General features: G+C 38.7%; 1 protein-coding gene across 1 annotated transcript; it reads left to right on the top strand.

The window, feature by feature from the left end:
- Positions 1-25088: 25088 nt before the first annotated feature.
- OTP86 (Tetratricopeptide repeat (TPR)-like superfamily protein) lies at positions 25089-28267 on the top strand. Its single transcript, XM_078997150.1, has one exon. The coding sequence runs from the start codon at positions 25187-25189 to the stop codon at positions 27989-27991; it is 2805 nt and encodes a 934-aa protein (XP_078853276.1). The 5' UTR covers positions 25089-25186; the 3' UTR covers positions 27992-28267.
- The last annotated feature ends 43822 nt before the right edge of the window (positions 28268-72089 follow it).

Genomic DNA, 72089 nt, shown 5'->3' with positions numbered 1-72089 from the left:
ACGAAAACCTGAAACACTAACCCATAACCTTACCAAACCCTCACGGAACAACGGATACCAAAACGAAAACCACCCAACGGGACTAGCAGAAAAACAATACTCCACAATAATCATAAATAAACGAAACAATAAGAAAGAAACATACCCGCAGCTGCATCCGGCACTGCTCTAACCTCCTCCGTTGCAAGCTGAATAGCACGACCCTAAGCCCTTGGGGGCTCCGCTCCACTCTGACCTCCACCCGTGATCCTCAACGTGGCCGGTGCTGGAGCCTGCACCGGTCCTGCAGCAAGCTGTGGACAGTTGACCCTCAAGTGTCCAACTTGATGACAATGATAACATATCCTCAAATCCCGCACTGGCACTGACTGCTGACAATCCCTCGCATAGTGCCCCTCCTTTCCGCACTTGTGGCATGCACCACCGGACCGACAAACTCCGGCATGACCCCTCCCACACTTTCCACAGACATGGCTACCCTGATCTCCCATCCTGGAATCAACGGTCTTAGACCGTTTCGTCGTCGGCTGCGACTGAACCGGAGCTTGCCTCAGCTCACGCAACTGCAACTCCATCTCTAACTCACGCTGCCTGGCGGCCTCCTGCAACTCCAACAAGGTCTCGCACCTCTGCACGGACACAAACTGTCTGATGTCCCTCTTTAGCATACTCAGATATCGGGACAACTGAGCCTGTTCCGAAGCGAACTCAGGGCAAAACATCGCCCTCTCAGTAAACATCCTGGTGATTTCCGTCACCGACTCCGTATCCTGCTTCAGCTCAATGAACTCCTGAGCCAACCTCTCCCTCTCGATCTGCGAAACATAACGAGTGTTGAACATCTCTCTGAACTGATCCCATGAAATCGCAGACCTCTACGCATCCGAGTATGACCCCGTGGTCAATCTCCACTAATCCTTTTCCCCGAGCCTCAACAGGTTCAGAGCACACCTCACCCTCTGATCAGCAGGGCATGAACACGTGAAGAAACACCCCTCCACGTTTGATAACCATATCATAGCAACGATCGGATCCTGAAATCCATTAAAGGTAGGAGGCTTCGTATTATCGAAGTCCCGATACTGAAAACCTCTACTAGCTCCTCCCCCTGCCGTTGCTACAGCCGCTGTAGCCGCCGCGGCAGCCGTCTCTGTGAGAGCCGCATAGCGCTCATCAAAATACTCCACCATGGCGGTCTTGATCGACCCAAATAGTTCCGGCAGCTCGGCCCGAAACAATACAGCAAGCTCATCATGCAGGATCTCACGAATCCTCGCATCCAACTCGCGCGTACTCATCTGACCGATAACCTCGGGCGATACTGACCCATCCGCAACTCCTTCTCCTGCACCCGATCCTGACCCGGATCCACTCCCAACATGCCTCGAAATCTCCATACTGAAAATGAAACACAAAACCTCAGACACTTCCCACTATCCCGGGAACCAACTCTCAACCCAACCCTAGAGGTCATGGTTTCCCTGATACGCGTATGGGTCCTGTGCTTTTAGTAGTACGGGCCCATACTACCTTCCACACATACCCATATTTGTATGAAGTAATACCACAACACCCTAGCGACAAATATACATAGCAAGCGCTTGATCCTCACTCCTAGAGGAACACTGGAAATCTCAACAGAGGAAGACCCTAGGCTAGTAGGCATCAAAAAACAGACAACATTATCATGAAATCCTGAAGATCCCTAGCCTAACTCTAGCATGTTGTTCTATCAAAGCTCAATAAAACAAATATCATGTATGGTATTTTGGGTTACTTACTGGCTCCGGCTGATCGTACCTCCGCGTCCTCCTTTTACTTAATTTGAAAACCATTTTAATTTCTCTTTTTAAAACCCTCCTCGATTTGAGACTGGAGTCACACGAGTGTTCCTCCAATTCACTCAAACCAAGGCTCTGATACCAACTTGTAACGACCAAAAATCTCAACATAATTTAAACTTTTCAAAACAATCCATTTTAATAACATTATTACAAAAAGGTTTTCAATACATTATTTATCAGAGTATTCCCAAGTCCATTTCATAAAACATAAACGTGAGGAACGGTACGATCACGCCTTTGCCTTGCCAGAGTCTCCTGAAGAACCTGAAAAACATTAAACCACAACTGTAAGCCCGGAAGCTTAGTGAGATACCCCCAAAATACCAACCACATATACACCCTTCCAGGATACGACCTTCCGGTCCAAAACATATTGCCTTCCGGCCCATAGCATAAAAAGCATACATAACATAACAGAACATAGAACAGTCATGCATATCGGGTTTACTGTGTGACTGGTCCGCCGAATCGGGCCTTCAGTCCACCGGGTCCACCCTCCGAGTCTAGTCATGTCCTTCGAGTCTACAGTGTGGTTGGTCCGCCTGCACCGGGCCTTCAACCCACCTGGTCCACTCTCTGAGTCTACAGTACGACTGGTCCGCCCTCGTGGGGCCTACAGCCTATCCGGACCGCTTGCTGGGCCTTCGGAACAACCGGTCCACCCTGGGTATCTTGGCCTACAGCACAAAGTAGGACCCACCTCAACCCATCTCCAGTCCATGTGCACATAACATACAATCATATAACAGTCATAGTCAACAAACCGATCAATCAGATCACATAACATATCATTACCCTAACCAGGTTACCGACCTAACCGATCACTAGCATAGCATCACTCTACATATCGGGAAACCGACCTTAACCACGTCTCTAGCATATACCATCCTTTGTACCAGGATGCAGACATATCAAGCAATAACATAATAACCATATCCGAATCTTGATCCAATAAAGGGCCGGAATTGGTGCCTTAGACCCTATTGATATAGTGAGGATAACTCACATCGCGAATGCCGATACTCTGAACGGAAGAAGCAGACTCTCGAACCACCAACTCACCGCAAATCCCGAACTAACCAACATAACAAGCATAAGCATTAGGTCGAACATACTTCCACTCATCGGGACAAGACCAAAGTCCAAATCTCACACAAAGTCCAACATTGGCCCAATTTACCAAATTGGGCCCACCTCACCAAATGGGCCTAGATCCAATATTCATAATATTAATTGGGCCCAAAATACTCTATTCATAATTTCCAGACTTGGCCCAAACACCAACAACCACAAATAGCCCAACACAAAAGCCCAAAAGGAAGTCCACAGGAGGAGTACGTTGGGTGTACTCTCCTTGGTATGCTGGGCGTATTGCAATGATCGCCAAAATGAAACGGGGCACTGGCCCGCTACGCGGGGCGTACTCGAAGGTTACGTGGGGAGTAACTGCGAGATCCAATAAGTCCTTTTTAACAACTTAATGGCTTAAGCTCTTAAGCCCAAACTTTAGATCCATAGGCCAAATATGATTAGAAATCATAAAGTCTCAGACTTTATCACTTGGGACGTCCTTAAGCTCTTAATCCAAGGTCTTAATCCATTAAGACCTATATATCTCATACATGGAACAACTACAGCTCTTGGGACCTCATTTTTATCACTCAAGACCTCTCCAAAGGTCTGAAAGGACAGATACACTTGACCAAATCGAGCTATGCAACAAGATGAAGCCTTTTAGGACAAGAATGGAGACAAAGCTTCAAAATACATAGATCCATGCCATATGAAGGTCAGGCAAGAAACTTTATACCTTAAACCAGCTCCAAAGGGTGGTATTTCTTTAGATCTACAAGCTCCACACGTTCTTCCTCTTCTTTGACAACTTCCCTTTTCTCCTTCAAGTCTCTCTTTTGCCAAAAAGAGCTTTCCAAGATCAAACACACTCAAATATGGAGGGAATACAAGATTAGGGTTTCTCTGAGGTTGAAGATGAGCATAAGGAGGCTGAGGGGTGAACCAACATGTTCCTTATATAGTGGCTGACCCTAAAAATAGGGTTTGGGGTTTCTGAGAGTACGCTGGGCGTACTCACCCGGCCACCCGCAACCTTCCGTCCCATTACGCTGGGCGTACCCAACCACCTTTCAAAACCAAAAGCATGCATGCATGCATGCCATGCATGCATGGGACCATGTCTTCTTATTCCACAAAGGACTATAAACAATGATCAACTTCGAGGCACCGCAACTCCTCTAATCTAAACCCACTCTCCAATAACTTTACACTCATACGAGGGTGACGAGAAGCCCAATACTTCTAACACATACACCCACCCGAAACCTTCTCGGATGAAACTCATTTCTCGAAAGGGATCAGAATTACCTTTCTCTTAAATCTCATGGACTCATAATTAACACTTGAAGAACGGGGTGTTACAAGATCAATCTGGAAAAAGGAGCAAAGCCGGTTGTACAACACCAAAGAAGGTTGAACCCGAACATGCAAGAAGTAGTCAAGTAGGATGTGGTCAAACTCTTAGATGCAGGAATTATTTATTCCATTTCCGACAGTCCATGGGTGAGTCCGTTCCAAGTGGTGCCCAAGGAAGGAGGGATGACGGTCATAACCAACGAAAAGAACGAGCTAATTCCGACACGAACGGTAACCGGTTGGAGAGTGTGCATCGATTATCGAAAGCTAAACGATGCCACTCGTAAAGACCATTTTCCGTTACCTTTTATTGATCAAATGTTAGAAAGACTATCGGGCCATAGCTATTATTGCTTTCTAGATGTATTCTCGGGTTATTTTCAAATACCCATAGACCCAATGGACCAAGAAAAGACCGCATTCACTTGCCCAATTGGGACTTTTGCCTATACACGCATGCCTTTTGGGTTATGCAATGCACCCGCGACTTTTCAAAGGTGTGTGACAGCCATATTCCACGATATGGTGGAAAAATTCATGGAAGTTTTTATGGATGACTTTTCCATTTTTGGATCTTCTTTCCATGATTGTCTCACAAATCTTGACTTAATGCTTGCTAGGTGTGAAAAAACCGACTTGGTCCTCAATTGGGAGAAGTGTCACTTTATGGTCAAGGAGGGTATAGTTTTGGGCCACGAGGTTTCCAAAAAGGGAATTGAAGTGGATCGGGCAAAGATTGACACCATTGCCAAATTACCCCCACCAACTAATGTGAAGGGCATTAGGAGTTTTCTAGGACACGCGGGTTTTTACCGGCGTTTCATAAAATATTTTTCCAAAATAACTAGACCTCTAACACAATTACTACTAAAAGATGCACCATTTAATTTTACTAAAGAGTGTTTAGAGGCATTTGAATTTTTAAAGGAAAAACTAACTAATGCCCCGATCATTATTACACCAAATTGGAACTTACCCTTTGAGATTATGTGTGATGCTAGCGACTATGCATTAGGAGCTGTCCTTGGTCAAAGGGTTGATAAGCACTTTCAACCCATATATTATGCTAGCAAGACTCTAAACCCAGTCCAAGAAAACTACACCACCACTGAAAAAGAGTTATTAGCTGTGGTGTATGCCTTTGATAAATTCCGCCCTTACTTGGTTTTATCTGAAACTACTGTTTTTACTGATCACTCGGCTATCAAGTATTTGTTCTCCAAAGAGGATGCTAAGCCAAGACTAATACGATGGGTGCTACTTCTTCAAGAATTCGACATAGAGATACGAAACAAGAAGGGAATGGAGAATGTAGCAGCTGACCACTTGTCAAGCCTTGAGAACCCGCAATTGCAAGAAGATAAAGTTGGAGACGACTTCCCGGACGAATACATTATGGTGACAGTGGGAGAAGAGCCATGGTTCGCAGACATAGCTAATTATTTAGCTACAAAATACATCCCGAAAGATTTTACCAGTCAACAAAAGAAGAAATTCTTTGCTGAATTAAAATATTACTTTTGGGACGAGCCATACCTCTTCCGGAGCTTGGACTTGGTCCCGAAAGAGGACTTGGGCCTAATTTGGAAAATTGGGCCATAGATGGGCCATAATTGGGTCTTTATGATTATGAAATATTAGGCCATTTGTATACCAATAGTTTGGACTAGAATTAATGGATGGGCCTTAAGGAGAGACCATGTAGATGTATGGGCCCATTTTGGAAAATTTGGCTATATGTTGGGCTTTGGCCCATTACTTGACTATTGGGTTTTTGTAGTATGATTTGGACCTTGGGCTTGTCACCCAATTATTAATTGGGTGATGTTTTGATATTGACAGTTCGGTAATCTGTCATCTAACAGTTGGGATTGTGTCTACGGGACTTCAGCATTTTGAGGTGAGTTATCCTCACTATACTAAGGGGTCTAAGGCACCAAGGCCGACCCATTAGATTTATATCCTAGTAGTTGTTATGATAAGTTGAGTTAGTGTTGATATGCTAGTTGGTAGATCTATAGGACTACCTGTGATACTGATTGATTACATGTTTGTGCATTTATCTGTTACATTTCGACATGTTATGTGGGATGGGTTGAGGTAGTACTGCTCCGTGTGGTAGCTAACAAACCCTAGAGTATTCCAGATATGAGCTGAGGGCCTGGTAGGCATTCCAGACTCATACTGAGGACTCGGGAGCATTCCAGATGCAGGCTGAGGGTCTGGTAGGCATTCTAGACTCGTACTGAAGGCTCGGTGGCAATCCAGATGTGAGCTGAGGGCCTGGTAAGTATTCCAGACTCACACTGTAGGCCCTGGGGTATTCTAGTCTGTGAGGCTGTGGACCCGTTACGTGCTGTTATGTTTCATTTTGTTATGTTATGATATTGCTGATATTGTTATGTGGACTGTATGTGTATCGGTATTTTGGGGGTAACTCACTAAGCCTCGGGCTTACAGTTTCAGTTATTGTTTCAGGTACATCAGATGATCGTAGGAAGGCAAAGGCGTGATCGTACAACTCCTCACCTTTTATGACTATGTTTCTGGGATACTCTGATATAGAATTGTTTTGAAAACAAATTGGTATTAACTATTGGTTTCTAAATGTTTTAAAAAGTTTAAGTTTGGCCTGATTTTTATGGATGTTACAATAATACCCATTTATTTATTCATCGAATGTTAATTATAACTTATTTATTATACGTTTCTAAACTATCTAATCTAAACTAATATCATCATTCAGCCCAATGCTCCTAGCATGCTGCAAGTGCTTAACCCTACTCAGTCCCTTCCTAAGCGGATCTGCTGGGTTATCCTCTGACGATACCCTCTTCACTACGAAGAGTCCTTCCACCTGATGTTGAATAAAGTGATATTTTCAGTCGATATGTCAAGATCTTCCATGATCCCTCGGTTCCTTGGTCAAGGTAACCGCTCCTTCATTGTCACAAAAAATTTCCATAGGTTCCTGTATGGCTGGCACAACTCCAAGGTCTCCAATGAAGTTCTTCAACCATACTGCCTCCTTTGACGCTTCGCTCACTGCAATGTACTCTGATTTTCACGTTGAATCAACTAAGGTCTCTTGCTTGGAACTTTTCCAAGTCACAGCTCCTCCATTAAGGGTAAAGACCCAGCCCAACTGCGAATGATAGTTGTCCCTATCGGTCTGAAAACTGGTGTCAGTGTACCCTCGTACCTTTAATTCATCACTCCTACCAAGTACTAGAAACCATTCCTTGGCCCTCTGAAGGTACTTAAAATATTCTTGACTGCAGTCCAATGTGCTTTTCCAGGGTTCCCTTGATATATGCTGACCGTGCTCAAGGAGAAGGGCACATCAGGGCGAGTACAAATCATAGCATACATGATCGAGCCAACTGGAAGCGTAAGGTACTCGACTCATCTCTGCTATTTCGACTTCGGTACTCGGACTTTGAGTCTTACTCAACTTGGCATTACTTTGGATTGGTAACTCCCCTTTCTTGGAATTCTCCATACTAAAATGTTTTAGTACCTTGTCCAAGTAATTATTCTGACTAATTCTCCATACTATAGGAAGCCTCTCCGTGGTCCTTCATAGCGAAGCACTTCCCAAGCCAAGACATCAATTCCTGCAGCGTTGGGATGCCGTTTCCTATGAGTAGTATGTCATTAACATACAATACGAGGAAGCTAACTATACTCCCACTGGCTCTGACATATACACATGATTCATCCTCGCTTTGCAGAAAACCAAACTCTTTGACTTTCTCATCGAAACAAAGATTCCATCTGCGAGATGCTTATTTCAGTCCATAAAATTGACTTCTCAAGCTTACACACTCTATTGGGGTGCTTTGCATCGACAAAACCCTCTAGCTGACTCATGTAAACATCATAAACCAACTTTTCGTTAATGAAAGCGGTTTTGACATCCATCTGCCATATCTTATAGTCATGAAATGCAACAATGGCTAACATCACCCTAATAGACTTTATCTTCGCAACTGGTGAGAAGGTCTCATCATTGTCAACTCTTGGAGTTTGAGTAAATCCCTTCATAACCAATCGCGCCTTATAAGTGTGCACAAGTTGAAGATCCATTTGCAACCGACCGTCTTATGTCCTGGTACATTGTCAAACAAATTACAAAGTGTAATTTCATGGAATTGCATCAATTTCACTTTTGCCTAAAGTTACTAAGAATGGGAATTTTTGAAAAAACATTTAGTTACTTTTTAGTAACTAAGATTGGCAATTTATAAAAGTAACTAAATGTTTTTTCAAAAATTCCCATTCTTAGTTAATTTAGGCAAAAGTGAAATTGATGCAATTCCATGAAATTACACTTTGTAACCTTGCTAAAACGTTAGTGGAGCGTGTGTGGTTAACCGACACACTAATTGGGCTCTAAGCAAAGGTCGCAAAGGCTGACTCAATGTTTGTCATAGATCGATGGAACGTGTGTGGATAACCGACACATCGAAAAGGTGAGTGTAACAATGAGGGCACCATGTACATTTTCATGGTTATTCACACCTACTTTGTGATCCTTGACATCCCGACATATCGAGATTTAAACATGCCATTGAAAAGTTCAATGAATCCCAAAAGATCTAGGAGTTTTTCAATACATTTAAAACTTAATCATTTTTTCGTTTTTCATGGTGGAGAATTAATAAATCGTCATTCACTTACCTTTAAATTATTTGCATGTTAGATTACGACATCCCTCTTCTAATTTGTAAATAATGTTGTTGGATCCTAGCCCTAATTTCTCATTTGGGTGTTTAATTGGGGATTCATTTCTAATCAAGCTTTGTCTCTTTTCTATTTCAGATGTCGAACATCAACAACAACGCTTCCGGCTCGAATTCAGCCGGCTCATTCTCACTCATGAACTTGTGTGGGAGAGTGATCTTTTACGGGTCCAATTTCAATGATTGGATTTGCAACATTAGAAAGGTCACTCATTATGAAGATAAAGAGTATGTCCTTGATGAAAAGCTGAAGGAACTCAACCTCAACACTACCACTGTTGAAGCGATCGCTGTCGTTGAGGCCCATGAGCGTGATGACACGGAGGTCCATTGCATCATGCTAGCAACTATGACTATAGTACTCCAAAAGTTCTATGAGGACATGTATACCTATGAAATGAATCAAGACTTGTTGGACCGGTACCACCAAAGCACTAGGCAATAAAGGTACGAGATCATCACTTCGATTATCACTGCCAAATTGGGTAATGGAGAGTCCCTTACCGCTCATCTGCAAAAGATGAAAAGATATGTTGATCGCCTGCTGAAGTTAAATGTTAGCTTCGATGAAGAGCTGGCAATCGACATCATACTTCACTCCTTGCCTCCCTACTATAACCAGTTCCGCATGACCTACCTCATGAATAAGGAAGAGGTCACTTTGAGCAAGCTTCAAGGCTTGCTAAGAACTGCTGAGAGCAATCTCAAAGATAAGTCTGTTGCATCAACTCCTGCTCCCACTACTTCCCCTGTCTTGGCAATAGGGCTAGGGAAGGGTAAGAAGAGGAAGGCTCCCTCAAAGAGCAACCACAAGGGAAAGTCCCAAGATGGTGTTGGGTTTTGAGCAATCTAACACTTCCTAAGTGTGCATGCAACCCTAATAAACCTTGGATCTATGTTTGTCTAAATACATGCAAAATAATAATTTTCCAAGGTTTATAACCTATCTAACATGGCATGGGGAACATTTCAACATAAAAGAGTTAGAAGAGATTACATACCTTTTTGATGAGTTTGGTTCTTGAGGAGTTTGAGGGCCAAGCACCAATAGTGTGAATGCCTCAAATGGAATCACAAAACACCACAAACTCTTTTGAAAACTTTGAGAGAGTGTATACACTTGTATATTTCGGCCACACACAAGCTCACACACACTAGTTCACTAGTTACACTTAGGCTCCATTTCATGCTCCATAAGCATGCTTATATAGTGTGCATGGTTAGGGTGAAACCCTAATAACCCATGACCTTTCCTTTCCAAGGATCCATGGGTTAAAAGCTCCATGAATCATCCATGGACTTCCATATAAGCCTAGCCCATTAATAAAAGAGCATTAGCCTACACTATATAAAACCAATAGCCCATGATCTAATTAGTCTTCCTTTTAATCTCTAAATTAATTCATAATTAATTTAAGACTAAAACTAATTAAATAACATAACCTCATATTAATATATTATAACTTATAATATATTAATAAACATATGTGTATAACTCTCATAAAATTATCCATAAATAGTTTGGATGAGATGCAACCCAAATGGACCATGCCGGGTCGGGTCAAGTATATACCAAATAAGTTATGGACTTAGACACCTTATACAACAGACTCCCACTTGGATAAGTCTAATAACTATATTTGCGTATGTTACTTCAGGAACCAACCAACAATCGTAGCTCTCGAAAACTCCGTTGAACTATGAAGACTCTGTTGAACTATGAAGCGCTATTTTAGATAAGTGATCATATAATCCTCTGTTCTCATGATATCAGCCGGACAAATACATGGAACAACGTCGTACTTATTGTCCAGCAGTTTGTTTCCCGATTTTCGATTTGTTTGACAAAGAACTTAATCGAACACATCAATTTAGTTCTGACCGCCCGGTACATAGGTCACAACAAAATCATCGAGGGGCCCAGATATCACTTCTATTTCTAGAAGGAACAGATAAACTTCGACTCATATGCTTGTTCTACTACTTGTTGAATTGTACACAAAGGCACGTTTTATAACATCAAGTTACTGATGCGTTTACGTGCAATCAGTACACAACCAACTCATAGGTAACAACTCATATCTCTAGGTTTGAAGATTTATATGATATTACCGTCTCACGATCACTCGAGATAAATTCCATGAAGTGATACAAGTGAGCGTGGGTTTAATCCAATACTCATAACTTATTAGCACTCATGAATGTTGTAGCAACCATTGCTATGACTAAACCTATTTAGCCATCTACAAACCCGATTCATGACAGTCTTGATTCATACCTACTTCCAACATATGAACGACTATGGAGTGTTTAAATAACTTAGTCATTCGAAAAGAATAACCTAGCTATTTGGAAGTCAAAACATGCAAAGTGAAACACAATAATAATCGAATCCAATATGGTCTCAGAACCCTTTTGAATATAAATAAAACCACCTTTTATTTATCACCATATTGATTACACATTATTCAATGTTTCAAATAATCAACTTAAGACTTGAATAAAAACAACAGTCGTCCCATGCTCCTAGCATGTACACTTTGTTTTTTCTAAACAATAGTTATGCCATACTCCAAGTATGCACACTATGTTTGTCTATGATCCTTACATTGTGATGTAGATCAATTGAACATGATTCCAATGATACTCATTTCACAATCCCAAATCCTTATTGTAAATGTGAGAATCCCCGATTCCTATCATTTACCAAAAAAATCTGTTAGATTTTAACTTTTATGCAATGTTCCTCTTGTAATGATTATGCACAAAGTCACCAAAACCTTGTCACCAGTCATTACAGAGTATTCCAAAGAAGGTCAACCTCTATGGAACGGAAGTCTTATATTCAAAGTACATTACTTTGAACATCCTTCTTGCATTAAGGTTTTCTAATCTTACATAGATTGAATAACTTCCACCTATGGAGACATTTCCTTAGCCCCATTTTGACTATCACTTCCGAACAAGAGTTACTTCTTTTCAGAACATGTCAATACGGTCCTTTCCGACAACTTACATTATACTTCCAACTTTCCCTGAGCAAACAATCTTTGGAGAATCTCAGATTGTCCTAGATTTGTCCTCGACAATTGCTTAATCACTTTAGTCATATCTAGTTCTAGACTTTTCTCTTCTCAATGCCTTAAGCATTTGGAAATTTTAGAAAAGATGAATATTATAGCACATGAAATCGATCCTATATCCGAAGCATATGGGACACGATTCATGATGTCTCACATAAAGACATGATACTAGACCAGTCTTTTGCTACAATATTTTTTTTTTATTTGCCATGTTTTCAAGATTTAACTATGAAGAGGGATGTCGTAGTCATAATTGAATTTTGAGAACGCAATATATATATATATATATATATATATATATATATATATATATATATATATATATATATATATATATATATATATATATATATATATAGAATTTCCTTAAGTTGAACCATTCAGACATAAAATTCATATATATGTCCTTGACTAAAGATGATTAAAATCTCAATCCAAGCTTCTAGAATTGAAATGAAGTATAATTTTCTCTCCCTTAATTATAGCAAAACGACTTTTTCAACCCCTGCAACTTCACGAATTGAAACTTTTGTTTTTCTATAATTAACATTGCTAGCTTGCAATACTAAACATAATTATCATGCTCCCACTAACATGATGATTATTAGCATAACACTTATGCTCCCACTAGCTTTGACATGTATTCAGAAATCGGTTGGATTTCTAAAATTTAGATTCATACACCCTTTCTTAGATAGCTCACATGTGTGTCTAAACAATTTTTAGAACTATGAAAAGGGATGTCGTAATCATAGTCTCAATTGCTTAGGTATTTTCCATTTCTCACAAGTCCATGTTAGTGTGTCGGTTAACCACACACGCTTCACTAACGACTTTTGAAAATGCAAATAACCCAATTGATATCTACGTAAAATCTACTTAGTGAAAGCGTTTCCTCACCATCATTTTCATGAATCGGAGAGAAACCTTATGACACTTAGATTTTATAGTGTATGAGTTCCTATCTATGTGAATTTGTCAAAACCATGATCACAAGAGAAGGTTAGTGACAAATCCAGCCTTACATGGATTAAACTTGCTCAATCTTAGTTTCTTGTCACCTTGGTAGCACAAGGCCCACCAATGCTTCCAAGTTGAACTCTGATAACTCACATACAAATTCAACTTATTTGAAGTAGGTACAGAAACAAGAATTATGTCAACACGATAGGTTGCAAATCTTAAGTCGTGTGCTAGTGATAAATTACAGGTTTTACTCTTGATTAAATCTTGAAACTCTTTCAGGATCTTTAAGGCTCCCACTGTCCCCTTGACATATAAGTTTCCCCAGTCAAGAACCATTCCTTGACAAAACAAATATTCAAGGGATAGTGTGGATTCTTATCAAGACTAACACTTCACACAATTGGTCTTAGTTGGTCTTTGTCTCATCCAAGACATCACAACTTACCAATCTCAAATATACAAGAGTAGAAAACATTTTACTCTTACATTTGACTAGTGTTAATAAATCTTCCTTTATGTCACTCAAGGTTACAATCTTGGAGTATGACTCTAAGAATTGTTTTGGAACGAAGTATGACTCATCTTCTTGATTTTAACCAATCCAACAATTCATGACCTCTCTTCTTAGCCATAACAATGCACTAAGACGTCCTTAGAGTATGAATTTGTGATATGGATTCATAATCATTAAGATGATCATGAAATATGATACTAAAGTACTCGCCCATCCTTTCAGATTTGAGAAACTTTTATCTTTCTGCCTAATTTGATTCTTCTCATTTGTTTTGTCATACATTGTATCCTTTCCAATGTTACAGAATTATACTTAACCTTATAAGTATAATCATATTTACTAATCTTTAGTAAATCATGACAAATCATCTTTGTGGTGGACCTTGACCAACGCACACCCAGTGTACCTAATTCCTTAGTCCTTCAATTGACTCACATATACATGTGATCAAAGAATTAGTCTTAATTTTTCAAAGATGAAAATTCTCATTCATCATACAATACAACTTGTATGATTCCAAGTTTCTGTCCAATTGAAACTTGGGTGATGAAAAACTTTCTTCATTTGGTAAATTCAGACACTACCACAAATGAAAGAATCAAATCCACTTTCCAATATTGCTACTACTGGAAACATATAAGCAACAATTTTCCACAGATGCCATTGTAAGGATATTTTTAAAATAAATAAAATTAAAACCCCTTTTTTTTCTTTTATTTTAAAACTTTGCGGAAAAACTTATCCTTACAATCCACATGAAAACCTTGTTGTTATCTATTCATAAGCAATATATTATAACTCTTAAGCAACAACTCAAAATTCTGATTACCGAACCATGCGATCGAAACCCACCTTCGCAATCAGAATCAACATATACTTACTTTAAGCTTCCTATCATTTCTTTGATTCTTAAAAACATCCGCATGTGACCCATTCACATTATGTAATAAGAATCTCCAAATAGGAACTTAATAGAGTTAGACAGTGGACTTTACCCGAAGTAGAGTCAAACCTCTTGACTTGATCAACCTTATGACCTTTCAGGTGAATAGGGCAGCTTCGCAACCAATGCCCCTTCCTTTGGCAACAAAACACATGGACCCTTTGGTAATGGCACATGGAACTATCTCAGACTTAGCCTTTCTCTTTACTATTTGGTCAACCGAGTTGACTATAGCCGATCCCTTTCCATTGGGAAGAGAAATCTTTTTCTAGATATCCAATGCTACCATTTTCAATGTCCATTGAAGACTTGGGAAGTTGTTCTTTTAATCAAATTTGCTTTACTGGTGTTCCAAATCATTGCTGATTCCACAACACCAAGCAAATAGATAACATCATTAAGGGTCATGTCATAGTCTGTCTCATAGTAGTCCCAAAGAGACTCACTATGTTACTAAGAAAGTGATTGAACATCCAACTTTCACGAGACTTTGACACCCAACTCTCCCGGCTTGTCAATATGTGACTTTATCTCCAAGATGTGAGCACACATAGACTATGCTTGCCAATAGGGATTGAGTGACTTTAAACTTTTCAAGAACTTGTGGGTGAGGGAGAATAATTGGAGGAGGTGGAGGAAGTGAAGCATGGTGTTGAGTGACACCATCTTCAAGAGATTTGGGAAGATCAAAGTGTCTGAACCAGACATCTATAATGGGAGAAAATCAAGTTAGTTGATTCAAAATCTTTAATATAACACCCAATATGAAATATTAAGGCTAGGACCCAACACAATATTTTATAATTTGGAAGAGGGATGCCGTAATCCAAGCTATAAAATATTTGAAGGTAGGCGAATGATGATTCACCAATTTCCACAATGAAAAACGAAATAATTTATTAGGTTTTAATTGGATTTGAAATTCCTAGATCTTTTGAGATTCATTGAACTTTTCAATGGCATGTTTCAATCTCGAGTGTGCCCTCTCAAATTTTGTGACTGGGATGTCGAGGATCACAAAACAAGGTGTGAATAACCATACCAATTCACTTGGCACCCTTAATATTATCACCTAATCAATGTGCCGGTTACCCAAACACGCTCCATTGATCTATGACAAACATTAAGTCACCCTTCGTGATCCTTACTAGTCCAAGTTAGTGTGCCGGTTACCCACACACGCTCCACCAACGACTTGGTAAGGTACAAAGTGTGAATTCCATGGGCTAGCACCAAATTCACATTTTTCCTAAAGTAACTAAGATTGGGAATTAAATAAAAAATATTTAGTTACTTTATAATAATCATTATACTTTTAATGAGAATTTAAAGTCATTATCCTACCCGTTCGGCTAACGACCCTCCACCGATCAAGCAAGCGGTGGGTGAGAGTGGACACCCATTAAGTCGCCATTTTATAGGCAACAACCTTATACCCACCTTATAGACCGGCTTCGTGAATGAGGCCTACTAACTGTAAAACGACTTGTTCTTATACATGCATACATATATATATATATATATATATATATATATATATATATATATATATATATATATATATATATATAATTAACCATTAATGTTATAAATAGTATAAGTGTTGAATTTTAACTTTTAAAATTCTAAGTGTTGGAATTAAAGTTTATTAAAGTGTGTGAAACTTTTCCAAATTCCAAAACTTGAGGGCAAGTTTTGAACAATTCATAAACTTTTGGATATTCATAACTTATGAGTTTTAATTAAGTGTTTTAAAGCTTTTAATGAAGAGTCTCTTGGAAATCCATAACTTGAGGACAAGTTATGAAGTCCATAAAAGCATTTATGGGAAAAACTCTTCAAGAAAATGTAACCTACAACTTCTTAAAAAAACATTTAAAAGAAAACCTCTTGGAATTCCATAACTTGAGGACAAATTAAGAATTCCATTAAAACACATTAAGATCAAGAATTAACTAACAAACAATTTGCAAATAATTCCTATGATCTAACCAAACTCATATGAACATGAACATCCACATCAACAATTTCAAGAATCATATGAACACATATAAAATTGAAAATTTGATTATAACTTTGAAATTTGTCCACCATCATCATTACCACATCAAAAACAAGTTTTATGAGTCCAAAACAGTTTAAGGTAATGATTCTAGACCAATTCCAGCACCAAAACTCGAAGATATGCTGTCTGGGGGTCCAACTCGTCGAGTGCATGAACAAACTCGCCGAGTTGGATGAATTTTGTCTTGGACTCGTCGAGTCCCTTCATGGACTCGGCGAGTCTGCTGTGCAGACAGCACATAAACTTAGATTTTCAGCAATTTGCATCAAGTATTCAAACAAGCAAGCCTAGGCTCTGATACCACTGTTGGGTTTTGAGCAATCTAACACTTCCTAAGTGTGCATGCAACCCTAATAAACTTTGGATCTATGTTTGTCTAAATACATGAAAAATAATAATTTTCCAAGGTTTATAACCTATCTAACATGGCATGGGGAACATTTCAACATAAAAGAGTTAGAAGAGATTACATACCTTTTTGATGAGTTTGGTTCTTGAGGAGTTTGAGGGCCAAGCACCAATAGTGTGAATGCCTCAAATGGAATCACAAAACACCACAAACTCTTTGGAAAACTTTGAGAGAGCGTACACACTTGTATATTTTGGCCACACACAAGCTCACACACACTAGTTCACTAGTTACACTTAGGCTCCATTTCATGCTCCATAAGCATGCTTATATAGTGTGCATGGTTAGGGTGAAACCCTAATAACCCATGACCTTTCCTTTCCAAGGATCCATGGGTTAAAAGCTCCATGGATCATCCATGGACTTCCATATAAGCCTAGCCCATTAATAAAAGAGCATTAGCCCACACTATATAAAACCAATAGCCCATAATCTAATTAGTCTTCCTTTTAATCTCTAAATTAATTCATAATTAATTTAAGACTAAAACTAATTAAATAACATAACCTCATATTAATATATTATAACTTATAATATGTTAATAAACATATGTGTATAACTCTCATAAAATTATCCATAAATAGTTTGGATGAGATGCAACCCAAATGGACCATGCCGGGTCGGGTCAAGTATATACCAAATAAGTTATGGACTTAGACACCTTATCCAACAGATGGTACCTCTTCTAGTGGAACCAAGGCTGGTTCTGCTAAACCCAACTCTAACCTGAAGGAGGCAGAGTGCCATCACTGCCACAAGATAGGGCATTGGAAAAAAAGCTTCCCATAATATCTACAAGCTATCAAGGATGGGAAGATCAAGCCGTCCTTCACATGTATTTACACTATTAAATCTAATGATTCATCGCATGCTATTTCTTGGGTTCTTGATACAGGATGTGGTTTTCACATATGTTTTGATTTGCAGGGACTAAGAAGAAATAGGGATGTGGAGCGTGGGAAGATAAATATAATTATGGGAAACAGAAGATCGTCTCCTGTCACCAAGATTGGAGTTTATTCCTTAGTGCTTAGTAATGGATTAGGTTTAGATTTAAATAATTGTTGCTATTTACCAGACATGGCAAGAAATATCATTACTTTTTATGGTTTGTTTAGACAAGGATTTAGATATTCATTTGATAATGAAAAGGGTTCTATTTATTCTTATCTTAATGGTGTTTTATATTTTGAAGCATTAACTTGTAATGGAATATATGAAACTATGATGGTTGTAGATAACTTAGGAAATGATGTGTTGTGTATTGATTCTTCCAATAGTTTGGATAAAGCATGCTACTGGCATTGTCATATTGTATATGTCAACAAGAAACGCATAGCCCAACTCCAAAAGGATGGAGTGCTGGAGTCATTCGACCTTAGGTTCGGTGATATGTGAGAGTCTTGTTTACTTGGAAAGATGACCAAGTCACCCTTCACTGACACTTGTGAAAGGGTGAGGGTTTATTGGATCTCATACACACCAATGTGTATGGGCCCTTTAGATCCACCATAATGGATGCAAACCGCTTCTATGTGACTTTCACAGATGATTATAGCAGATATAGGTATATCTACTTAATCAAGCACAAGTCAGAAACCTTTGAAAAGTTCAAAGAATTTAAACAAGAAGTGGAGAATCAGTCGGGCAGGAAAATTAAGATGCTTCGATCTGATCGAGGAGGAGAGTACCCAAGTCTTGAATTCCACGACTACCTCAAGGAATGTTGAATCGTTTCGCAATTGACGCCACCTAGGACACCGCAGTTGAATGGTGAAGCTGAGAGGCGTAATCAAACCTTGTTAGACATGGTTTGTTCCACGATGAGTCGTGCTTCGCTACCTATCTCATTCTGGGGGTATGCCTTAGAGATTGTCACCCATATCCTTAACTTAGTCCCTACAAAGAAGGTTGCCAAAACACCTCACGAGATGTGGACAGGGAAAGCTCCCTCGTTAGCACGTATCATCGGAGGATAAACCAACATATCCGCTTACGAAGGGTCTGAGTAGGGTTAAGCACTTGCAGCACACTAGGAGCATTGAGCTGAAGGATAATATTAGTTTAGATTAGATAGTTTAGAAACATGTAATAGATAAATTGTAATTAACATTCGATGATTAAATAATAAGGGTATTATTTATTAGTAAAGTTACTATCTTATGTTAATTGTTTACCTGTTGTTTCATTTTTGCATGTTTTGACTTCCTGAATAATAAATTTATTCGAACGGTCCACAATCGTTCATATGTTGGAAGTAGATATGAATGAAGATTGTCATTAATTGGTGTGTAGATTGTATCTAGTGTATTAGACATAGAAAAGGTTTGCTACAACGTTCATGAGTGCTTATGAATTAGATTTGAGCATTGGAATAAACCCAGGCTTGCTGGAATCACTTCATGGAATTTAGCATGAGCGATCGCAAGACAGTAATATCATATGGTCTTAAAACCTAGATATGGTTTATTGTTTGCTAATTAGTTGTGCATTGATAATGCGTAAACGCATCAGTAACTTGATGTTATAAAACACATTGTTGTGTATGATTTGATTAGTGAATAGTAAATGCATAGAAGTCAAAGTTTATCTGTTCCTTCAATCCTAAGAGGGTAAAAGCGATATCAGGGCCCCTCGATGATTTGGTTTGACTTATGTGTCATCCCCGGTCAGGACTGAATTAATGTGTTTAATTAAGTTATATGTCAAACGAATCTGAGATCGAGAAACAAACTGCTGGACAATAAGTATGACTATGTTCCTTGTAATTGTCCATACGATATCTAGAACAGAGGATTTTACGATCCCTTATCTAAAGGACAGGTTACTGATATGATCAGAGTTCGACAGCGTCTTTGAGAGCTACAATTGCTAATCGGATTATATTTACATTTTTAGTTACTAGACTTATCAAAGTGGGAGACTATTGGATTAGTGTCTAAGCTTGTAACCATATTTGGTAAGTATTTGACCCGGTTGTGCATGGTCCTTTTGGGTTGTCTTCACCAAAGCAACATGATAGGATGATTTATGAATAAAGAGGTTATTATGATTTCTTACTATCTTATATGAATAATATATTAAAGGAGAAATCATATAGTTTAATTAATATTATATAATAATTAATTAAGAATTAATTCTGTGGCTAAAAGAGATTAATTAAATAAAGGGGACTGAAATTGTCAATTGTGTGATAGTTGATTTAGGCTGAGAATCCTTTGGAATTAAGGGGTGGACGAAAATTAGAGTGGGAGCCCATCTAATTTCGTCCAAGGCCTTTATTCTGGAAGGTTCTTTGGACTGCTTAAGGTCTAAGCTATCCAATTAGGGTTTTGACTAAAACCCTACCAGCACAAGTATAAATAGACCCCTCAGGCTTCAGAAATTGGTGAACCCTGCTTCTGAGAGTACCAGAGTCAAATTCTAGAGCCTCCAACCTCTCTCCAAGATCATCCTCTTGCTTGTGGTGTTTGTAAGCCATTAGAGGAGTGACATTTGTGACTCTAAGCTCCAAGGACAAGTAGATTCAAGCTTTCAAGAAGAGGTAATCATTTAGATCTGTTTTGTTATGTCAATTTTGAATTATATACACTAGATTTAGGGTTTGCAAGTATTGGATGAATTGCATGTACAATAGAGAAGCCTAGATCCAAGCATCAGGGTTTGCATGAGCATATAGGATGTTATTTTGTGTAAAACCCATCACGACCATCAGTAACGCACAAAGCAACAGGAGCAGAAACATGGGCTGATACCTGAGTGAGCTGAGGACACTCGGTATTCCTGTGGCCGGTCTGGTTGCAATGAAAGAAAATCGCAAATCCATTGGGGTAGTCCTTCGCTATATGTCACTCTTTGCCACATTTGTAGCAAATCCCTGCTCGACAAGATCCTTCATGACTCTTTCCGCACTTGCCACAAGTGCGGCCCTTCTGGCCTCTTGCTATCGTATCAGCGGGCTTAGCCCGCTTCATCGTCGGTTATGATTGCACTGCTCTCCTGTCTCTACCCAAAGACCCCCTCCTCTCTAACCTGAAACTCCAACTCAATCTCCCTCCTCCTGGCATTGGTATGTAGCTCAGCCAATGTCCGAGATGAAGAGTTCACCATGAACTCCCGAATATCTCGCCTCAATATGCTCAAGTATTGGCTCACACATGCCTGCTCTGTAGACACGTTCTCAGGGCAAAACAATGCCCTCTCATGAAACATCCTCGTAATCTCTGCCATGCTTTCTGTGTTCTTCTTGAGAGATAGAAACTCCTGGGCTAATCACTCCCTCTCCACCTGGGGAACATACTCATCTCAAAATAGTTGTGTGAACCTCGTCCAAGTCACTTCTGCATGGTCTGCAGGAGAATAATCAGTCGTCACAAACCTCTACCAGTCCTTCACTCCCAAGGAAAGTTGGTTCAACGCAAATCGAACCTTCAGGTCCTCAGGGCATGAACACGTATAGAAACATCACTTAATATCAGAATTCCATCTCATAGCAGCAACCGGGTCCTGGGTCCCATCGAACTCTAGTGGCTTCGTGTTGCTGAACTCCCAAAGCAACAACGAATCGCCCCTTGAGGCCTTGTAGCAGCTAGGGCTGCAGTGGTTGCGGCAGCAGCAGCCTCTGTGACAACAACATATCGCTTATCAAAAGTCTCAATCAGTGTGATATTAATAGACCCGAACATCTCTGGTATGGCCTCCCTAATAGATACGGCCACCTCCTCAACAATGATCCTACAGACCTCCTCGTCACTAGTACCACTGTCCCCAGGGTTGTTGCTGGTAATCACCATAGTGCCTCTGAAATACAAACAAGAAAATCATCAGAGACTAGCTCAAACACACATACTCAATTACCCACCCCTACATGCTCCTTATCATCCTAAGGTTCTTACTTGGGTCGCATACAAATTCGGTGCTTTCATTAGTACGGGCCCAATACTACCTTTCACACCAACCTGTAGTCGCCCCAAGTCCTCCTCCGAGGATCCTAATTCATAAGTACTCTATCCCTCACGGATATCAAACTACTGTCTTAATAGACTCCTCAAATGCTCATCTAGCTATCTCTCCTAGATTACTCCTCGACTAAAAAAACTCTCTCTAAAAGATTCTTGCTAGGTACTCCTACTCAGCACATACACAGAGCAAATAGCGGATGATATCAATCAATAGCATCTCCTAAGCTAAGGCATCATGAATTAGGCAACGCTAGCTCTAAATTCCTGAAATACCTAGTCTATCCTCTAGCATGCAACTCTGATATCTCATAAGTATCTCATAATATAAACAAGTAATGGTATTTTGGGAAATCACCGTTTAGGCTCTGGCTGATTGTACACACTACTTCATCTCGTTTTCTCTTAAAAGCTCTTACTCATTTTAGAAAAATCATTTCTTTTTAGAACATTTTCTCAAATCTTCAATTTGATTCCAGTCATACCCGAGGGTACATCTGAATCCCTTAAACCAAGGCTCTGATACCAACTTGTAACACTCTAAATTTTCAAATAAAATTTTCATTTTCAAAAACACATAAAACACAATCTCAAATTTCGCAAAAACACAATGTATAAGTTGTTTAAAACATAAGATAACAAAATGTTTAATAATATCCCAGAATCCTCAAAATCATAATTTGTAGCTCGTGTGTACAATCAAGTCGATGCCTTCCCGCGATCCTGAGAGATACCTGAAACACATTTCACACAACACTGTAAGCACGAAGCTTTGTGCGTTTCCCAAAATACCACACACATGTAATTAGCCTCTCATGGCCATATCTCGATAAGGACCCTCTGGTCAATGTGTCTCAGTGAAGACCCTCTTGTCTTACAACTCGGGTTGGACCCTTCGGTCCTAAATCAATAAGGCACAAAATAATGTACATCATAAATCACAAAGAATAAAATACATGATATCACATAACTAAGTATAAGCATATAAGACCTTCCGGTCACATAGTATTACCACTCAGGTAAGTATAGTGAGAAGACTCACCTCGTACGTAAGCAAGTAGGTCCCGTACTCAACAATCGGTCTAGACTCCGCCTACATATCATAATAATCTCTATTTAACACTTTATAACAACAACTCTAAGGATGTTAGGCTAACCTATTTTCTAACTCTCGAAAAAGGTGAAAGACCATCCCCCCCCTATTGTCTCCATAATCCATATGTTGACCAAACCCTAAAAGTTAACTGAAGTCAACACTCGAGTTAACAATCCATGTTGACCGAACTTGTCAAGTGCATCTATGCGACTCGCCGAGTTCCTTCGTTTCTCTGAAATATCAGGAAAATCCAACTCAACTCGTTGAGTTATCGCACCAACTCGCCGAGTTGTAACACATCCTGACTATTGGGGAAAACCCTAACCAACTTGTCAAGTTGGCTCACCAACTCATCAAGTCCCCTCAATCCATTCTCTCATTCAGACGTCTTTAAGCAAGACTAAGGCCCCATACTCTAGATCTAGCCTTCTAAGGCTGAAGTATCACGTAAAGCTACAAGCTTTACGTTCATTCATGGTATTTAAGGCTCAAAATGTCAAAACAACGCTCTATAGAGGGTTTAATGCATGAAAGTTCGCTAATAGATTGATAAAGCTTGAATCTTTAGGCCCAAGGGACCTCATACTGTCCAGATCTAAAGTCTCAACTTCATGACATGCTCAAACAACTTAAGGACTCAAAGAGAAGATGGAAATGGCCATAAACTCCTTAGTGAAGAGATTTAACAAACAAATGGTTAAGGTGATAACTTTTTACCTCCAAATAGTAGCTAACACTGAAAGAATACTGGATCCAAGGGCTCCGTCTCGTTCCAAGCCTTTTGCTCCTCTAACTCCTTCCAAGAATGCACTAAAACATACAATTTTAGCCTCTCTCTCTCTCTCTCTCTCTCTCACTCTCACAGATGGTAATAACTCGATTAGGGTTTCTCTCAGTGTGTTAAGGTGATTAGGGAGGCAGAATGAAAGGCTTAAGGTCCTTTAAATAGGGCACAAGCCCTGAAAATTAGGGTTTTCACACTCAAGTCCTACTCATCGAGTTCGGGTCCTACTCACTTAAGGTCAATCGGTCCTTGTTATTAATTGTGCTGGAGGTGTTGTTGATTAGAAGATCATGGGTATAGAGATTTATGAAGATGTCCCTAAGTTCTTAAGGTCAACGAGAGATAGATAAATAGATAGATAGATAGAAAAATAGAAAGAGAGAGAGAGAGAGAGAGAGAGAGAGAGAGCCCAATTCTGATTTTTAATTTTTAATTAATAAACTATTAAAGAAAATATAAAAATTACAAATAAATAAATAAATAAAAAGAGCAAAACAGTCTTTTCAAATTCTCCTAGGACCAAAACCACAATAAAATCTAGATTAAGGACCATCCATACAAGCTGAAAACTTTTTAGATCCTATCAAAAGTTTTTTAAATACCACACAAACCAATTTTATAGTTTTGTGGATTTTTTTTTGGTTGTTATAAATACAAGTCCTCCGATATAGGGATGTTCGTTTGGATAGATCGGTTTGATCAAATTCAATCAAGTGAATCCAAATTGATTTCGGTATTCAAAACATAGATCCGAATAGTACAAACTAAATTTAAATCTGATCCGATCCGATCCAATTACAATTTGGTTGGATCAGTTTTTATAATTCGGTTTTTAAAAAACTAAAATATTTTAAAACGACATATAATTATAATATTACCGAATTTTACACAAGAAGCAAAAACAAATTATTTAGTTACGATTTGAAATTTATAAACAACTATTAAAAATATATATTATATTTTAATATTCTATAGATAAAAAACTTTTGATAGAAAATATATATTAATATTTTTTATTAGGTGGAAGTTTTTGAACCTATTTCAAAAAATAAATTACAAAATTAATAAATAATTATTGATATGTATTAAAAATAAATAATAAAAACTTATTATTTGTTTTTTTTTAACTATTTGATTTTTATTTTATAAAAATCATAACCAATAAATAATAATTTGTTTTTTCGAAAAACAAATTGCCGAACGGTTTTATCTAAATAATAATGCTCATATAAACGTTCCATTGCGGAATCATACCCGCTGTCGGATATCCTAACCGACTGGACGACAATTGATCATATGTAACGCCTTTATAAACACCAACCAAATCTTCTTTTTGTCGGATACATACGATGCCAGTCAATTTTGGGCTTATGGCTACTCCATTAACGACTGTGAAAGCTCCCATTTTAGGGAAAATGAGTGATAATAATATCCAGTCTGTTTCTAAATTTTCCCGGAATTCCATCAACCTATATCCTCCAAGAACCCTAAAGGAAGCTTTCATTTCTCTTGCAAACAATCTCATTGACCAAGACACACGTTGCAATAACTGTTTAGATAATGCATATTCGTTGATCCTTGAGCGGTGTTCCACACAAGAATCTTTATCGCAAATCAAGCAAGTCCATGCCCATGTGTTGAAATCTCGGTATGTAGTAGACACAACTTTTTTAAGTACTAAGCTTGTGCTTGCTTATGGGAAATGTGGGGCTTCATTGGATGCTCATAAAGTGTTTGACAAAATGACTGAAAGAAGTATTTTCACTTGGAATGCCATGATTGGATCTCATATGACAAGTGGAGAACATATTGAGGCCATTGAGCTGTTTTTGAATATGAATGCGTTAGGAGTTCATGCTGATGCTAGTACTTTTACTTTGATTCTTAAGGCTTGTGGGGAGCTTGAAGATCGTTGTTATGGGGTTCAAGTTCATGGAATGGCTACAAAATTGGGGTTTCTTTGTAACCTGTATGTAAACAACTCATTGTTGGGAATGTACGCAAAATGCAATGATTCAAATTCAGCAATGCTGTTGTTTGAGAAAATGAGTGGGAAAGCAGATGTGGTTTCATGGAATTCGATAATTTCATCTTATTCTGCTTCTGGGAAGACTGTGGAGGCTTTGAGATTGTTCAGAGAAATGCAGATAGCAGGGGTTGTGCCAAACACATATACTTTTGTTGCTGTTCTTCAAGCTTGTGAAGAGTCTCCATATCTGGTGTTTGGCAAGGAACTTCATGCTTTCCTTTTGAAATCTAACCTTTATCTAGATATGTTTGTGGCCAATGCACTGGTTGTTTTATACACAAAAAGTGGTAAAATGAAAGAAGCTGAAAGGATTTTCAATGCTATGGATAAAAAGGATAGTATTACTTGGAACTTGATGTTATCAGGATATGTTCAAAATGGTCTTTATAATGAAGCTATGGCTACATTTCACAAAATGCAGGTTGAGAGTCGAAAACCTGATCGATATTCAATTATAAGCATGATATCAACTGTTGGTCATTTGGGGAATCTGTTAAATGGTCTTGAAGTTCACACATATGCCATGAAAAACAGGATGGATTCTGATTTGCATGTTTGTAACACACTTATTGATATGTATACAAAGTGTTCCAAAATGAAGTATGCAGAATCCCTTTTCAAGAGAATCCGTTCCAAAGATAACATTTCTTGGAAAACCATCATTTCAGGGTATGCCCAGAATGGATATCATTCAAAGGCATTAACTTTATTTCGTGAATCTCAAATGAAAGGAATTGAAAGTGATTCCATGTTGATTGCAAGCATTCTGCAAGCTTGTATTGAGTTGATGTGTGATTCTGTTGTGAAAGAAATCCATGGTCATATGATACGAAAAGGGTTATTTGATATTACCCTTGAGAATACACTCGTTAATATATATGGAAAATGTGGATGCATAGATTATGCTTCTCGTGTTTTTGAACTCATTAAGGTAAAGAATCTTGTTTCTTGGACAATCATGGTGAACAATCTTGCACAAAATGGACTTGCAGATGAAGCTGTTGATGTTTTTGTTTCCATGAAAGAAACCGGAATCGAACCTGATTCCATTGCACTACTTAGCTTACTCTCTGCTGTTTCCGATTTATCCACACTAAAAAAAGGAAAAGAGATTCATGGATATTTAATAAGAAAAGGTTTCATTCTTCAAGGACCAATTTCGAGTTCTCTTGTGGATATGTATTCCGCTTGTGGAGCTTTAGAGGATTCATTTAAAGTGTTTGATTCCATTCCAACCAAAGATTTAGTCCTGTGGACAAGCATGATTAATGCATATGGAATGCACGGAATGGGAATGGAATCGGTTCGATTATTTCACCAAATGGTGGCTGAAAAAGTTTATCCGGATCATGTAAGCTTCTTGGCAATTCTTTATGCTTGTAGTCATTCATCATTGGTTGATGAAGGAAAAGCTTTTTTCAAATCAATGGTAGATGAATACGCTTTAAATCCATGGCAAGAACACTATACTTGTATGGTTGATCTTTTTGGTCGTGCAAACAACTTAAAAGAAGCATTTAAGTTCATTGAAAACATGGAAATGAAACCTAATGTTGCCATTTGGCGTTCTCTCATTGGTGCATGCAAGGTACATAATAACATAGAATTAGGAAACTTTGCATCGAAAAAACTTCTTGAGTTGGATTCGGGTAGTGTAAAGAATTATGTTCTTGTATCAAATTTCTATGCTTTTTGTGGCCAATGGGATGATGTTGGTGACATAAGAATGAAAATGAGAGAAAAGGGTTTTAAGAAAGATCCTGGTTGTAGTTGGATTGAGATTTGGAACAAGATTCATGTTTTTACAGTGAGGGACAAATCTCATCCGGAATCGGATGAGATTTATGATAAATTAGCTCAAATTAATGATATGTTAAAGAGGGAAGAGGGGTATTTAGGGGAAATTTTTAATGGGCATAGTGAAAGATTGGCGATTGCTTATGGATTGCTTAAAACAACCAAAGGGATGCCAATTCGTGTCGCAAAGAACCTTCGTGTTTGTGATGATTGTCATGTTTTCAGTAAGCTTGTTTCAAAGTATTTTGAACGAGAGATTATTGTTAGAGATGCCAATAGATTCCATCATTTTGGGTCTGGAATATGCTCTTGTGGAGACTTTTGGTAATAAAAAAATCGCCATGTCATGCAATTTGGTGGTAAATCTTGTTGTATTATTGTGTATCCATCCCACAAAAATTTTTTAGTTGCCTCACATTGTCCTAAACATGATATGATATGTAAATCAAGTAAACATGTACATACATAGAACCTACTATGTGGCAGAGTTCAATCAATATTTGAAAAGAGAAATCTTAAGAAAAGCTCTGAATTTTTTTCTAACAAAAAAGGACATAACTTGTTGGAAAATTTTCAAAATTGGGATTTTGACTGAAATAACAGATCGACCGGTTGCAGTGCTTTTTTCTTTCAAACAGAAAGCAAGGACTTAATCAAAATAATGATCAAAATCAAAGAGTTTTTCTAAAAGTAATTATATTTATATATTTTTTGTATGTACTTTCAAATCCATTCACCTTTTTCTTTTTGTCATTTTGTTGTCTTTGATATATATATATATATATATATATATATATATATATATATATATATATATATATATATATATATATATATATATATATATATATATATATATATTTGCTTTTTTTTTTGTTGTCTTTTATTAATTATTATTATTATTATTATTATTATTATTATTTAAAAATAATTGATTTGTTTTGATGTCTCTTTAACTTTAGCTATATTTGTTTTTCGTTCAAAATATCATTATGTTATTTTTTTTCATCTGGATTATCCTTGTGTTAAAAAAATTACGAACAATTATATGTATGTTTGTGTGTGGTGTTTATTTAATGGCTATGAAAAACGCATCAAATTGATAACAATAGATAGTTGAAACGTAAAAAATAACACATTGATAGTTTGAATGAAAATATAATATATGAATAGTCCGAACGAAAAAACAACATAAAGATAGATGGATCAGAAAAATAACACAACGATAATCAACTAAAAAAGATAATGTGAAAATAATCCAAACGAAAAAAGTAATACATAAATAATCTAAACGGAAAAAAGTAACACAATGATAGTTAGTTTGAATAAAAAAATAAAACAAAAATAGTCCGAAAAAAATATTTATAATATTAATATTAATAATAATAATAATATGTATTTGTTAAAAATATTAAAAAAATAAAAAACAAATAACAAAAAACAAAAAACAAATAAAAAAATAAAAAAAATAAAAAACAACAAAAAGCCAAAAAGCTTTAGCGTGTGCCTTTTTTTAGCAAAATCGTCCAAGATATGGAAGTCAACTTCAATATGACTGTCAAACAGAAAGCAATCTTTGAGTGTCTGCGGACGCCTCATGCTCAAAATTTTCTACTAACTATTCCTATAGATGGTCTTGGCCAACATATATCTCCTGTGGAGTACCGAACTATCCTTCGTTACCGTCTCATGATTCTCACATTCCAAATTGACGAGATATGCCCAGTTTGTCGCAAGGCATGTTTGGATACCTTTGGGGAACACGCGGTTCATTGTAGAGAGCTCCCTGGTTTCAAGTATAGACATGATGTGGTTCGGGATGTTCTCTTTGATGCTTGTCGGCGCGCTGGTATATCTGTGAAGAAAGAAGCGCCGTGAACTTTTTGACGGACCCGCAGGATGACAGGTCCACACTTAGATCGGGTGACATTTTGGTCTTTGGATGGATAGGAGGGAAACATGCGTGCGTGGATGTTACTGGTGTCTCTCCTCTCGATGGTTTGGGGAGCGGAGGTTTCGTAGTTGGGCATGCCGCTTTGAAAGTCGATGTGTGTAAAGTGGTAAAGCACGAGAATGCATGTAGAGAAAATCAACATATGTTTGTTCCTTTTGCATTCGATACATTTGGTTTTCTCGCACCAGAGGCGGTGGAGCTCCTTAATAGAGTTCAACGGGTCATGCATTCTAATGTCATATTTCCTAGATCTACAAATGTTGTTTTCAAAAGAATTGGTTTTGCCATCCAGAAAGGGCTAACGGCGCAGCTTGTTGCCCGTTTGCCTTCAATCGATATGTATAATTAAATATAATTTGAAAAGCATGGTTTCATTAAAAAAAATAGAAAAAAAAATAAAAAATAAATAAATAAAAGACAAAAAGAAAGTAGAAATGGGAATTAGGGTGTAAAAAAACCTTATTTTATTTTATGTAATTCTTTTATTTTGTTTAATCTTATTATATTATTATATTTTAATCTTATTTGATTTTCGCAATCTAAGAACAAATTATTTTTGCATTTTTTTTAACTAGATGATTTGCAGAGAGTATTATTTTATTGGTTTTTATAGTATTTTTAGTGTAATGTCGTTGTATTTTTTTTTTTTCATTTTAATGTAGGTCCGCATAAAATAAAGAGTATTGTTTTTTACTATATTTTCAAAATTCAAATGATATTTTAAGTTCTTTCTTCATTTTGATATGATGGTGTTTTGTTTAAGAATTGTTTTTTGTTTGCAAAAAACAAAAAACAATTCTAAGAGAACTGTTTCAAAAAAAAATCTTGAGAGAACAAATTTTTAAAGGAATATCAAATGGAAAAAAAAAAGACATACACAATCTTCAAAAGTATTACATCAAAATAAAAAAAGATCCTACTATAATCTAAAATCATTCTTTAAAATTGATATATATTTCAAAGAATTACATTAAAAAAATGTTCTTTTAATAATGTGTTGTTATTTTGAAAAGAATACAAATTTTCTTCATCTTGAATCGATTACCCGATGAATTTCTAATTTTACTAGTCATTCGTCAATAATTTGTCATATTTCTAGGTAAGTTTATACAAAAATGATTCTAATGTCTATGAACACATGATCTTTCTTCTTTCTTTTATGATATATTCTCGTAAGAATCGAAGATGGTGTAGGTAATTGATGGTCAATTGGCGGTGGCGACGATCTCAACTGGTGTTCCTTTAATAATATTGTGGGGAAAGTGCTTATTATATTCACTATATTTTATAAATATATATATATATATATATATATATATATATATATATATATATATATATATATATATATATATATATATATATATATATTCATTTTCGGAAAAAAGTCATTTTATTTACAAAAGAAGCCACTGAAATGTCATTTCATTTTCGAAAAAAGTAAAAACCATTGGCGGATCCACATAGGGTCCAGGATATCCCTCAAATTTTGTCCGATAACATAATCTTTTTTATAAACTTCTGTTTTTTGTTGTGGTGCTACCCCGGACAAAATTTGGGCTACTCAAAAAAAAAATTTGTTATTTACAAATTATAAATCTAATTTTCCAAATACAAAATATTTAAAATAATCAAAATGTTCAATAAGTTTAAGTGGACCAAACTTTTTAAGCTCAAAAGACAAAGTAGTTTAACGAATTAAAGAAATGTAGAAGCTCATTTTTCTTATTTTGCAAAAAAAAAAAAAACGAAATAACCAAATTGTGTTGCTGGCGATGTCCGTTCCTCCCTCCTCTATGCACTCACGACTTTATGTTGTTGCCTTGACGACGATTTGCTGTTGCTGACAATTTTTTCGACGAACTCCTCCAGTGGTTAACTTTTACAATGAAACAAGTAAGTAAATAAATAAAACTCAATCCTATTATTTATTGTTAGGTTATTTCAAAATCTATTTTTTAGCGTTTTGTAACTGTGTTGAAAAATTAGAAATTAACAAATAGGTTTGTTAAATTAGAGACTTACGATTTGTAGAAATGGGGAATCACCACTCTTTTTCTTTAGTTTATTGATTATTAAAACTGGTTTTGGCCGTTGCAATCGCAACCATTGAACTATGTTTTTCTGCTATGAAATTGTTGAAGACCGATTTGCATAATAGAATATGTGACGATTTTATGAATGATGTTGTGATTTTTAGTGTAGAAAAGGAAACACATGATAATGTTAAGACCGAAAATCTAATTTTTTGCTTTCAGAAAATGAAAGAACGAATATGTGAACTTTAAAATGTAACTTTTGATACTTTATTATGTCTAATGAAATTGTGGTTTCTTTTCTTATTGTATATTATATGATTTTTTTTACCCATTTATTTTGATCATAACTTTGCCGCAGAAAAAACAAATGCAACTCGATGAGAGTTTTTTTACCGGCTAAAATGGCAAATATGTAAAGATTCCTTGGTTTTGTCTCTTTTTTTTTTTTTTTGTTAAAAAATATTAAGCCATGGCTTTTTTATAAGTTTTTCTGAAGATTTTCTAATTTAAAATGAATAAATAGACTTTTTACAATTTTTGAAAGCTTGTATCACCCTGAAAGCAACTCTTAAATAACTGTTTTTGTTACATAAACTTAATGGACAATTTTAGCTTTTATTTATTTATGTTTGTCTTGAAAGTCTTAAAGAAAAAAAAATTACAAAAAGAGCCATAAATTTTGAATCTTTGGGGTATGGATAAGGTTTGTTGTTCTGTGAAGAATCAAGAACGATAAATAATGTAGAGATAGTAAGTACAAAGGGTAGGAGTTAAAGGAGTTATTTTAAGGCACATCAGCATCAACTGATGACAGGATCTTGGTACGGGTTAATGGTTATGTATGCATCATATTAATAAACTCTTATTTATTTATTTATTTTTACATTATAAAACAAATAAAAGTCACTGTATATATTGTGAATTTGTGATGATGGTGATAAATTAATTGATGAAAATGGTTAGGGCATGGGATGTGGTGGGAGGCTGGACCATGCCATTACTGCATGTGGGCTGATTCCTTTCTCTTTATTTTTTTATATATCATTTTAGCATACCAAGATGAAAGATGAATCAAAGAGAATATACAAAGATCCAGTTTCAAATTTCAATCTTTCTTTCTTTTTTTAGCATAATTTGAAAAATCCATGGGAAATATTTGAGCGGGTTGTAAGTTTGGCAATAAAGGTTGTACCTTTGTAGTGGGTTTGTGATTCACAGGTATGGAAAGAAGGGTATCCTTCACAGTCTGAATCCTGTAAAGTAAAAATAAAAACAGAGAGGACACTTGGGAAAGCAAATTTAACAGGAAAAGAAAAGGACCACGCTATATATCTATACTACATATACACACAGAGCCTATGTTTACAGTTTACATACCTATACACACACACACTCTACACACTCTGCTTCACTTGAATGATTTACAGTTGAACATTTACTACTGTCTTGTCTACTCCTTTATCAGCTTTTTCTTTCACGGACTTCTCCCCAACCAACAGATATGATACATATGTGGCTTAATTTCACACATTTGTTTGTGCATGCATAGCTTTAACCTCATCACTTCTTCTTTTGTTTTGTTGGTACATATGAAACAGGAACGAAGAAAAAATAAGTCATAAAAGTTTAACATGAACCATTTGGGTTGTTGAAGTTTCATAGGAATTCACCTTTGTTAAATCCAAACGTTTCTGCATCCACAAATTCCTTAGGTGTAAATCGAAACATTCCTTCATACTTTCACCACTTTGTATTTATAATATACATTCAAATTTTCCTATTCTGTAACCTACTTATCTTTTGACCCAAAAAAGTTCATATTAACATACATTCAGTGTTGTAAACCTTGGTCTACTCAGTAGAGTACTCGGAATCGGAAATGTCCAAATTGCTCAAAAAAAAACAAGAATCGGTTGAACTCGGTCTAGCATACAATACTTTGTATGTAAGATTATTATGCTTATTTCGTATTTATTGTATACCTTAATCACGTTTGTTACTTCATTCCACTCTTTAAGACAAAGGTACAAGTCTTCCTTGCATATGAATATCACTGAACACAGAACATTTCTTGAATGTTGCTGCTAAGTTTATACATAGGATAAGAAATTATGAGAATATTTTTCGTGATATTAGGCTGGAGGGAGTGGTGCCACCGAAACCGCACTCCCTCATATGCCACGTAGATACCAACTCAGATTTTTTCTTATTTCATCAACTAGAAACGGCAATAAGGAAGTGGGAAAAAGGTTAGAAGAGAAAAAAAAAAGATAATTAGTTGAGAGAAGAGAGAGATAGTGTAAGTAAAAGAGGAGAAAGAGAAAAAAGAGTGCGGCCATGAACTACCGCACTGCGGCCAAAACCGCACAGAAACGCAACCTGGGGACGGTGTGCGCGGCTGAGGTGGCACAAACCGCGGCCCCAGACCGCAGTCACACCCTCTAACCTTAGTGTCACCGGCAAGTTAGTGTAATTGGATTAAATTAGATTTTCAAATTGGGATTTAAACTATGATTTAATAAAAGTGATATAGTGCAAAATGCATATTTGTATATAAATCGAATTTGATTTTGTACACAACGAATTGCGAAGTTGGAGCAGCCAATGCTTCTTGGAGAAGGGAAAACTGATTTTGGTCAACCATTATCCCCTTTGTGAGTGTAAATAGATGATATATTCTGGTTTTTGGGCTAAAATGAATATAAATAATCCTTCATATCATCTATGTAATTTGCTTTATTATTGTGCTTGATTCAAAAGTGTGTTTGATAAAATATCCTAGATTGAATTTGGAGTAACCCAGGAAATTAGGATCGAAATATTTATCAATGAGAGTGAACTCACACGATTTTTAAAAAATCCAGATTTTGATCATCATCCGATCTTGTTTTCTACCATATTTGTTAACATTTGCTACAACTCACCCACCCTCAAAATGATATCTTCCTCTGAATTTCATTGTTTCAAACAATAAACAATAATGTGTATCCTTTCATCATGTAGTATTTCATTTCCCAAGCGAGTTTGGTAGAATACTTTGCTTCTATTTTACTAACACCAACTCCACTTTTGTTTACTAATTTTTTTAAAGCTTTCCATTGTGGTCTCTCGTTCCACTATTTCTTTACATGTAGCCGGAGTTTTTCCTAAACAATTTCATTAGCAATAGAGGATGTATGGAGATCTTCTTAATAAGCATATTGTTAGGTCCCAAATATAGACTAAATTCGTTTTAGAAGCCAATTAGAAAGTTACAATTTTAAATAACTGAAACATCAAAGTATACATAATAGTTGGTTACATCTTAGAAATCATTAAGAAATTACATTACATAATATAACTAGACATACTACCATATCAGTGGGGGCAACATACTCTTATATTAATGGGACAATATACTCCCATATAAATGGGACAATATTTTGAGGTCATTACATCATATAGATCATTTCAACATAATAATATTATTAATACATGTAAATGGGACCGTGTTTGATTTTAACTCTAGTTGTGATTTTAGGAATATTTGAACCATAGATTGATGAATTAATGAATAAGAGTTTAGATCATTAATTTTTGTTATATTAATATGCAAATATGTTCTTTAATATCAAATGATGTTTACATAACCAAAATGTTTATGAATTAATAACTTCAAATATATCATTTTGATGATTTCAAGAATGTATGAAGATGACGAGTTCATTTAATGCTTTGAATCTAGTCATGCTTTGTGACGGATTAAATCATGTAAATAATCAATCTATAACATTAAACTAGTTATAAATAATCAAATCTAACTACTAGATGAGGATATATATATATATATATATATATATATATATATATATATATATATATATATATATATAAGTATTCTGGTTGATCAAACATTGATTAGGAGTTTATGAACACATTGTGAGAAATGTGATTTAAGTTCACGATCTTCTCTTCATTTTTAGCTTGTGAATCACTATTTTGGTGATGAGTTTAGATGTTCTTAGTATGTACAACATGTTTAAAATAATATTAGATCATACTAGTGTTTTGGTCAAAAATTACACAAGTAGTAATCAACTAAATTGAACTCGAGACTCTGATGTTCGAGTTGTATAATAGTAAATGATAAAGAGAATGACATAATGATTAACAAGGAAAGTCCATGATTGTTGCTAGTATCTCTGGTACAAAACCTTGGGAGGTGAGAATGATCACCCGCTTTAAAATTTTTATTAATGTAAAATGATAATTACAGAGAATTTTAGTGAGAACAAGTGAGTAAATTCGTATAGTAGGCTTAGAGTAAAAAACAATGTGTTGTGTGCGATGTCAATTTATAGTCTAAATTAGCCAACAAGATATCCGATATTTTCGGGATCCTCTATGACCAGCTTCACGAACGTTATTTGACTGAATATTTCGGGTCTTTAGCATAGTTGAGATGATTCATCGTTGAGAATTGGTCTTCCATTGACTACTTCTGCATATGTATTAGTTATGAAAAAAATACAACCGTTATAAATGTTAATAAAAATAATAATGGTAGTAGCTGGGATCCTGAGGTAGCTGAGGATCATGGATATTTGATGAACCTGAATATTTTGAGGATCCTGGCCCAAACCATTGCCCCAAAGTTATTCTTGAAAATATAAGAGTTAGTTTCGTAAATATTAAAGAAATAACTTAAAGTAAAGAGATAAGAGGAGAGAGAAAGGTAATTTTCAGAATTAACCCTCAACGACTTGGTAACTTTGAATTTCAACGGACAGATACCTAGCCATTAACAGTCAAATCAACCTTAATTCCTTAGTGTAAATAGACATGATCAGTTTCTTCATTCTTTATTTATCACGTTCTTCTTTTCTTTACATGTACTACTTTTCGAGTATCGACGATTTATCAGAAGGTAATTATTTCTACGTTTTGATTTCTTTCAGTATGGTTAGAAAAATGGTCGTTTCCCGTAAAAGTATCTTAGCCCTCCCTGACGATGATTTTATCGATCAAGGAATCCTCTCTTATGAGGAGACGTGTTCTTTTGGGGACGATGATATTGAGTCACTAAGACTCAACAGAGCCTTTCCTTCTGAAGCTGTTTTCAGGCTCTTCGATCCTCTCATTCAGCCTGACTTCGTTTCTTCTACTTGGGTGTGCTTTCCTGAGTACCCTTTCTCTTTGGGTTTAAGATATCCTTTTCCCGAGATTGTCTCTGAATTCTTTAGGGTGACCGAGATTTCGTATATCCAGGCCATGCCAATTGTCTGGAGGATCCAATATTGGATCGACCAGGAAAACCGCTCAAAAGGCCTTGATATAAGCCTTTCTGAATTGGCCTGTGTGTATAATCTCACAACCTTTGGGAATTCACGCTTCCTCCTCAAGGTCAAAACCCAAATATCACCTCTAGTCCTGAAAACCAAGCACACGGATGGAGGTTGGAAAGGAAGATACCACTTTGTGAGATGTGACTCTGTTCTCAATGGGGACCTCCTGCCGGATGCCTGGGTAAAAAGGGTAGGATTCTTTAGTATTAATATAAGGATCCTGGAATTCACATCTTCTTATGTTGTTTGCTCTCTTGCAGCTTTCGAATTCGAAGAGCTCGGTCCCGTTGCCGAGGATTCTGAAGAGAATATTGAGAAGTTCTTAGCTTTATTTGAAGCTGAGAGATCCTTCTGATTCAATCAAAGTATCCTGCAGGAAAGCTCTTCTGCAACTGACCTCATGTCGACAGGTATGGATCCTTAGTTCTTTTCTCTTGTGATGAAGATCCTTAGTAGTTTTTTCTATATATAGGATCCAAAGTCACTCGCTCCAGTGCTCAGTTCACTCTTGCTAATCTTAACACAGCCACGTCAAAGGACCAGCTGGTGGTGGAGAAGGAGAAGAGTTTGTCTTCTCTTCCTCTCAAAAGATCAACTGTTGAATTGACATTGAAGACCCAGGGATCCCAGAATAAGAAAATTGTTGAGTCCACAGGTTTATCTTTGGAGAGCCTTGGAGTTGAGGAAGCGCTCCAGAAGTTGGTCACTTTCTCCCAAGCTATTAGTGTTGATTCTATTCTCGTTTTATTTTTCATTTTGTTTTTTGTTGACTCATTACATCTTTGTCATAGGTCTCTGATCATGTTTCCGCTGATCTGAGGATCCGAACGGAGAGGGATGAACAAGCCCTTCAGGGATAGGAGAGGATATGGAAGACAACCAATGAGGAGGGTGGAGCTGCTCAACAAGGAGAAGAATGAGAGAGAGAGAGAGAGAGGATGATCATGTTCACGAGACGGAGGAAGTGATCTCCGATGTAAAGGTCAGTGTAACGCCCGCAAATCCGGGCTAGTCAATTTAGAGGCAATAGGGATCGAAAATGACTTTTCAACAAAAGATTATTTAGAATAAATAATCTTAGCCAATTTGTAGAATATGTCACAAGGTTTCCGTACATATAAAGAACTCCGAAATCCGAGTTATAACGAAGAAGTTATGGCCCGTCAAAGTTTGACGGCAAAACCGGCACGACACCGGGAAGCGTAAATAGTGAATTTATGATAAAGCGAAATTTATCCTTAGCAATCTAAACGAAAGTCGTAGAATATGTTAAACTAAGAGCATCGATAAAAAGAACGCCCAAATCTGACTTCGTATGAGGAAGTTATGATTTTTCTAAGATTCGACTTAATAGTGCACGGCTCGAAACTCGAATTTTAGTTCGAGCGGTTTTTGGCTTACACGACCTAAATGAGATTTGAAGATCTCATTAATAGGAACTCAACGGTAAAAAGATAGACGAAAACGGAGTCCGTATGAAGGAGTTATGAATTCTTCGCGATCATTTAACAGTCTAAACGCCTCCTATTGTTAAATTTGAGATCGGTCGAGAATTAGCTGACGTAGTCTAAATGAAAGTTGTAGGTCTTGATTTTACCTACGCGCTGAAAAAAAGAACGTCGAAAACGGAGCTCGTATGCGAAAGTTATGATTTTTCTAAGTTTGAAGGCTGATACGCGATAAGGGGTGACGTGGCACCACCAGAATTGGACACGTGGCACCACCAGAAGGCCACCACATGGACCAACTCGGCGAGTAGGTCCCCCCTACTCGGCGAGCCCATCAGATTTTTGCACTATAAATAGAGGTGTTGGGTCTAGCCTTCTCTTCACACCTTCAAGCCCTTCTTTCTCTCTCTAAACTCTCTCTCTAAGCCTCCCTAACCCCCCAAAGCCTAGGGTAACTCCCTAGCACGAGGCGGAAGCCCCGGAGCGCCCGACGGCTCCGAGAAAAGAGCCTTTCGGCTCGGGAAACGCTGCTCCAGCGAAGCCCGGTTTTGCGAAAAACCCGCTGTAAGTGAGCTACGCCTACGCTAGTTTTAATATAACTTCTAATTAATTATAGTAACATTATTAGGAACTTAAAATAATTGTTTGGGCTATTATTATGAGTTATATTGAGTGTTATTTAACACTTATATAATAATAATAATAGTAGACTATTAATTTGCCGCGGTTATCGTTAGACTAAACCCTAGTGGTATTGGTACTAGGTTTTATCGAAGGAAAGTTGTTTTGAAAGTATCGAAGCGTTGTCCGAGTACTAAGTCACCACCTTTCAGGTGAGTGCATGGTCCCTTTCATCTTACACATAGATATGAAGTATTTTATATAAATTACGTGCTATGTGTGCATATTATCTGAGTACTTGTTGTCTATGCTAAATGAACGATTTTATACATGTTTTAAATGATTTAAACTGTATATGTATTTTATATCTACGATAATGTTGGGGTAAACATGGGTAGATATAATAGATGGAATATGAGTTGAATGATGAGTTGAGAGGTGTTATAGATCACGAGGTGAGGGTGAGAGGTGAATAATGTGAGAAGCCTTTTTCCCAAATGATGGCCCCGTCATTCAGCAGAGTATGGATGACAACCACATACTATTCTAGACAGTCAGTGGAACACTAGCAGGCTCGCAACCTGTAGGTGTTGTGAACGATGTGTTCACTCGGTGTACTCTAAACCTTGGTGATCATGCAGACTTGATGCCTAAACCCTGGTGATCATGCAAACTTGATGCCTAAACCCTGGTGATCATGCAGACTTGATGCCTGAACCCTGGTGATCATGCAGACTTGATGCCTGAACCTTGGTGATCATGCAGACTTGATGCCTAAATCCTGGCGACTATGCAGACTTAGTGCCCGTTGTGTAAACCGTGGCTATGATGTACTTTGTGCCGATTCCTTAGGATAATCCTTAGGAATAAGTGAACGAGAAATAGCTGATTCTTAGGGTAGATCCTTAAGAGTAAAGAAGATAATGGGGATGGGTAATTGGGTTTAATTGCTTGATTGTTTAAACATAATAATTATATTATTGTGGGTTGAAAACCCTATGTACTCACCAGGTTTCCCAACCTGACCCACTCAGTTTATTTATATCACAGGTGTTGATACGAAGTCACTTTACACTGAGAGATTTAAAGAGATGTAGATCATTAGTGTAAATAAATGTAAGTTCTGTTTATGCTTATGTTTCTGTATTAATGATGACATCCAAAACGTTTTCAAATGAATAAAATACGTTTCTCCGAAAATGTTTTAATAACGTATTTATCATGTTTTTCTGGGAACAAATTCCGCAACATTTTTATTTAAAGAAGAACTCTGATTTTTATAAGGCATAAACAAAATCGGTCTTTTCTGGCCGTGAAAATGGGGATGTCACAGTTGGTATCAGAGCATTAGTTTAAGCGAACTAGGAATATAGATTTATTTCTAGACTTAAACTTAGAATGCTAAGTGATGATTGTGAGGAGTGTGTCAAATAGATTTAGGTAATGCACCTGAATAGACACAAGCACTAGCTTATTTTAGGAATGATGCCTAAATTCCTTTTACGTGCTAAATGATGCTATAGTTTGATCGGATCTATGGTCTGTTGCCGACCGGATCTGGAAACCTTATGTGTTTAGGATTCTAAACGTACGAATACGATATTAGAACTAGCATATGAACGTTTCGGAGTGATATGGATGATTTAAACGTCAATCTTAAGTAAAGGTCTAGATTCACCTTATTCGGTGTATAGATCAAGATGGCAAGGACCCGTAGCGGAAACATGAATGCAAATGGGAACCAAAACCAACCCCCAGTGATTGAGCAAATACCGGTTGTGGTAACCGCTGCTGAGCCAATAACAATGGCCGGAGTGCAAGCGATGATCCAGGCGATGTTGAATCGTCAAATGGAGGAAACCAGACGTTTGCTCTAGCAAAATCGAGAAGAAGCAACCATACAGATCGAACAGCCCGAGTTGAACGAAGGGCAGACTGAGGAGGGAAACTACAGTGGGACTGTTGGTCAAGCCAACCCACCGATAGTTAAGCAAAACCACCAAGACAGAGGAAATGATGGACGTGGATGCAAATACAACGATTTCATGGCGTCCAAACCACCGAGTCTATCTGGAAGCCCGATGCCGGTGGAAGTCATGAACTGGATCTCCGAGATGGAGACGATGTTTGAGAGTTGCGAGTGTAGCAACAGGCAGAAGACCGCTCTCGTGGTTCCTTTGTTGAAATCTGGAGTACTAAGCTGGTGGAAGCTACTAGCCGATTCGATGCCCAAAGGAGAAGCGAGCAAGATGTCATGGGAGGATTTTCTGGTGCAGTTAAAAATACAGTACTGCTCTGAGCAGGATCTTCTGGAGATCAACAACGAGTTTCAGAATCTAAAGAAGGGAAAGATGAGTGTCATCTAGTATGCTGCAAGTTTTACAGAGAAAATGAAGCTTGTTCCTTATCTAGTTCCAACTGAGCTCTCCAAGGTCAATAAGTTTGCCCATGGATTACCAGCAGACTTTGGACCAATGGTCAAACAAGCAACCACTTTGAAAGGAGCCATCTGGGCAGCTAGGAATGTTGAGACCCAGATTAGGGAAAAAGGTCTGGAGAGAGCTGAAGTTGTGTAACACCCCATTTCCAAGACAAACCTAAAAATCTGAAGATGGGTGTTAAGCATTATTTTATTCCGATATATGTATATATTTAAATACGAGTTTAGTAAAAAGGGTGTAATTGGAATTATAATTTGTTTGGAGGTCTAAAGAGTGCTTCCAGGGTTCGTAATGGGAAGAATATTTGAACATATGGCTAAGGGATAATCAATTGGGCTCGTTTTGTAATTAATTTTCAACTTATATTGGAAATATTTCGTAAAGGAAGGGCTATATGGTAAATTTGGAGATAATTTGAAAGAATTAGGAAATAAGAGGGTCCTTTGATACATTTTAGAAACTTAGCTTGAATGGAATTTTGGGTAAAGGGGGGGTTATATGTGTAAGGTGACCAAACATCAAGGACTATTTATGCCAATCTTCGAGAATTAAGCATCTGGTCCCCCCTGTAAGCGACAGAGCGTGAGGGAGGGAGCTTTCTCCTGCTCTTGTTGCTTCACCTGCATCATCGAGTTATATAAGGAACAAACCCTTAGATAGAATGAAGGAGATGTATGTTCACTGGCGGCGAGAGAGGGTGAGAGACATCGAAGTTGTGAAGGAATTAGGTGAAAGAAGAAGAACTGTGAGGAAGGAGCTGCCATCGTTGGGCTTCTTCGCCAGTCGGAACTCTCACTAAAGCGTTAGTTGAGAAAGAGAGAAGTGGGTGTTTATTTAGCGAGAACGGGATCATTCCTTCAGCTCAAAATCTGCTTGATACCGTGAACCTGGTGGGGTTGTTGTTTGCGTTATTCTCCATCTTTGCGTGAACCTCCGATAAAGCCTGTATGTTCTCCAAAGCAGTGGAGGTAGGTAAGACTCAATGCATCCTTTGATTTCTTATCTCCCATTGGTGAATTCGATTAGAAAGAGATTAATTGATGGGTTTAATCCCATTTTCTTGGCCTATTGACTTTCCGGAGACTGTCTTGGGACCTCCAGCAACACAGTAAGGGAGAGGCAAGGTGCTAGTCTTCAATTCTTTGATGGCCAGAAAGAAGGTGAGAAATCAATAACGGTCAGGGTGTGGGTTTGTGCGATTCTTAACTTGGTTGTGGAGGTTGCGGTTCTAATGAACGAGGATTCAACCACAATGGAGGAACTTCTCTTGTGCGCCGCCTGGAAGCTAGGTACGCTATTTGAACTTTGTTGGGCCTTTAATGGGTTGGTGATCAAGTTAGCTAATGGGCTGGTGGCATGTAATTGATTTTATGAATTGGGCTTATTTTAGACCATAATTTATCTAAAAAGGATGATAACTTATGGCCGTGAAATCCACTTGTAATTTAATGAAATGATAATTTGTATATATATATATATATATATATATATATATATATATATATATATATATATATATATATATATGGATTGAATTACGTGAAAACTTAGCCAATGAACTAATTGGCATGCCATTGGGTTAGAAGACCCTAATTTTTGGATATGTGGGCCTTGAACTTATCGGGACCCACTTTTGGGCCGTTGAAATGGAATCGTGTGATTAAGCCCAATCACACCATACGACTTATTTAGAAGAATGATGGACTTAATGGATCAAGTCCTTAATGGGTTAAGTAGGAAACTTAACCCTAATCATCATCTTATGTGAAACCCTAATTTCACTTGGAGTTATTATTGGACCTTTCATTTGGGCTTTATTGGGCTTAAATAAGCCAAGCCAGGGGTAATGTAGTAATTAGCCAAGTATGTGTTATGGTTATGTGTTGGGACCCAATTATTAATTGGGTGTTGGTTTGGTGTTGACAGTTCGGGAATCTGTCATCCAACAGCTGGGGTTGAGTCTGCGGGACTTCAACAGTGTGAGGTGAGTTACCTTCCAGTAGCGGTGGGTCTAAGACCACAATGCCGGCCCACCAATAGGAGACGTATGATAGATGATTGTCTTTGTGATATCATCTACGTTTGCTACTACCTGATATGTTATATGCTCGCATGATATGTTGTATGTGATAGTAGTTGAGTTCGGTTGTTAGGACCGAAGGGTAGTCAGACACCCCAGATACGTCTGTCAGTATGTGATGATATGATTGCATGCTGGCTTGTTATGTTATGTTATATGCGATAAAGGTAGTACGAGGGGACCAGTCCCCGTGTTCGGTTGTTAGGACCGAAGGGTAGTTCAGGCACCCCTGATATGACTGATAATATGTTTATGTTATGATGTATGTGATAGTAGCAGTAGGGGGTGGAATAGTCCCCGAGGGTCGGTTGTTAGGACCGACGGGTAGGTCAGCACCCCAGAACGGCTTGACATGGGTAGGTCAGCACCCCAGAATGGCTCGACATGGGTAGGTCAGCACCCCAGAATGGCTTGACACGGGTAGGTCAGCACCCCATAATGGCTTGACACGGGTAGGTTGGGCACCCCAGAATTGCCCGACAGTATATATGCTATGTGATTGTATGGTATGAGGTATGATGGGGGAACTCACTAAGCTTTGTGCTTACGGTTTTCAGTTTTGGTTTCAAGTACTTCGTGTTTAAAGGAAAGGGGCCGGCTTGATCGCAGCGCATCACACTATGGCTTTCCGCACATGAGATCTTTGGGATTACACTCTGATATTGTTTCATGATAACATGTTTTGATTATTTCTACGTTGGTTTTGACATGACATGATATTATGGATGTTTTCTTATACTGTTGGTTTTATAATAATATATTTAAAAATGAAATTTTTGGCCTGTATTTTTGAGATATTACAAGTTGGTATCAGAGCCTTGGTTTGAGGGATTCGGACATACTCTCAGGTTTGTCTGAACTCAAACTAAGGGCTTGGTATGAAAGTTTTCAAAAGTAAAACGATTTTATAAAAGGAGTTTGAAAAGAATTTGAAAAGAGAAAAGAACTTTGAGAAGAACAAAGTGTGTGATGCGTGCAATCAGCCGAGCCCAAGTAAGTTTTCCCCAAGATACCCATACATGTTATGATATGATATGATATGATATGATTATGAGAACTTCATGCTAGATTAGGGCTAAGGATCTAGGAGGATGCCTTATATGCCTATTGTATGTGCTTGTAGACTTGCATGCTAGTATAGATCAGTCAGTGATATGATAGCCTGTTTAGGTTATGCCTGATTGTATGAGCCTTTGAATTGCATGTATAGATTCCTGATTAGAGGATAGAATGATTTGATTGGAATATGATGGTTAGAGTTTCCACTGTCTGAATGTTGCTTGCATTGTGCTTTGTGGGACTTTTAGTAATGTGAGCTAACTATCAAGTGAATATGCTAAGTCACATGTGGCACAAGTTGGATAATCTCAGAGTGATAGATTTGACCCTATTGCGCAGCTCTTGTCTGAGTCCAACCGTTATAGGGATGAGTCTGTTACTTGAAGGATTATCTGATCTCTGTTGCATGTGGCAATATTCATGAGGTAGTTAGTTGATATTACTGGGAATCTTTCAACAGCTGAGGACCGGGTGAGTTCGGGAACCTAGGGAAGCCTAGGATATATTTCAGTGATTTAGAAGTGAGGTTTAGTGAGACTTGGGTGTACCAGTTTGAGGAAGTGACTTGGAGGATTCGGGAGGATTGCTGAGGAAAGTATGGATATGTGTGGAAGGTAGTATTGGGCCCGTACTACTGAAAGCACAGGATCCATACTCGAATCAGCAAGAGTCTTGGAGAGTTTAAGAAGCTTCAGGGAAGAGTTTGTGACCCAGTTTGGGGATAGGAGATGTTCCAGTTGTTGCAGCTTAGCTATTGGCAAGCGAGCTAGTGAGCGTGACAGGTTGTCAGATCCTGAAGGATACGATTCCCAAGGGATGCAAATGCGGGATCGATTTGGGAGCACCCTAGAAAGAGAGATGCGTGCCAGGTGCGTATAGTAAAGGGTCCCGGGAAGAGACCCATGACTTCTGATCATCGGGTGAAAGGCCAGCAGGGCCTGAGTCAGTGCAGCGCATACAAGAAAGTACACGAGGGAGTTTGTCACTCCAAGAGTTCAGGCTGCTATAGGGTAGCAAGATTGGTCATGTTAGCAGAAGGGGATCAGTATTCCTCCAGATGTTGCGGGTATGTCATCTTATTAGATGGAGATTGGGAATACGTATCGCTTTGGGATTGTGAGTGAGTTTGGATAAGTCAGATCTCGAGTCAGTTTTCTACTAGTGTTCGGTTATCAAGGACCGTAAATGCCATCTTACATGCCGGAAAGTCCTTGATGAACCTACGGAGGGACGTATCTTGCGGAGTGGGGTCCACGCGCACCGTTATCATTTGGATCTTTGTCAGGATCTATCCAAGAGTATTATTTTAAGGATACTCGATCAGGGTTGGAGTGATTGTTCTCCAATGAAGTCAGCATTCAGAGGTTCTATCCTTGTTCAGGTATGGTCGTCAATTTTCTATGGATGAATTTTGGAGTTCAAGGCACTACCGTTGCTAGAATAGAGCGGGTGACATGAAAAGGATAATGTTAGTCGCGGGTGTTAGATGCAAAAGTGGTTAGACATAGCATGTTCAAGAGAATTGTATTATCACATGGGTCGTGCTCGGTCTGAGTTCAGTGGTACTGCAAGATTGGAAATGAGAACGAGGACTCATCAGCCAAAGTGAAGATTAAGGTCTTCAGTGGTCAGTCTGGGAGATGAATTGAGGTGTCAGAATGGAACGGATTGCAAGAGTACTCTTCAAGATTTCAGAGGATGGGCGATCTTAAGGTTTAATCGGTGATTAAACGCTAGCATTGGTAAGCACATTTTGTCATCGGTGGATATTAGAAAGCGAGACGGATTGGGAATCCTTCAATTCTCGCATGTCGTGAAGACTTAGTCGAGTCTGAGTGGGGGAGAGACTTTCTATAAGGTTCTCCAAATGTGAGTTCTGGTTGCGCGGGGTGCAATCTCTTGGCCACCTTGTCAACCAGAAGGGTATTCTAGTTGATCCGGCCAAGATAGAGGTCGTGATGCAGTGGGAGATTCCGAGGTCTCCATCTGAGATTCAGAGTCCGCTGGGTCTAGCGAGTTATTATCGAAGATTAATATGGGATTCTACGAGATTACGGTTCCTTTGACTCGACTGACCAAGAAGTCGGTGACCTTTCGTTGGGGTCCTGAGCAGCAGGCAGCCTTCGAAACTCTCAGACAGCGGTTATGCGAGGCATCGATTCTTACCCTGCCAGAGGGTGTAGATGATTTCATGGTTTATCGTGACGCTTTGGTCTCGGGCATGCGTACGGTACTGATACAATGGGGTCACGTGATAGCAGGCTTCGGGAACCAGGTTAGAGTTCAAGTTAGGACTCGAGTTTAGTTGAGGGTTAGGTCGAGTGCGTGCTCGACCCGGGTTGGAAAGTGTTGTAAGACTACGGGGGTAGCCGTAGCATTCACTAGCAGTCAGTTATCATGGAAAGTGTTGTAAGACTACGGGGGTAGCCGTAGCATTCACTAGCAGTCAGTTATCATGGGAAGTGTTGTAAGACTACGGGGATAGCCGTAGCATTCGCTAGTAGCAGATAGTGTGAGGGGTGGTGTAAGTCTGGGGGTGTAGCCGTATCATTCACTGGCAGCTAGATAGTGATAGAGTGTTGTAAGTCTGCGGGTGTAGCTGTAGCATTCACTAGGTTAGTAGATGGCATGAGCGTGATGTTGGAACACGAAAGGAACAGTATTACCCACCAGTTCGGGTGTAGCAGTAAGGGTAAGGAAATCCATGGATTGGATTTCAGAATTACCCAGATGGATTAGATCTGGTTGAGCCAGTGATAGGACTGTAGGAGCACCACTAAAGTTATGGGATCAGGAAAGCGATGGGTTGTATAAGATTGCGTGTGAGATAAGGCTACCATTGGTCAGGTAGCAACTACTTCCAGCCTTGGATTTGATGATGACAGGATTCGACGTATGGATTCGATCGGTTAGATCACAAAATTGTTAGATTCACAGGGGCATGATAACTAGTTGCAACTAGTTCTAGAGGAGGATATCGTTTAGAAGTCGTGTGAGGCGACTAAATGGGAGTCCTTTGGCTCCGCAGCCGGGCCGGAACCCAATATTACAGATGACTGGCGAGCGGAATGAGACCCAGGAGGTCTCGGTAGCTTGTAGGAAGCAACCATATGGCGGCATACTGCTTCAGAAAGTTCAGTGTTCGGGCAGTTTCAGCGTCTGGGCAGTGTTAGTATTGATGTTTGGGGTTGCAAGTACTCACGCACTAGCTGGTTTATTGGGGAGTGACAAGTCACTCACAACTGGAGTATCTAGGCCTTGGCCAGGTATGAGTGATCTACAAAGATAATTAGGTATATGATCCTGTTTTATATTGGGAACCTCGAGTTATCGGAAATTGAGTAGCCGGTTGAAAGATAAATTGGACTGGGTCCAACGATATTGATTCAGTATGAGTTGTCTGCCAGGGATTCAGACCATCTCGAGACATCAGATTCAGATCGAGTAAACGTTACCTTGTTGCGAGAAATTCGTTCATCAATGAATTTTAGGGCTTTGTGAGGATTGGTCGTGGCTGCCCTGGGAAGGCCAGGGTGTGCCCGGGATGGTGATCATGTTACTACAAGTGGTTAGGTGTATGAGGAATGGTAATGAATGATTTCGAGGACGAAATCTAATTTAAGTAGGGGAGAGTTGTAACACCCCATTTCCAAGACAAACCTAAAAATCTGAAGATGGGTGTTAAGCATTATTTTATTCCGATATATGTATATATTTAAATACGAGTTTAGTAAAAAGGGTGTAATTGGAATTATAATTTGTTTGGAGGTCTAAAGAGTGCTTCCAGGGTTCGTAATGGGAAGAATATTTGAACATATGGCTAAGGGATAATCAATTGGGCTCGTTTTGTAATTAATTTTCAACTTATATTGGAAATATTTCGTAAAGGAAGGGCTATATGGTAAATTTGGAGATAATTTGAAAGAATTAGGAAATAAGAGGGTCCTTTGATACATTTTAGAAACTTAGCTTGAATGGAATTTTGGGTAAAGGGGGGGTTATATGTGTAAGGTGACCAAACATCAAGGACTATTTATGCCAATCTTCGAGAATTAAGCATTTGGTCCCCCCTGTAAGCGACAGGGCGTGAGGGAGGGAGCTTTCTCCTGCTCTTGTTGCTTCACCTGCATCATCGAGTTATATAAGGAACAAACCCTTAGATAGAATGAAGGAGATGTATGTTCACTGGCGGCGAGAGAGGGTGAGAGACATCGAAGTTGTGAAGGAATTAGGTGAAAGAAGAAGAACTATGAGGAAGGAGCTGCCATCGTTGGGCTTCTTCGCCAGTCGGAACTCTCACTAAAGCGTTAGTTGAGAAAGAGAGAGGTGGGTGTTTATTTAGCGAGAACGGGATCATTCCTTCAGCTCAAAATCTGCTTGATACCGTGAACCTGGTGGGGTTGTTGTTTGCGTTATTCTCCATCTTTGCGTGAACCTCCGACAAAGCCCGTATGTTCTCCAAAGCAGTGGAGGTAGGTAAGACTCAATGCATCCTTTGATTTCTTATCTCCCATTGGTGAATTCGATTAGAAAGAGATTAATTGATGGGTTTAATCCCATTTTCTTGGCCTAATGACTTTCCGGCGACTGTCTTGGGACCTCCAGCAACACAGTAAGGGAGAGGCAAGGTGCTAGTCTTCGATTCTTTGATGGCTAGAAAGAAGGTGAGAAATCAATAACGGTCAGGGTGTGGGTTTGTGCGATTCTTAACTTGGTTGTGGAGGTTGCGGTTCTAATGAACGAGGATTCAACCACAATGGAGGAACTTCTCTTGTGCGTCGCCTGGAAGCTAGGTATGTTATTTGAACTTTCTTGGGCCTTTAATGGGTTGGTGATCAAGTTAGCTAATGGGCTGGTGGCATGTAATTGATTTTATGAATTGGGCTTATTTTAGACCATAATTTATCTAAAAAGGATGATAACTTATGGCCGTGAAATCCACTTGTAATTTAATGAAATGATAATTTGTATATATATATATGGATTGAATTACGTGAAAACTTATCCAATGAACTAATTGGCATGCCATTGGGTTAGAAGACCCTAATTTTTGGATATGTGGGCCTTGAACTTATCGGGACCCACTTTTGGGCCGTTGAAATGGAATCGTGTGATTAAGCCCAATCACACCATACGACTTATTTAGAAGAATGATGGACTTAATGGATCAAGTCCTTAATGGGTTAAGTAGGAAACTTAACCCTAATCATCATCTTATGTGAAACCATAATTTCACTTGGAGTTATTATTGGACCTTTCATTTGGGCCTTATTGGGCTTAAATAAGCCAAGCCTGGGGTAATGTAGTAATTACCCAAGTATGTGTTATGGTTATGTGTTGGGATCCAATTATTAATTGGGTGTTGGTTTGGTGTTGACAGTTCGGGAATCTGTCATCCAACAGCTGGGGTTGAGTCTGCGGGACTTCAACAGTGTGAGGTGAGTTACCTTCCAGTAGCGGTGGGTCTAAGGCCACAATGCCGGCCCACCAGTAGGAGACGTATGATAGATGATTGTCTTTGTGATATCATCTACGTTTGCTACTACCTGATATGTTATATGCTCGCATGATATGTTGTATGTGATAGTAGTCGAGTTCGGTTGTTAGGACCGAAGGGTAGTCAGACACCCCAGATACGTCTGTCAGTATGTGATGATATGATTGCATGCTGGCTTGTTATGTTATGTTATATGCGATAGAGGTAGTACGAGGGGACCAGTCCCCGTGTTCGGTTGTTAGGACCGAAGGGTAGTTCAGGCACCCCTGATATGACTGATAATATGTTTATGTTATGATGTATGTGATAGTAGCAGTAGGGGGTGGAATAGTCCCCGAGGGTCAGTTGTTAGGATCGACGGGTAGGTCAGCACCCCAGAACGGCTTGACATGGGTAGGTCAGCACCCCAGAATGGCTCGACATGGGTAGGTCAGCACCCCAGAATGGCTTGACACGGGTAGGTCAGCACCCCAGAATGGCTTGACACGGGTAGGTTGGGCACCCCAGAATTGCCCGACAGTATGTATGCTATGTGATTGTATGGTATGAGGTATGATGGGGGAACTCACTAAGCTTTGTGCTTACGGTTTTCAGTTTTGGTTTCAAGTACTTCGTGTTTAAAGGAAAGGGGCCGGCTTGATCGCAGCGCATCACACTATGGCTTTCCGCACATGAGATCTTTCGGATTACACTCTGATATTGTTTCATGATAACATGTTTTGATTATTTCTACGTTGGTTTTGACATGACATGATATTATGGATGTTTTCTTATACTGTTGGTTTTATAATAATATATTTAAAAATGAAATTTTTGGCCTGTATTTTTGAGATATTACAAGTTGGCGAGAAAAGGAAACATGAAGAATCATCAAAATCCAACAAGGAAACGAAATTCTCAATGATTGAAGAAGGAGGAGGAGGTGAAACCAAGTGGTGCGAGAAGTGTAAAAAGAAGCATTTCGGGAAATGTAACGAGAAGGTGACTTGCTACAAATGTGGAAAGATAGGGCATTACGCCAGCAAATGTGCGTCCAACAAGAAGGTGTGTTATGGATGTAACAAGGAAGGACATATTTCCAGGGACTGCCCGGGGAAAAATAAAGCAGCAAGACCAGAAACGCCACCGAGGCCAAGGGTATTCCACATGATCCTCGACGAAGCAGAAAACCGAGCAAGGAATCAATGATGAGGACTTCATATCCGAAGATCAAGTTATGCAGTAGCCATAGTGTCGTATGATGTAGCCTATTAGAGGCATAGACTAGGGTGAACTTGGACACCTATGTAATAGTTTCAAGAAATAATAAAACCTTTGTTTTGTTATCTGATGTGTTAAAATGTTATGTGATTTTCTTGTATGGTGACTTGGGAAACTGCGGGATAATACTTGGGACGAGTATGAATAGGTGTGAATGGTAGTAGAGGCCTATACTACTGGAAGCACAGGACTCACACTTGGATCAGGGAAAGTCACAAGGTTACCAAGAAGCCAGTAATTGATTTCGTTTTATTCAAGTATGTCGTTACCATTGTTTCGGTAATGACTAAGAAGATTGTTGTTATCCCGAACCTAGTGGTCATATCACATTGAGTCCGACTACAATGAGTAGGTTACGTGGTTCAGAGAACCAAGTTTGATATAGCGTCCGACTTAAACCAAACGATTAAAATCAAAGCGATCAATAGAAGTATCGCGCTCGTTGGTAGCTAAAAATGCTACATGTTAAAGTATGATTATATCACATTAGAACATGAAGGAAGGCTTAGTCTATTTTAGTATTTAACTCTAAGAGACCTGAGTCTAAACGTGCATCACATGATGATAGGTCATAATTTGGAGTCTAACCTGAGGTAGAGAGCAGGTGCACGATCAAGTACTGCTTACAGTCAATAAGTCTAAGAGATAGACTTGAAGGAATAGAGAAGTTATAATTATTACCTAGGATGAAGAGATGATGTATGGAGTCATTATACGAGTCTTGTTTCGTTGATGATTCCGGGACGTAATCATCCTAAGGGGGAGATAATTGTAACGCCCACAAATCCGGGCTAGTCAATTTAGAGGCAATAGGGGTCGAAAATGACATTTCGACAAAAGATTATTTAGAATAAATAATGTTAACCAAGTTGTAGAATATGTCACAAGGTTTCCGTACATATAAAGAACGCCGAAATCCGAGTTATAACGAAGAAGTTATGGCCCGTCGAAGTTTTACGGTAAAACCGACACGGCACCGGGAAGCGTAAATAGTGAATTTATGATAAAGCGAAATTTATCCTTAGCAATCTAAACAAAAGTCGTAGAATATGTTAAACTAAGAGTGTCGATAAAAAGAACGCCCAAATCTGACTTCGTATGAGGAAGTTATGATTTTTCTAAGATTCGGCTTAGTAGTGCACGGCTCGAAACTCGAATTTTAGTTCGAGCGGTTTTTGGCTTACGCGACCTAAATGAGATTTGAAGATCTCATTAATAGGAACTCAACGGTAAAAAGACAGACGAAAACGGAGTCCGTATGAAGGAGTTATGAATTCTTCGCGGTCATTTAACAGTCTAAACGCCTCCTACTGTTAAATTTGAGACCGGTCGAGAATTAGCCGACGTAGTCTAAACAAAAGTTGTAGATCTTGATATTACCTACGCGTTGAAAAAAAGAACGTCGAAAACGGAGCTCGTATGCGAAAATTATGATTTTTCTAAGTTTGAAGGCTGATACACAATAGGGGTGACGTGGCACCACCAGAATTGGACACGTGGCACCACCAGAAGGCCACCACACGGACCAACTCGGCGAGTAGGTCCCCCCTACTCGGCGAGTCCATCAGATTTTTGCACTATAAATAGAGGTGCTGGGTCTAGCCTTCCTTCACACCTTCAAGCCCTTCTTTCTCTCTCTAAACTCTCTCTCTAAGCCTCCCTAACCCCCCAAAGTCTAGGATAACTCCCTAGCACGAGGCAGAAGCCCTGGAGTGCCCGACGGCTCCGAGAAAAGAGCCTTTCGGCTCGGGAAACGCTGCTCCAGTGAAGCCCGGTTTTGCGAAAAACCCGCTGTAAGTGAGCTACGCCTACGCTAGTTTTAATATAACTTCTAATTAATTATAGTAACATTATTAGGACCTTAAAATAATTGTTTGGGCTATTATTATGATATTGAGTGTTATTTAACGCTTATATAATAATAAGAATAGTTAGACTATTAATTTGCTGCGGTTATCGTTAGACTAAACCCTAGTGGTATTGGTACTAGGTTTTATCGAAGGAAAGTTGTTTGCAAAGTATCGAAACGCTGTCCGAGTACTAAGTCACCACCTTTCAGGTGAGTGCATGGTCCCTTTCATCTTACACATAGATATGAAGTATTTTATATAAATTACGTGCTATGTGTGCATATTATCTGAGTACTTGTTGTCTATGCTAAATGAACGATTTTATACATGTTTTAAATGATTTAAACTGTATATGTGTTTTATATCTACGATAATGTTGGGGTAAACATGGGTAGATATAATAGATGGAATATGAGTTGAATGATGAGTTGAGAGGTGTTATAGATCACGAGGTGAGGGTGAGAGGTGAATAATGTGAGAAGCCTTTTTCCTAAATGATGGCCCCGTCATTCAGCAGAGTATGGATGACAACCACATACTATTCTAGACAGTCAGTGGAACACTAGCAGGCTCGCAACATGTAGGTGTTGTGAACGATGTGTTCACTCGGTGTACTCTAAACCTTGGTGATCATGCAGACTTGATGCTTAAACCCTGGTGATCATGCAAACTTGATGCCTAAACCCTGGTGATCATGCAGACTTGATGCCTGAACCTTGGTGATCATGCAGACTTGATGCCTAAATCCTAGCGACTATGCAGAGTTAGTGCCCGTTGTGTAAACCGTGGCTATGATGTACTTTGTGTCGATTCCTTAGGATAATCCTTAGGAATAAGTGAACGAGAAATAGCTGATTCTTAGGGTAGATCCTTAAAAGTAAAGAAGATAATGGGGATGGGTAATTGGGTTTAATTGCTTAATTGTTTAAACATAATAATTATATTATTGTGGGTTGAAAACCCTATGTACTCACCAGGTTTCCCAACCTGACCCACTAAGTTTATTTATATCACAGGTGTTGATACGAAGTCACTTTACACTGAGAGATTTAAAGAGATGTAGATCACTAGTGTAAATAAATGTAAGTTCTGTTTATGCTTATGTTTCTGTATTAATGATGACATCCCAAACGTTTTCAAATGAATAAAATACATTTCTCCGAAAATGTTTTAATAACGTATTTATCATGTTTTTCTGGGAACAAATTCCGTAACATTTTTATTTAAAGAAGAACTCTGATTTTTATAAGGCATAAACAAAATCGGTCTTTTCTGGCCGTGAAAATGGGGATGTCACAGTCAGTGCTGCAGTGGACGTTTGGGAGGCCAAGATTTATCTTGCGAAGGATCTTGAAAATACAGGGTTACTGGGACGTGGATTGTTGGCGCGAGGCACTGCCCAAATTGTCTGGAAAGCCTGCCATCGCATACCAAGATCCTATATTGTAGCTGACCGATGGGGAGGAAAAGAAGGCCGAAGATGACCAAGCTAAGTTCTAGGCCTTTTAGGTCATTAGGGTAGTGTAGTTCTTTGATGTAACCATTGTTGATACAAAAGTGACCCTCTTTAGCTAAAGGAACTGCAACACGATATGTTGTTGATGCCGCAGAGAGAAGTATTTCCACAACCATGTGTTGTCTACCACAATTAAAGATGTTGTCTTGAGAACTGAAGTGAACTGCAACCCTATCCACTACCGAAGAGAAGAATGATCAACATTCATGACTTAGCGTGTTAGCATAGTATTATCTAGTGAACCTTGCAAGGTCACTGAAGTAAGTAGAATAGTATTAATTTATTTCTCATGTCTCTTTTCGGGACTCTATAGTAGATACTCCCGTCTTCACGTAATGTACCACTTCTTCATGATCTATTGAACTTTCACTGAAATACAAAGATCATTCTCTTATATCTCTATATCTTATAAAAAAAACTCCTGAGTTCCTCTTCACATTAAACTAATCACATTTACTAACTTGTGTTTGAATGTAAACCTTGTTACAAATCAGTTTGGTGTATAGTTGATATAACTTGTTGTCATTTATATTTCCTTTACGTTTCTATACTTTATATTTCCGCAACTAACTATCTAACAATTCTAACTTATTATTGTTGAGCTTACTTGATCCTTTGAGATTAACTTATTCCGTAACTATTATATTGTACTAACGTTTGTTCAAGTGTTTCTCAAAAGTTTTTCTCTCAACAATTGGTATTAGAGCCAAAGTGGTTGCTTGTTAAACAAAACTCTGATTTTGAAAAACCTTCTATACCACTGAAGCTCATTCTTGAAAAAAAAAACAAAGGAAATATTGCACAAGCATTATCATTGAATGTTTCCAACAGTGTTGGAGGGTCAGGGCATGGTATGAGACTCTTTCATAGTTTCTAGTCATGTTTGGATACAAAAGAGGTGTAATTGATCCCATGTTATTTAGAAGGAAAAATGGTAACCACTTAATGCTCGTCCAAATATATGTGGATTGCATCATTTTCGGATCAACAGATCAGGGTATAGTGAATGACTTTGCTAAGCTCATGACAAGCAAATTCCAAATGAGCATGAATAGAGAGATCAACTTCTTTCTAGGACTTCAAGTAAATCAAGTACCTCAATGGATATTCATTCATCAAGAAAAATATACCTCTGAGTTGCTGAAGAAATATTCAATGGACAATTGCTCCTCAGTTAAGGTCCCGATGGCCTTTCGATACAAGCTTTCAGTTGAACCTTCTGGAGAGTCAGTTGACCATAAAACCTACTAAGGAATGATTGGGTCATTGATGTACCTCACCACAAGTCGACCGGATATTGTCTTTGCAATAGGATTATGTTCTCAGTACCAAGATGACCCTAAAGTATCACACTTGACCGCAGTCAAGCAAATCTTCAAATTTCTGAAGGGAAGTAAAGCATTAGGTCTCTAGTACCCTGCGGGCAATGACTTCAGCCTTCAAGCGTTCACTGATGTGGATCATGCAGGATGCAGATTAGATCGTAAAAGTACTTTGGGTGGATGAAAATTCTTAGGAGGAAGACTAGTCACTTGGTCTTCAAGGAAGCAGAATTGTGTTTCTTTGTCTACCGCAGAGGCAAAATATTTGGCCGCAACCATCTGCTGTTCCCAAGTCCTTTGGATGAAGGCTCAAGTTATGGACTACAGTTATAGAATGCTGCAAGTGCCCATTTACTGTGATTTTGAGAGTGCAATATCAATTTCACATAATCCTATTCATCACTCTAAGACGAAGCACATTGAACTACGGTACCGCTTCATCAAAGACCACATCCTTAAAGGTAACATCGAACCCATTTTTGTACCCACACAATAAGAAATAGCTAATGTTTTTACTAAGACACTTGATGGTACAAAATTAAATGGTTTTATGGAAATGCTAGGAATGATGAATCCATACCCACAACTCTTCTTGAATTGATAGCTACCGCAAACCACATCTGGTCTCCAAGTGTGAACGACTTGCTTCTTTTCTTTTCAAATCAAATTCTTGAAGTATTCTCTTCACTGCGGTTCTAGAATAACATATTTATCATATTTAGCTCGGTATACTTGTTATACCGCAACCACTTATGATCTATATATTATTTGGGTCTTTTATTTCTTTATTTATAAACTTCATGATCAAATGTTCTCTCAGCTAACTACCGCAGTTGTACTACATGCTACCACGGTCACCTGAACTCCACTCATTTCCATTAAAAGATCATGAAGTCATCATCTCATAAAAAATAATTTTAAAAAAAAACTAAGAACTTTGTGTGCAATTTAATGATTTTTAATAAATAAAAATATTCCTCATAACATTCATTTTGTAGCATGAAATGTTTCAGTCTCTTTCAAAATCACTTTTCTTAGTAAGGCCTATTTTACGCTAAAATTCAAATAAATCGTTTTTCCATAAAATGTAATCTTTTATGATTTTGTTTTCAACCAGTCCTGTCTCACAGCCGTTTGTTGTCAAATCCGTTTCAACTTTCCATTTTTCACAACGGATAAAATCCTTCATCACACGTTTAGGCAGCGTGTGATGATGGTACTGTTACACAACAAATGCTCATTTTTTCCGAGAAACAATTTAATTTTGATTTATTTTATTTGTGACTGTAACTGGTAAAAAACCCAAGGGGTTTTCACTTTAACAACTTTAATTAAATCAACTTCAATGTTTTTTGAAATCTGGAGGCATAACCCCCCCCCCCCCCCCCACCCAATTCTTCCCAAGATGGCTTTACGCTTTCTGAACCCTTAAGACGATCTTCATCTTCTTGCTCAAAACTTTTTTTTGCAAGTTCTAAAATCCTTTTACTGCAATCATGGTGAAATCGGGAATCTCTAAGAAACAATCGAAGGCATTTGGGTCTTCTTGTCCCACTGGCTCTGAAACCACCATTAAAGACCAATCGCCATCCATTGGTTCGAGTAACTTCAAAGTTGTGTTCGAAGATCATCTATCGTACAATGAAGCTATGAAATTGATGATCAAATTTATACCAAAACATCCTCTTTATGGTGTGTTTGATGCTTTCACTGAAGCTCTTCCTATATCAGTCCTGTTTAAATACGATTTCTCTGCCTTTCACCCTAGTCACAATCTGCAAAAGGTTCATCTGAACCTGGTGAATGATTCTTTCGTAGTTCTAGCAAAAGAAAATTTTCTTTCTGCAATCAACCTTCGAGTTCTTCCATCTACCAAATTCTTCACTCCAAGTCCAACATATGTGTTATCAACCCTGTACCAAATGGGTTACCAGAAAAGGCTCAAGGGTGTTGGTGAATTTAAGAAGAATCAATTGTCGGTTGTATGTAAATTTGTGTGTCACTTCATTATCATGTGCTTGTGTGGAAGAACAAGTGGAACCAACAACATCGGGATTACGTTTCTGGAAATTGTTTAGAGTATCTATGTGCCAACCATAGTCTTGTTATTATGCCATGAGCCATATCATGGTCTTTCCTTGCTAGGATGGGGGCCAAAACCCTGGTCTTACAAACAAATTCTAGGAGCCACCTCTTGGTCTTCCATACAAACATCACAAAGACAAGTAGCATACAATCTAAAACTACTTATGTAATTAACTACCAGAGTTCACACTTTGGTCTTCCATACATATTTCCCATGGAACATCACAAAATTCATGACCAAAAAATTCATTTCTAATAGGTTATTATAAAAACCAATACTATAAAAACATTCATAATATCATCCCATGTTAAAACCAGTATATTGATAATCAAAACATGTCATCATAAAACAATGTTAGACTATAATCCCAAAGAACTCATGTGCGGAAAGCATAGTGTGATGCATTGCGATCGAGGCAACTCCTTTCCTTTGAAAAGGAAGTACCTAAAACAAAAACTAAAAATCGTAAGCACGAAGCTTAGTGAGTTCCCCCATTATACCATATATCATACAATAAACAAATTGACTAGCATATCTGGGTGTTGGCCTACCCCTTCGGTCTCTTTCAACCTATATCATGCCTAACGTATATGGGTGTTGGCCTACCCCTTCGGTCTCTTTCAACCAGTAACCAACCTAGCATATCTGAGTGTTGGCCTACCCCTTCGGTCTCTTTCAACCGATATCCAGGGACTATTTCACCCCTACCACTACCACATAATATCTTAGCATATGCATACAATTCTCCTACTGCCTAAAATATATGAGTGTTGGCCTACCCATTCGGTCTCTTTCAACCGGTAACCTGCCTAGCATATATGCGTGTTGGCCTACCCCTTCGATCCTGTCGACCGGTATCGGGGACTATTTCACCCCCTATATGTACCATATAACATACTAGCTCATAAACACATAAGTCATATACTTCCTAGCTTAGCCTGGGTGCTGGCCTACCCCTTTGGCCCTATCGACCGGTATTGGGGTCTACCTTACCCCTCCTACCATTATCACATAATATCATAGCATACTAGAACATAAAACATAACATATAGCGACATACAAGACAATTATAACAAATACAATCATCTATACCATAGCTCTTACTAGTTGGCCGACATTGGTGCCTTCGACCTACTTCTACTGGAAGGTAACTCACCTCATACTGCTGAAGTCCACTGCAAGAAATCCTTACTGCTGCCCTAGCAACTCCTCAAGCTATCAATACCACAATATCACCCAATTAGCAATTGGGTCCTAAACCATGATCCTTAACCTATACTTGGGGTAAAATTACCTTTTTACCCCTGGCCCAGCAAGATACATAACTAAGGCCCAAGTCTAAAACTAATCAAGTCTGAAACTCCAAAATCCATAAAGGCCCACTAATGGCACAATTTTCCAAATTAGGCCCAAACATTTACATGGGAAAACCCTTTAGAATCCATTATGTACTTCATAACCCTCTAAGGGTCAACCTTGGTCGAAGTCAACGTCTAAGTCAACATTATGGACAAAGTTGACATCCTGGTTAACTCAACTCGCCGAGTTGGTCCATCAACTCATCGAGTCCTGTGAATCAGAGAACCTAGAACCCGCGATCCAACTCATCAAGTTACCCTTTAACTCGCCAAGTTTTTCCTTATGACAGAATCATGACATTTCATTTCAACTCGTCGAGTCCTTCCTTTGACTCATCGAGTCCTCAACTCTTCAAACCCCGAAAATTTGGCCAACTCACTGAGCCATCTTCTAGGCTCACTGAGTTTTCTCAGTGACATAAAAGGTTGGGGTACCACGACTCAACTCACCGAGTTATATGAACAACTCATCGAGTCCCCATAGTCTAAATCCATACAGGCGTTTCTAGTTGGGCTTAATGCATCCAAGTTATAGATCCGATTCCCTATAGTCGATATATCACATAAAGTTTCTACCTCTATGTCCATGCATGTGTTATCTAGCTCAAAAGGCCCTAAAAAGTGGTTCACAAGTTGCATGGGACTCCCATGGCGATAAAGTTGGCACCTGTATGCCATGGAGTCCCTCAAAGGCTCTAGATCTAAATTCATGACTCCAAAACATGGTTTCATCCATGAATGGTTCCAAAATGGTAAAATACAACCCTAATTGAAGATCTAAGCAATGGAAAGCCAAGGTATCAACTTTATAACTCAAATAAGTCAGAAATGTAGCTCAACTCCCGGATCTACTGACTTCCTCTTGAATCCTCAAGCTTCCCCATCCTTCTCAAGCTTCAAAATCACCAAGAACACACAACAATGGCTCTAAACACTCCAAGGTGGACTAGGGTTTCGTGGCTATGATTTGGGGTGATGGAGGCTACAAATGAGGCTAACCATTGGAGGTTAAGGCGTTTAAATAGGGTGCAAACCCTAAAAACTAGGATTTCACTCTGGCATCCCTACTCGTCAAGTTGGGGCTCCCCAACCCGTTGGGTAGGTTTCTTAACCCGCATCCAAATTCACATTTCTACTCGACGAGTATGGGGCGTCCAACTCGTCGAGCCTTTTTCCAAGATGAGAATTCTTATTTAAAATACCTACCAGGAAACGGGCGTCACAAATCTCCCCAACTTAGTTCAGACTTCGTCCTAGAAGTCTACCAGAATCACCTATCCCAAAAAATGACTCATACGATAACTCTGCGGCTCCTCGATTTGCCATGAACCAATTGACGTTTTTTTATGAGAGCTGGCACCTGCCATTTTGAGGGTACAATCATCGCCCAGCGCAATCAATGGCCTTCCCAAGGCAACCAAAACTTTTATCCAGGATATATCATCCGAAACTTCAAACCTTGAAAGCTACTTTTACCTTCTTAGACCTGAAACTTATCGTAATTTGGCTTTTTGACGGCTTGCCTGTGCTGAAACAACTTGAAACCACTCTCCGTCAATTCGCTAACTGCTAGCAAAACAATCACAACCCTTCCAACTCTGTTCATATATCAACCCTTCATGATCTACTAAAACCATCCTTATAGTAATTCTTCAAACTTGGTGTAGAATGACTCCTCGATCTCTCTAGTAAAACTAATCCTACTTCCCCTTAAACTTGAACACTAAGGTCTCAGTGGTCTAGCTCCCGATCAGACCCTTGAGACCGAACTGTCACCCATCATGCTATTTCTAAAAAGGGAACAAGTCAATGTCCATAAACGGCTACAGAACACTTACACCTGACAAAAGGATCAGATAATCTTTTGAGTAGAAGATTCATCCTTGCAACGGTTAGACTCACACTAGCGCTGTCCAACAAAGTCAAATCAACTACTCTGAGATTATTTAATCCCACTGTGAGTAACTTATCACTTCCTAATAAATCTGTTATTCCGTCCATACATGAAATCCTAAAAACACCAATACTGCCCGATACACTGGAACTTCCCGAAATGCTGATCTGCCTGAAACACTGAACTACCTCTCGACTGCTTTCCAAAATCCATCGAGACCTACTTGGCCTTAAATCATCCACCCGTTATCTGAAATACCGAGTTCCCAACTGGTTATTGAGCCAAAGGCTCCCATACAGTCGCCCTAAGCGACTTCCGAACAAAATCCTTATCTGTCAATAGTTTCCATTAGTTATCTTACCACTATGGCCCTAATGACCTCCTGATTCAACCGATCGAATCCATACGTCGAACCCTGAAGTCACCAAATCCGAGGCTAAAATTGATTGCTACATGACTGAAGACAACATTATATCACAAACAACCTTATACGGCCCATCGTTTCCTTGATCCCATGACGGTCGTGGTGTTCCCACAGTCTTATCACTGGCTCAACCAGTTCTAACCCATCTGGGTAATTTCGTAAACCAATCCATGGATTTCCGTGTCCTCACTGTTGTACCCAAACTAATGGATACTACTTTTATTCTCTTGATCTAACATCACTCCCATACTATCTATCAACCTAGTGAAAGCTACGATTACCTTCACATGCTTACAACACTCTAACACTATCTGACAACCTTGTGAATGATATGGCTAAACCCGCAGACTTACAACACTTCCAACATGATCTGGAAACCTTGTGAATGCTACGGCTACACCCGCAGACTTAAAACACTGTGTGAGCACCTTGTGAATGCTACGGCTACACAACAGACTTATAACACTTTTATCACTATCTGACAACCTTGTGAATGCTATGACAATCCCATAGTCTTACAACACTTTCCATGCTGACTGGTTGTTAGTGAATGCTACCGTTATCCCATAGTCTTACAACATTTTCCATGTTGACTCCACCACTGACCATGTTCTAACCGCTGATTACTAATCCGAACACACTTAAGGTTGAGCATACATACATAATCTAATATCCCAAGCTGAATTCATGTCCTAACCGAATTCCCTAATCTGTTTCCCGAGACCTACTATCTGATGCTAAGGGAAGGTGTGAACCAAATGTTGGAATGTTTTCCGAACTCTCAACTCACAATCCTCAATCTAGACGGTCACTCGACCGCCTTTCTCCTTATCAGGATGTGAAACTCATCCTAGCTTCACACCTATTTCTGCTCCTAGATACCTGATCGATTCTCCCCCACTTAGATCCTACTAAGTCTTCACGGTACGTGAGGATTGAAGGATTCCCAATCCTTCTTACTTCCTAATTGTCCATTGTCGACAACGTGTGCTTACCCTGTAACATCCATAAAAATCATGCCAAATTTAAACTTTTTTTAAAATATTTCAAAACCAATAGTTATTACAAAACTTGTTTTCAAAATGGTTTAGTGTCAGAGTATCCTAGAATCAAATCATAAAAATATAAGGAGGTGCACAATCATGCCTTCGCCTTCCCGCGGTCATCCGTTATACCTGAAACAATAATCGATAAATGTAAGCTTGAAGTCTTAGTGAGTTACACCCAAAATACCCATACACACAACAATACACATACCATAACCAACAACATACTATGGGTCCAATCAACCATCGGTTTGGAATACCCTAGGCCCTCAACCATTGGGTTGGAATGCCAACAAACTATGGGGTCCAGTCAACCATCGGGTTGGAATACCACAGACCCTCAACCATTAGGTTGGAATGCCAACATACTATGAGCCCAATAATCCTCGGGATGGAATACTCTCGGCCCACAACCATCGGGTTGGAATGCCCATATACTACGATTCCTCATCCTCGGGATGGAGTACTCTCGGCATACAACCATCAGGTTGGAATGCTCACAACAATAAAACATGTGCACCTATATCAGATAATCATATTGTTGGGTTTTGAGCAATCTAACACTTCCTAAGTATGCATGCAACCCTAATAAACCTTGGATCTATGTTTGTCTAAATACATGCAAAATAATAATTTTTCCAAGGTTTATAACCTATCTAACATGCCATGGGTAACATTTCAACATAAAGAGTTAGAAGAGATTACATACCTTTTTGATGAGTTTGGTTCTTGAGGAGTTTGAGGGCCAAGCACCAATAGTGTGAATGCCTCAAATGGAATAACAAAACACCACAAACTCTTGGAAAACTTTGAGAGAGTGTATACACTTGTATATTTCGGCCACACACAAGCTCACACACACTAGTTCACTAGTTACCCTTAGGCACCATTTCATGCTCCATAAACATGCTTATATAGTGTACATGATTAGGGTGAAACCCTAATAACCCATGACCTTTCCTTTTCCAAGGATCCATGGGTTAAAAGCTCCATGGATCATCCATGGACTTCCATACAAGCCTAACCCATTAACAAATGAGTGTTAGCCCACACCATATAAAACCAATAGCCCACAATCTAATTAGTCTTCCTTTTAATCTCTAAATTAATTCATAATTAATTTAAGACTAAAACTAATTAAATAACATAATCTCATATTAATATATTATAACTTATAATATATTAATAAACATATGTGTATAACTCTCATAAAATTATCCATAAATAGTTTGGATGAGATGCAACCCAAATGGACCATGCCGGGTTGGGTCAAGTATATACCAAATAAGTTATGGACTTAGACACCTTATCCAACACATATAACAGTTTGTAGAGACAACATACTGGGGTCCTATCATCCTCAGGATGTAATACCCTCAACTACTAATCAATCATGTACACATATAACAGGTAATCTCCTACCAGCATACAAACAGTCAGACCAACTACAGGTCACTAAGAATAACCATCCTATCTACCAGGATATCGATCTAATCATATCATAATAGCAACAAATCAAATAATAAATCAAGGGCCGACCTTGGTGCCTTAAAACCTTAAGTATAATGAGGATAACTCACCTCAAACGGTAGATAAATCCCACAATTGTTGCAGCTGCTACGAACCGGCTTCTACAAACTGAATCAACAACCAAATTTTCTTTAATAGTTACGCATAACAAAACCACCAAGTACTACTCCCATAAATGGTCCCACTAACCATACCCACAATTGGCCCAACACCATTAGGCCTAAACAAGGCCCAAATCCATTGGGCCCTCTAAGGCTCAACTCACCATCCAAGGCCCATTAGGACAAGCCTCGCAAGGTAAGCCCAACTAGAAGTCCATTACTCTAAATTCCTTAGTCCATTATGAGCCCAAACCAAAGGATAAGTCCAAGACTAAGCTAGCCAACATTCAAAAAGTCCAAATCTTGCACAGAAGGTTCTCACGTCATGAGCACCTTATGCTCATCTCGTGAGGTCACGGTTTTTGGCCCAAAAACTTCCTTGAATACGTTCTCACATTGTGAGGCTTCATTCCTGACATCGTGAGTCCAGATCTGACCAAAAATGAGCATTAAGCTCCTAATCCATTAAGCCATAACATGGGATAGTCTAGAGGGTCTTCGTTGACCCCAAGGACCATAAAATCAAAGCTTTTAGTCACATATTTCCAATACATGACTTAAATACTAGTTAGGTCAAAAGATGGGTATAAACATCAAGATTCAAACTTGGAGCTCATAACTGGCACCAAAATCTAGATCTAAGGTTCCTAGCATAGCAAATGACTCAATGGTCTATAAAGTTTCCAACTTTATGGAGCCTATGCATAATACTTCAAGATCCCATGCAAAGAAGGTAACCAAAACCTAGATCTAGCAAGATTGGAGGAGAAAGGTGAGATCTTTAAGACTTACAGAAGCTTATGAGCTCAGAAGTACCACTAGAAGGAGCTTATCTCATCCAAAGGAACCTCAACACAAGCTTCTTATTCTTCTTCTTCAATTAAATCAACTACTATAACACACCAACACAACCAACAATGGCTCAAGGGATCAAGAAGGCCGAATCTAGGGTTTTTCGGTGACTTGGGAGTGAAAGAGGCTGAGGAGAAGCAACCCTAATCATCCCATACCTTTAAAAAACCGAAAATAAGGGTTTTGGTGCATCAGGTGTGTCTCACGTCGTGAGCACTTCATGCTCACGCCGTGAGTCCTAAATGAGCTTGGTTAAGAAGTCAACGATCACTCACCTGAACCACTCGAATTTCAAACGGCTATAACTTCTTCATTTTAACTCCGTTTTTGACGTTATTTATATCCATAGAAAGGTGGAGAGAAGCTCTACACATCTATCAACTTATCCTCACCTCAAAACTCACGAACGAAAATCCAAAATTCATAAAGAGCTCAGAATGCCACTTTACCAATTTACCCCTTAGCTTCAAGACACAACCAAACTCCTGGATCACCTCAATTACATTATCCGCACCTAAATGGGTCTAGATCTCCCTTTTTCTAAAGGCTCTAATCCTTATGATAACCCATCTTTAGGACACAACCCCAAATTAGGAAAGCGATTCGGAACAAGGCATTACATACCTGTGCTAGCGATCAATTACCAATCAAACCCTAAGATCGTCCATCCTATGAAATCTTTAAGTGCACCCTTGAAATCTAGCCTAGTTCGATACCTCAACCCACCTCCCATGCTACTATATCAACTCCTTAAGTTCCCATGATGGCGATTAGAAACCTTAACCTTTACTCTGGCTGAGTAATCCTCACAGAACCACTAAACTCTATTCAACAACGACCCATGCGAAAAATACAATTCTCTTGAACATCCAATAACCAAACACTTATGCATCTAACACCCGTAATTGACACCACCATCTTCATGCTACCAGTCCTTTCCTAGCAACGGTAGTGCCTTGAACTCCAAAGTTCTTCCATAGGCAATTGTCGAACATACCCGAACAAATGATAAAACCAATATATCCCATCAATACGGGTGGACTAGCTTGATGAAACTAACCATAGGCCTTCCACATAGTACCCTTGACCGATCTCCACTACGAACCGAGAGAACATTGAACATCCAGAACCAGCAAAAGGGAACGACCTTTCACTAGCTACTTATAATTCACGGTATGCAATTGGCATATGACACATATTAAGAACATAATCCAAACATAAGCTGAGAACTGACCCCATAGATACACTTACTTAAAACCGATGCAAGAAAACATCTACAAAATACAGATAGAACTAAAAAAGAGCAAAAGATGCATACCTGCAACTTCTCATGCTGAAATCTTGATCTCTCATGCGTGTCACTGCACATTCCGATTCCTCTCTGTTAGAGCTATGGCCCCACCCTCTCGTCTATCAGTGATCCCCAAAGTATCTGGGGTAGGTACGCTCACTGATCATCCCCTCTTCGTCAGACAGTTGTCCTTGCTGTGGCCCACCCGATTGCAGTGAAGGCATAATGGGCTTGCCCCTTAGGGAGAATCCCTGCTGACGTGACCAACCCTGCTATACTTGTAGCAGTCTAAACCCTTAGAGAAACAAAATCCCCTATGTACTTTCCCACATATGTTGTACTGACTCCGACCCTGTTGGCCTTTCACCCAATGATTAGAAGTAGAGGTGGCAAAAATTGACACGACACGAAACCTGACACAAACCTGACACGAAATAAATGGGTTTGGGTAAGATATTTCAACCCGTTTAAATAAACAGGTTGACACGACACGACACGAAAATTAAATGGGTAAGGTTAGGGTTGATAATTTCAACTCAAAATTGACCCGTTTATTTGTATGCAAGTTTTTTGAATTATTTAAATAAACTAGAAAGATACAAAACCAAAAGCATAAGTAAAAGAAAACTTTCATATTGAATTGTTTTGTAATGTTGAAATGAATTAGCCGTCTAGATCAAGATTTCATTTTAGTTTTTCCATTCTCTCCCAAACTACCCAGTCTCTTTCACCATTATCACATCCTCATGATCTTTTCATCCGCCTCCCCAACTCCCACTCTTTTAATTTTGTCATATAAACATGCTATGGCTTCATCTATTCTGCCTCAAAACAATTAGTTTTTCATTTCTACCTACCAAACTCATACTCTTTCAACATGCTCAATCTTTTAACCGCACATGACATGACATATTTCAAGGTATAACCCTAACCCAAAACCCGACACAAAATCAACACGAAAATAAAAGGGTTGACACGACACGACACGTTAATTAAATGGGTCGGGTTAGGGTCAAGCACTTTCAACTCGTTTAGTGTTTCAACACGACACGAACCCGACACGACACGATTTCCACCTCTAATTAGAAGTCTTGGGTCTCTTCCCGGGACCCTCTATTATATGCACTTGTTAGTACCCTCTCTTCCTGATGTGCACCAAATCGATCTCGCATCGTCGAACTCTGGAAGTCATTTCCCTCGGGTTTTGACACCCTGTCACGCTTACTAGCTCACTTGCCAACGACTGAACTGCAACATATGGAACATCCTCTTCCCCAAAACAGGTCACAAAATCCTCCCAAGACATAGTCTCCGACTTAGAAAGCACAATAGATCGCGCAATCAACTCCCAAAAGCTCCTTGTCGTCTGATACAGGATATCCAAGGCGAATCGAACCTTGGATCCTATGAGGTAGGGACTAGTACATAAAACACCTTCCCTCTCCTCAATCAAACGCAAACTCAAAATGGCGGTCCTTCCCCCGATTGGCTCACCACCTGAGCCGAGGCCTAATCCTGAACCAGAACCGCCTCCCTGAGTGCTCATCTCCAAACTGAACAATCACGACACCACTACTTAAAACATACTCAAGGATTCTCCTGCCCAAAGCTTCCCAGATTCTCCAAGACTCTCATTGATTTGAGTATGGATCCTGTGCTTTCAGTAGTACAGGCCCAATACTACCTTCCACGCCTATCTATACTTTCCTTAGCAATCCTCCCGAATCCTCCAAGTCACTTCCACAAATTGATGCACCCAAGTCTCACTAAACCCCACTACTAACACACTGAAGCATATCCTAGGCTTCCCTAGGTTCTCGAACTCACCCAGTCCTCAACTGCTGAAAGATTCCCATTAATGTCAACTAGCTACCCCATGAATATAGCCACATGTAGCAGAGATCAGATAATCCTTCGAGTAAAGGACTCATCCCTAGAACGGTTAGACTCAGACGAGAGCTACGCAATAAGGCCAAGTTCATCACTCTGAGATTATCCATCCTATGCTACATGTGACTTAGCATATTCACTTAGTAGCTAGCTCACATTGCTAAGATTCCCACAAAGCACAAAGCAAACAACATTCAAACAATGGAAAAATCTAATCAACATACTGCAATCAAACCATAATCCTCTTATCAAGAATCTATACTGGCATGAGATTCTAAGACTCATGCAATCAGGCATAACCTAAATAGGTCATCCTATCACTAACTGATCAATACTAGTATGTAGGTCTACAAGCACATACAATAAGCATATAAGGCATCCTTCCTAGATCCTTAACCCTAATCTAGCATGCAGTTCACATATTCTCAATTCATAACATAAGATAACATAACATAACATACCATAACATAACATAACATAACATAACATAACATAACATAACATAACATAACATAACATAACATAACATAACATAACATAACATAACATAACATAACATAACATAACATAACATAACATAACATAACATAACATAACATAACATAACATAACATAACATAACATAACATAACGTAACGTAACATAACGTAACGTAACATAACATTGATGGGTTTTATACAAACAATCCTATGTGTGTATACAACCCTAGAGTTGAATCTATGTTTTCACTATTAGTTATACAACTTTATGAACACAAAAAGAAACCTGGGATGTTAGTACTATTTTCAAAATCCACATAGAAGAATAGAATACATACCTTTTGTTGTTATATAGTAATAACAACTAGTTCCTTGAATCTCCTTAGCTTTGAAAGCAAGTACCACAAGTGTAGTACCTCTAATGGCTCACAAACACACTAGGTGAAAGGATGAATATGGGAGAGAGAGAGGAGAGAATGGTATCTAGCCCTAGAATTCATCCCTTTTAGGGTTTCCCAAAGCTTAGATGAAATCTTAGTGCCTTAGGGTGCTATTTATACTTAAGGCTAACTAAGGTTTCAAGGTGTAAACCCTAATCCCTTATCTTAGGGCCTAAGCAAGTCCATGGACTCCTTTCCTTAAGCCCTTGGATGAAAGCTCCTAGATCCTTCTAGGATTTTCGTTCAAGCCTTAATAAAGGTGATCCAATGGCCCAAAGCCTCAACTATTGAATAATTACAAAATAGCCCCTGCACTTTCAGTTAGTTCCTTTAATCCAAAAATTAATTCTAAATTAATTTATGATTAAATACTAATTAATAATATGATTCCAAATTAATATATTATTCATATATTAATATTAACAAATCATATTTATATCCTAGTTTTTTATTCTTAACAATAAACCAACCTCTCTCCTCAACAATCATCCTATCTAGTCACCAGTGTGAAGGCAACCCAAAAGGACCATGCACAATCGGGTCAAGTACATACCAAAATAGTTATGGACTTAGACACCAATCCAAAAAACATAACATAACATGTATGGGAATCCTGGGGAAAACTTACTTGAGCTCAGCTAATTGCACGCATCACACTCCTTGTTCTTTCTCTTGTCAAAATCTTTTGTAAAAATGGGTTTTCTTTTAAATTTTTTTTGCCTAGTCCTCAGTTTGAGTTCATACACAGCTGAAAGCATGACCGAATCCCTCAAACTAAGGCTCTTATACCAACTTATAACATCCCAAAATTCATGACAAAAATTTTCATTTTTAAATAGGTTATTATAAAAACCAATAGTACAAAAACATTCATAACATCATCCCATGTCAAAACCAATATAACGATAATCAAAACATGTCATCATAAAACAATATCATAGTATAATCCCAAAGATCTCATGTGCGGAAAGCATAGTGTGATGCATTGCGATCGAACCAACTCCTTTCCTTTGAAAACGAAGTACCTAAAACCAAAACTGAAAACCGTAAGCACGAAGCTTAGTGAGTTCCCTCATTATACCAATTACCATACAATAAACATACTGCCTAGCATATCTGGGTGTTGGCCTATGCCTTCGGTCTCTTTTAACTTGTAACCTGCCTAACCTATCTGAGTGTTGGCCTACCCCTTCGGTCTCTTTCAACTGGTATCTAGGGACTGTTTCACCCTTATCACTACCATATAATACTCTGGCATATACATACAATTCTTCTACTGCCTAGCAAACTTGGGTGTTGGCCTACCCATTCGGTCTCTTTCAACCGGTAACCTGCCTAGCATATCTGGGTGCTAGCCTATCCCTTCGGTCCTATCGACCAATACCGAGGACTATTTCACCCCTATATCTACCATATAACATACTAGCTCATAAACACATAATTCATATATTGCCTAGCTTAGCCTGGGTGATGGCCTACCCATTCGACCCTATCGACCGGTACTAGTGTCTATCCTAATCCTCCTACCATTATCACATCATAGCATACTAGCACATAAAGAATAATAGATTGCAACATACTAGACAATTATCAAAAAGACAATCATCTCTACCATAACTCTTACAAGTAAGCTGGCATTGGTGCCTTCAACCTACTTCTACTAGAAAGTAACTCACCTCGTACTACTGAAATCCACTGCAAGAAATCCTTACTACTATCCTGGCAACTCCTCAAGCTATCAATACCACAATATCACCGAATTAGCAATTGGGTCCTAAACCATGATCATTAACCCATACTCGGGGAAAAATAACCTTTTTACCCTTGTCCCAACAAGATACATAACTAAGGCCCAAGTCTAAAACCAATCAAGTCCAAAACTCCAAAATCCATAAAGGCCCACTAATGGCCTAATTTTACAAATTGGGCCCAAAACTTTACATGGGACAACCCTTTAGAATCCATTCCGTACTTCATAACCCTCTAAGGATCAACCTTGGTTAAAGTAAATGTCAAAGTCAACATTCTAGTCAAATTTAACATCCTGGTTGACTCAACTCACCGAGTTGGTCCATCAACTCGTCGAGTCCCATGAATCAGAGAACCTCGAACTCGCGATCCAACTTGTCGAGTTACCCTTTAACTCGCCGAGTTCTTCCTTATGAGAGAATCGAGACTTTTCGTTTCAACTCATCGAGTCCTTCCTTGGACTCATTGAGTCCTGAACTCTTCAAACCCCGAAAACCTGGCCAACTCACTGAGCCATCTTCTAGGCTCACTGAGTTTGTTGAGTAATAGAAAAGGTTAGGTGACTACGACCCAACTCATCGAGTTGTATGAACAACTCTTCGAGTCCCCCATATTCTAAATCCATACAGTCATTTTTAGTCGGGCTTAATGCATCCAAGTCATAGATCCAGTTCCCTAGGGTCGATATATCACATAAAGTGTCTAACTTTACGTCCATGCATGGGTTATTTAGCTTAAAAGGCCCTAAAAAGTGGTTCACAAGTTGCACGGGACTCCCATGGCCATAAAGATGGTAACTTTATGCCATGGAGTCCCTCAAAGGTTCTAGATCTAAAGCCATGACTCCAAAACATACTTACATCCATGAATGGTTC

Source organism: Lactuca saligna, chromosome 5, assembly GCF_052625555.1.
Source record: "Lactuca saligna cultivar CGN05327 chromosome 5, ASM5262555v1, whole genome shotgun sequence".
Classification (NCBI taxonomy): domain Eukaryota; kingdom Viridiplantae; phylum Streptophyta; class Magnoliopsida; order Asterales; family Asteraceae; genus Lactuca; species Lactuca saligna.
The sequence above is the reverse complement of the archived record's forward strand: the minus strand, read 5'-3'. Positions and strand labels throughout refer to the sequence as shown.

Excerpts from the sequence above, each read along its gene's own strand:
- OTP86 (XM_078997150.1), top strand. The coding sequence starts at position 25,187 with ATGCCAGTCAATTTTGGGCTTATGGCTACTCCATTAACGACTGTGAAA.